The sequence below is a fragment of the Salvia miltiorrhiza genome, chromosome 1, assembly GCF_028751815.1.
Source record: "Salvia miltiorrhiza cultivar Shanhuang (shh) chromosome 1, IMPLAD_Smil_shh, whole genome shotgun sequence".
NCBI lineage: Eukaryota > Viridiplantae > Streptophyta > Magnoliopsida > Lamiales > Lamiaceae > Salvia > Salvia miltiorrhiza.
The window spans coordinates 42,797,893-42,869,981 of record NC_080387.1 but is presented as its reverse complement, the minus strand read 5'-3'; the positions used below and the strand labels follow the sequence as shown (position 1 = coordinate 42,869,981).

The window sequence follows — 72,089 nt, the reverse complement described above, 5'->3', positions numbered from 1 at the left end:
GACAATTCTCAGATGTTCCTCATGGTCTTTCTCGTTCTTCGAGTAGATCAGGATGTCATCTATGAATACCAAGACAAATTTGTCTAAATACGGATGGAACACTCGATTCATGAGGTCCATGAATACAGCTGGCGCATTGGTTAGCCCGAATGGCACAACTACAAATTCGTAGTGGCCATACCTAGTTCGAAATGCTGTCTTAGGTACATCTTCTGGTCGAATCTTCAGCTGGTGATAACCAGACCGCAAATCAATCTTCGAGAACACGCTTGCTCCCTTGAGCTGGTCGAAGAGGTCATCTATCCTTGGTAAAGGATATTTGTTCTTCAGTGTCACTTTGTTCAGTTCCCTATAGTCTATGCACATTCTCAATGTGCCATCCTTTTTCTTCACAAAAAGTACGGGTGCACCCCAAGGTGATACACTTGGCCTAATGAATCCAAGTTCCAAAAGTTCTTGCAGTTGTATCTTGAGTTCTTCCAACTCTTTAGGAGCCATCCGGTATGGTGCCTTCGAAATGGGAGCTGCCCCGGGCTCCAAATCAATGGTAAACTCAATTGGTCTGTCCGGTTGTGGCCCTGGCAGAATCTCTGGAAATACATCTGAAAAGTCCCGTACAATTGCTACATCTTCTATGCTCCTTTCAGTTCCCATTTCTTCGTGCAAGTATACGAGATAAGCTGGGTATCCCTTATTCATCATTTTTGTTGCTTGTAGGGCGGAGATGATCATCTTTCTTCTTCCCATACTAATTCCGTGGAAATGTGACGGCTCCCTTCCTGGGGATCGGAATGATATCCGTCTTTCGTTACAAAGGATGGTGGCATAGTTCTCGGCTAGCCAGTCCATTCCTAGGATTATGTCCACATCTCTCATCGGTATAACATACGAGCTGTTCACTACAATCTTGAGTGACCCTATGTTCAGTTCTAGGTTCAAGCACACATGGTCTACTGTCGTCATCCCTCCTATAGGTGATGATATACTCAACTCCTGATCAGCTCTTTCCATTTTAAGTTTTAAGGTGTCGACACATGTACTTGAAATGAAAGTATGCGATGCGCCCGTATCAAATAGAAGTACAACAGGAGTATTGAGTAGCATGCCCATACCTGCCAGGTTTCCCTGGTTGTTCTCGGGCTGTTTCTGCCTCATAGCATAGGCTCTAGCATGACGAGGTTTTTCATGTTGTTTCTGTTGTCGCTGCTGTTGTTGGCGGACCTGTTGCTGATACAGTTGTTGAGGTTGTGGTTGGTACTGTAGCTGTTGGTGCTGCTGTGGCTGCTGATACTGTGGTTGCTGCCTTGGATATGGTTGGGGCAAAGCTTGAATTGCTCGCAGAGGTGGAGCCTGGATAGGTGGGTTTGGTCTTGAACCCGTTCCATGTTGCTTATTCGGGCACCGGTTTGCATAGTGCCCCTTCTGGTTACAGATATAGCAACTATCACTGCCGGCCTTACAGATTCCCACATGATTTTTGTTACATTTGGGGCAATGTGGGGCTCTCTGTTGGTTATTTCCCATCTGTTTCGGTGCACTCTGGCCTCCATAGCCCTGTGACTGGAAGACCCGTCCCTGCCATGGCCTCTTCTCGCCTTGGTTCGGGTTACTGTTGTCCCATCTCCTTTTCCCTTTAAAATTCTGATTATGATTTTGATCCTGTGGAGGTGCTGGCGCAGGTACAATTGCAAGTCTTTCTCCAGGCATGGCTGCCTCAATGTCTAACGCTCGGCTGAGCGACTCAGTGTAAGACAATCCTCCGTGGCTTGCCAAAGCCATCCTAATCTCGTGCCTCAGTCCGGCACAAAACTTTTCAGCCATCTTCTCATCTGTGTCAACTTGTTCCGGCGCATATCTAGACATATCGCAGAACATCCTGTCGTATTGAGTTACCGACATCTTCCCTTGTTTTAGATTGTAAAATTCAGCCTCTTTTTTCTTGCGGTAGCTCTTGGGTATATACTTGTCATATATACCGGCTTTGAATTGTTCCCAAGTCAGGTTTTCTAACTGCTCTGCTGTCATTGTTTTCATCCTTGCTTCCCACCAGAAATCAGCTGACCCAGTCAACTGAAAGGACATACAAGTCAGACGTTCTTGGTCGGTGAAACGCAGGAAGTTGAAAATGCGTTCAATAGCGCGAACCCAAGTTTCAGCTTCTGCCGGGTCTCCTGTCCCGTTGAAGGTAGGTGGGTTCTGTCGCAAGAATAATTCTTCAATCCGTCGTTCTGGCTGAACAGGTGGTTGAACTATTTCTGGTTCTGGTTCTGGCCCTGTTTCTGGGTCTCTTCTTTCATTTCGGGGAATCCTGCCCCCTCCTCTTGGTCGTCCTCGTTTTGGCGGCATTCTATTAGGTCAAAACACAAGTTCTCAGCGCATTAAAGCACAATAAGGACATACTATCATTTCTATAGTTACTCCTTAACTCATCGAGTTCTGCTCCTACTAAAACTTGAGCGAACATATAAATAAAACATAGCGGAACGACTTGCCGCGAAAAACCAATAAGGTCACCATATATAACATAGGGAAAATTGCCTCAATGAGGACTTTACATCATCATAAAAGTCTAGATTCAAAGACCTATCTAAGTACCACACATGATAAACTGGCTACCTAGCGAAGCCATCACAAAAAGTACTCAGTCACGGAACGCCCCAAGGTTTCGCGTCTCCGTACTAATACTAGTCAAAATAACTAAGCCATCATAGGGGCATACAAAAGCATCGAAATGATCATCGTTTTCGAAATATACAAATAAGATCCTACTAAATGCACAAGAGATTGTTTGTATGCATTACGTGCTTGACCCTTGGGTTGATGCATACGTGTTTGACTGATTTAATCTGATGAGTATCTGTTTGTCCTTGGGTCACAAAAAAAATCTACCAACAGCTAGTAGATCGCAATGATTCAAATCAAAAATGGCAATTAGGCAAAGTGTTTCAATAATTTGCCAAATAATTGAAAATGAATAACCATAGGATAGAAATGAATTGACTGTAAGGTCGAAACGAAATGACCTAATAGTCTGAACCCGTTTGGCTTTTCAGATGAAGGTTTAAAATATATAGGTTTAAAGACCCATATATGACGACTACTGAGATTTTGGCTATGTGGACTGGCCAGGTCCGACACAACTACTTCTCAGTCATTCGGAAATACTTTTCCGAACTTGGCAACTCTTGTTCCTTGGCTGCAAAAGGTATATTTGGTCTAAAATCACCACTTTCTTCTTAATATTTTGAACATGTCCTTGAGAATATTCTAGAGCTTCTCAAACTTGGAGTCTACCTCCTAGTTTAATGCAATCCTTAAACATCTTCTATAGGCGAAATAAGGTAGGCTCGACCTTACTCAACAATGTTCCTCTATATGATCTTAAAGTAGTACTTCTAGTACTTAGTGTTTCTTCACATAGCGCTTGAAATGCAACCATATAATTTGAAGCACTCTTTCATTTTATTGCAAAAACCTTTTGAATCATCACGCATTCAATAAGGAAATAGCTTTTGCTCATCTGAGCACCTTTATAGGGTATGTGTCTCCATGTGTAATGCTAAGTCATAGAATGACCTTAGTCAATGCTCTCATTGCGGTTACCAGACTAAATGCATAATCCAAGACGTTCTAACTGAGGCGATGTCCTCGATAGGTTAAGGTATATATATTTATTTTGAGTATATCCTTAGGGTCTCATTAGAATCTTAATTCTTTTGTTTCAGCATTGATCCACTGTCGGCGCTTCTAGCTATTATTAAACTCTAAACCATCTTCGAGAACTTCTCTCGTCTTACACACTTGCGTAAACTTTTATGATCAATCATAATGGTTGGTAACTACTAGTACCCATATCACATCTCGTCTTTCTAATTCGTAGTAAGTGATCGTAATCAATAGGGATTCTCAGTCATGTCCTTATCTATTGCGATAGGTACTGTAAGTAGAATGGTTCCGAATATCTGAAACTATAAGCTGATAGCTTTAATCGTAATATTATAACATCATATACAAAGCATTTTGACCCCTCGTAAGTCTAACTCTGAAGTTCATACATGAATCATGAAGGTTATCCTCAAGCCATAGCTAGTGATAATCGAGGCTAGAAGCGAGTCTCAGCTTATTAGGAATTAGTTAACTGATTACATCAGTCGCACTCATCACTTATAATCAATATTGTACTTAAACTATCATCGAAGGCAATAGTCGGTTAGGTGTTCTGTCTCGCGTGAACAATCTGAATGAAGAACTATGCCTGCTTCAGTGATTCGTGCGTGGCACTCTGCTTGCACTGCTTTCATTGGATTCTCTTCCTCTTTCTTAGCTCTTCACCATGGCTATAGTGAAATATAACTGAGTTTCTAGCTCCTATTGTTCTTCTCGTAACAGTGATCATGCATTCTTAACGCATCTAAGTTCATTGAGATATCTAATCAATCAATAAAGCATAAAACTTGAATGTAAGCATCAGTACATTCATATAGAACGTGAACTTCTCAATGTTTTAAAACCATTACCACCTTCTTTCTTGCTGAGCATGACGATGTGATGAAGTGATGAGCTTTGGTTGACTGACTCATATATACTAGTGATCATACTAGAAAAATGGGCTAACTCTAGGGTTCAGAGCAAATGAACTGCTCTGATACCACTTTGTCACGACCGGCCCTAATTAAGGATAATTAAGCCGGGGAAATCGTGACTAATGGAGGGAGATTAGAAGCGGGGTAGAAAGGGGATAATCAAACAAGGAAGGATCGCATTTCATCATTTAACAAAAGGGATATTTATAATATAACAGAAGTTTAGTCGTATAGACTCAAATAACTAGTAAGTTCAGATATCTCTGACTTAGCCAAATAAACATAAAACTTCTGAGTACGCAGCGGAATATGATTCTGATTACATGTATGAAGACATGTAACCCTAGAGTTCATTAATACATAATAAGATAAAAGAGTCCCGCTCGTCACTTCATCACCATCGGTAGCTGCTCAACCTGCACATTTAGAAATATATGCAGGGCTTGAGTACAAAAGTACTCAGTGGGCACGTATGCCTAAGTATAAAATACATGCTTCAAAACTGTAAATTGTCATGCCATAGTAAACAGTACAGCAAGGGAGTTTTTCGCTAAAAGGCCCAAGCTTACTAAATTCATTTGTGATTCTTAAAGTTCGACTGCAGTCTAAGTTCTCTTGTAATCTATCATATCTGGAACTGTGTGCCGGAGAGGTGGCCACCTCTCACGGTCACTTGATCGGCCAACCCGCTAGATGACTCACGGTCACTGGTGTACACTAGCCCTGGTAGGATAGCTATCAACTGCTCAAGACCCGAATTCGATTACATGATAAAAGTAACATCAGATAGATATCATACTGAAATTGAAACATTTTATGGCAAGACAATATTTGAAATAACTTCAATTAATTTAGTCATGAAATAACTTGCTTGAACGTAACATTTAAACTCATTTGATATATATGAAAGTAATGCCCACCTGATAGCAAAGCTTTGCTACAGATTAATGACTCCTTGACGAGCTCTTATTCTTGCGCTCGACCTTTAATCCGAGAAAATAACGTAAGACTTTAAATCGAGGGAAAATTCTCAATTAAATGAGAATGCGAAATTTAACTATGCATGAATCTCGTATGCATGAACTATTATTCTGAGATAATAATCAGGGAATTTCTATTGTTAATCCAGATTATCGGATTTAAACAAAAGCTAAGTCTCGTCTCATGAAGCCGGATAATTAACAAAAATTAATCCGTTCTCTTCGGGGTGTTCTAATCCGTCAATTAAATAAACCCCGCTCCTCGTAGTCAATAGAAAATAAATAAATACTTCAGCTTATTCGATTTATAACCTCATCATTAATCGGGCTTAATAAATGGAAGAAAGTATTGTTGCAAGTTTAAATAATTAAAAGGCTCAACATAAGGCAGCCTAATAATTAATTAAGTAGAAGTGAACTTGAATAATTAACATGAGAGGCCCAATTGAAATAATTCATCGGCTCAAGTAATTAAATAAATCTTGGCCCAATAAATAAATAATTTGATTAGCTGGGCTCAATTAAATAAATCAAACGAGGCCCAACGAAGATAATATAACAGTCCAATTAAAATAAAATAGATGGGCTTCAATTTAAATAAATTCGTCCCAATGAAATAATATAACAAAAGCCCATATGAGTAAAAAAAAAAATAAGGCCCAACTGAAATGATACAGCAGCCCAAATATGTGAATAATCAAAGGCCCATATAAATAATTTCAGAGGCCCAATCAGTAATTAAAATCGGCCCTTATAATTAAAATCAGAGACCCAATTCATAATTAAAATCGGCCCATATAATTAAAATCAGAGGCCCAATTCATAATTAAAATTGGCCCAATCTTACAATTAAAAGAGAAAGGCCCAATTACAATAAATACAACAAGGCCCATAAATAAACAAATAATGAAGCCCAAAGAAAATAAAATAAAGGCCCAAATTTTCGGCCCAACTCAATTAAATGAGAGCCCATCCTCACACACACTCTCGGTTCTCTCTTTTACCTCAAAAATCAATTCTCGCCTTTCTCTCTCTGATCTCTCTCAAGGGGCTGCTCGCTCCCTTTCTCAAAATCGGCGCTCGATCGGCCCTCCCTCTCCGGCCACTCAGCTGCCGCCTGCTCCGGTCGGCGTCGACTACCGACGCGTCGAACCCCGGCGACGTCCTCCTTCTTCTTCCTTCCCCACGCTGAATTCAAACGAGCCCTAACTCTGGAAATCATCGTCGCGGTCGCGCCTCCGTCTGGAATCCGGCGTGCGGTCGTCGCGTGGGAGCGGCGCCGTCCAACTTCCGTCCTCATATTCTTCACCAACGTCACGTGGGAGCGGCTGCTGCTGCTGCTGCGCACGATCCTCTGCTCGGCCATGGTTCCGGTCGGCCTCAGCGATTCCCCAGCTCCGACGTCGTCGTTACTCGGATGCAGGCGAGACGACTAGAGGTCGCCGCCTTCTCCCTCCGTTCCGGCAGTTGGGGCTCGGCAGTTGCCTTGGGCAGTCGGCCCTTCCCTCCCTTAAAGCTAAGTCTAATCTCTCTCTCCAATTCAAACGCTTATCTAGTTTCTGAGGGTGTGAGTTCTTGTGATTGCTACTCTGGGGTGCAGTGGAAGTGAAACATATAATTCCTTCTGTTGTAAAGTAACTCTCTATTGTGCAACATATCTTGGCTATTTCGTATAGATGAACTGTGATTATGCTAAGCATGGATGTGAACTGAATTGATTATTCAAGATAGTAGAATACCTTGAATGTTTTCGAGCTGATGGGTGGCTGTTGGAGTTGAATAGATTGTGAGATAACTGAAATGAATTGATCCTCCTGTTAATGCAGGTGAACTTTGATGAAAAGAGAGGAAATTATTGAAGCCAAGCTTTACCTTTGAAATTTTGGCAGCAGGGCAATGAATGTAGTTTTCTCCTGGGTGGTTTCCCTTGTGAAGATTGGGAGTGAAAATGGTATGCGTGGCTGAAAATGTTGGTGGTGCACTTGAATATAGTGGGGAAAAATAAGTAGTGGTGAAAGTGGTGGGGAAAAAAAATAATGATAGTGGTGTATAGAAGTTGGGGAACAAAATTTAATGGAAAGAAAAAGAGACGAAAAAGAAAGGGAAAAAAAATGTAGAGGAGAATTATTGATGTATTTTCTCTGACTCGGTGATTCTGTAACTGTAAAGTGAATCGCGTGCTCATATTTGCTTGTACTGTTTATTTAAATAAATCTCGATTTCGACATGTGATATCTCGCTAAAATCGATAAGTTATAAAATGAATCTAAATTAAATCCATAGATTTAATTCGTTCGTTGTTCTGATATCTAAATTAAATCCGCAGATTTAATTAACTTCTTGAGTCGGAAATAATTCCCGACCTGAGTAAAATAAAATCAAATTCCATCTCGCTTAAAAAAAATAAATAAATAACGTGACTTTGCTAAGTCAGTTATAACTCTGAAATAATATCATTGACTGCTTTAACAATATAAATTCAGGATCATAAGCTGAATTCATATCAGAATAATAACCGTTTTCATTCACTGATGAACAAAAATAAACACTCATTACTGGATTTAAAATATATAAAAGAGCGGGTCACTACATACTACCCCTCTTAACAAAAATTTCGTCCCGAAATTTGCATATTTCTTCTAAAACAGTTCGGGGTATTTCTCCTTCATTTTGTCTTCAAGCTCCCACGTGGCTTCCTCTTGTCCGTGGTGTCTCCATAAGACTTTCACTGATGTGATTGCCTTATTCCTGAGTTGTTGTACTTTTCGATCTAGAATGGCCTCTGGTCTCTCTTCATAACTCAAGTCTGGGCAAAGGATCATCTCTTCTTGGTGGATTATGTGCTTTGAATTGAAAACGTATTTTCTGAGTTGTGATACGTGGAAAACATTGTGAACGTTTCCAAAGCTTGGCGGTAACGCCAACCTATAGGCTACTGGGCCTATTCTCTCCAAAATCTCATAAGGTCCTACGAATCGGGGCCTAAGTTTTCCCTTGACACCAAACCTAGTTATCCCCTTGGTAGGAGATACCTTTAGGAAGACCTTGTCTCCTATTTCAAACTGTAATTCGGTTCGGCGTGCATCAACGTAAGATTTCTGTCTATCTTGCGCCTCCTTTATTCGCCCTCTGATTTGGCGGACTATCTCAACCATCTCATTGACCATGTCTGGTCCTAAAACTTTCCTCTCACCCACTTCATCCCAATAAAGCGGTGATCTACATTTTCTTCCATATAATGCCTCATATGGTGCCATATCGATAGTCGCCTGGTAACTGTTATTATAGGCAAATTCAATCAACGGCAGCACTGCTTCCCAACTTCCACCCCTGTCTAACACCACTGTTCTCAACATATCTTCGAGGGTCTGAATTGTCCTTTCAGACTGCCCATCTGTCTGCGGGTGGAAGGCGGTGCTGAAATTTAACCTCGTGCCTAACTCTTTCTGTAAGCTTGTCCAAAATCTAGATGTGAATTTTGAGTCTCGGTCTGAAGTGATTGACACGGGTACACCGTGTAAGCGTACAATCTCTCGAACATACAACTTAGCTAACTTGTCTGACCCATGTGTGATCGGTATTGGTATAAAATGAGCACATTTTGTAAGTCGATCCACTATTACCCAAATGGCAGTGTTTCCTTTCTTTGTTTTGGGCAAACTGGTCACAAAATCCATTGCTATGTGCTCCCACTTCCATTCTGGGATTTCCAACGGTTGTAGTTTTCCATATGGCCTTTGGTGTAAGGCCTTCACCTGTTGGCATGCCAGGCATTTCTCCACAAATGATGCTATGTCTCTCTTCATGCCTTCCCACCAAAAGTGTTTCTTTAGGTCCTGATACATCTTAGTACTCCCTGGGTGGGCAGTATAAGGGGTATCGTGAGCCTCACTCATGATTTGATCCTTAAGCTCATCATCATGGGGAATGCATATTCTTCCCTCAAAGAGGATAGCATTATCTGCTGCTTCTTGATAATTCTTGACTCCTCCTTTCCTTACTGCTTTCCGTAGTTTCTCCATTTTCTCGTCTTTTCTTTGTGCTTCTACAATCATCTTTCTCAAGCTAGGTATTGTTGCAACAACGCTTGCTATCGTCCCTGGTGGTTTAACCAATTCTATGCTCATTTTTCCAAACTCTTTGATGAGCTCATTCTTTTGGGTGACGAGACATCCCAACCTAGATTGAGTTTTTACGGCTCAATGCATCAGCTACTACATTGGCCTTACCCGGGTGGTAGTTAATACCGCAATCATAATCCTTCACTAGTTCGAGCCATCTTCTTTGTCTCATATTAAGGTCCTTTTGCTCGAAAAAGTATTTCAGGCTTTTGTGGTCTGTGAATATCTCACATCTAACTCCATATAGGTGGTGTCTCCAAATCTTTAGCGCATGCACCACTGCAGCTAACTCCAGATCATGAGTCGGGTAATTCATTTCATGTGGCCTAAGCTGTCGTGACGCATATGCTATCACTCTTCCTTCTTGCATCAGCACACAACCAAGTCCATTTTTGGACGCGTCTGTGTAGATCATGTATTCCTTATCAGCTGTTGGGACGGCTAACACTGGTGCCGTAGTTAACTTCTCCTTAAGTTCTTGGAAGCTCTTCTCGCACTCCTCTGTCCAAGAAAATTTTATTCCCTTCCTGAGTAGTTGCGTCATTGGCCTTGCAATTTTGGAAAATCCTTCCATAAACCTCCTATAGTAACCTGCCAATCCTAAAAAACTTCTTATCTCATTAGGATTAGTAGGCGATTCCCATTCGCGCACTGCTTGCACTTTTTCAGGGTCCACTTTAATCCCTTCTGATGACACAATGTGTCCTAAAAATGTGACTTCGCTGAGCCAAAACTCGCACTTGCTGAATTTGGCGTAAAGGCGCTCCGTCCTCAACGTTTCTAGGACAATTCTCAGATGTTCCTCATGGTCTTTCTCGTTCTTCGAGTAGATCAGGATGTCATCTATGAATACCAAGACAAATTTGTCTAAATACGGATGGAACACTCGATTCATGAGGTCCATGAATACAGCTGGCGCATTGGTTAGCCCGAATGGCACAACTACAAATTCGTAGTGGCCATACCTAGTTCGAAATGCTGTCTTAGGTACATCTTCTGGTCGAATCTTCAGCTGGTGATAACCAGACCGCAAATCAATCTTCGAGAACACGCTTGCTCCCTTGAGCTGGTCGAAGAGGTCATCTATCCTTGGTAAAGGATATTTGTTCTTCAGTGTCACTTTGTTCAGTTCCCTATAGTCTATGCACATTCTCAATGTGCCATCCTTTTTCTTCACAAAAAGTACGGGTGCACCCCAAGGTGATACACTTGGCCTAATGAATCCAAGTTCCAAAAGTTCTTGCAGTTGTATCTTGAGTTCTTCCAACTCTTTAGGAGCCATCCGGTATGGTGCCTTCGAAATGGGAGCTGCCCCGGGCTCCAAATCAATGGTAAACTCAATTGGTCTGTCCGGTTGTGGCCCTGGCAGAATCTCTGGAAATACATCTGAAAAGTCCCGTACAATTGCTACATCTTCTATGCTCCTTTCAGTTCCCATTTCTTCGTGCAAGTATACGAGATAAGCTGGGTATCCCTTATTCATTATTTTTGTTGCTTGTAGGGCGGAGATGATCATCTTTCTTCTTCCCATACTAATTCCGTGGAAATGTGACGGCTCCCTTCCTGGGGATCGGAATGATATCCGTCTTTCGTTACAAAGGATGGTGGCATAGTTCTCGGCTAGCCAGTCCATTCCTAGGATTATGTCCACATCTCTCATCGGTATAACATACGAGCTGTTCACTACAATCTTGAGTGACCCTATGTTCAGTTCTAGGTTCAAGCACACATGGTCTACTGTCGTCATCCCTCCTATAGGTGATGATATACTCAACTCCTGATCAGCTCTTTCCATTTTAAGTTTTAAGGTGTCGACACATGTACTTGAAATGAAAGTATGCGATGCGCCCGTATCAAATAGAAGTACAACAGGAGTATTGAGTAGCATGCCCATACCTGCCAGGTTTCCCTGGTTGTTCTCGGGCTGTTTCTGCCTCATAGCATAGGCTCTAGCATGACGAGGTTTTTCATGTTGTTTCTGTTGTCGCTGCTGTTGTTGGCGGACCTGTTGCTGATACAGTTGTTGAGGTTGTGGTTGGTACTGTAGCTGTTGGTGCTGCTGTGGCTGCTGATACTGTGGTTGCTGCCTTGGATATGGTTGGGGCAAAGCTTGAATTGCTCGCAGAGGTGGAGCCTGGATAGGTGGGTTTGGTCTTGAACCCGTTCCATGTTGCTTATTCGGGCACCGGTTTGCATAGTGCTCCTTCTGGTTACAGATATAGCAACTATCACTGCCGGCCTTACAGATTCCCACATGATTTTTGTTACATTTGGGGCAATGTGGGGCTCTCTGTTGGTTATTTCCCATCTGTTTCGGTGCACTCTGGCCTCCATAGCCCTGTGACTGGAAGACCCGTCCCTGCCATGGCCTCTTCTCGCCTTGGTTCGGGTTACTGCTGTCCCATCTCCTTTTCCCTTTAAAATTCTGATTATGATTTTGATCCTGTGGAGGTGCTGGCGCAGGTACAATTGCAAGTCTTTCTCCAGGCATGGCTGCCTCAATGTCTAACGCTCGGCTGAGCGACTCAGTGTAAGACAATCCTCCGTGGCTTGCCAAAGCCATCCTAATCTCGTGCCTCAGTCCGGCACAAAACTTTTCAGCCATCTTCTCATCTGTGTCAACTTGTTCCGGCGCATATCTAGACATATCGCAGAACATCCTGTCGTATTGAGTTACCGACATCTTCCCTTGTTTTAGATTGTAAAATTCAGCCTCTTTTTTCTTGCGGTAGCTCTTGGGTATATACTTGTCATATATACCGGCTTTGAATTGTTCCCAAGTCAGGTTTTCTAACTGCTCTGCTGTCATTGTTTTCATCCTTGCTTCCCACTAGAAATCAGCTGACCCAGTCAACTGAAAGGACATACAAGTCAGACGTTCTTGGTCGGTGAAACGCAGGAAGTTGAAAATGCGTTCAATAGCGCGAACCCAAGTTTCAGCTTCTGCCGGGTCTCCTGTCCCGTTGAAGGTAGGTGGGTTCTGTTGCAAGAATAATTCTTCAATCCGTCGTTCTGGCTGAACAGGTGGTTGAACTATTTCTGGTTCTGGTTCTGGCCCTGTTTCTGGGTCTCTTCTTTCATTTCGGGGAATCCTGCCCCCTCCTCTTGGTCGTCCTCGTTTTGGCGGCATTCTATTAGGTCAAAACACAAGTTCTCAGCGCATTAAAGCACAATAAGGACATACTATCATTTCTATAGTTACTCCTTAACTCATCGAGTTCTGCTCCTACTAAAACTTGAGCGAACATATAAATAAAACATAGCGGAACGACTTGCCGCGAAAAACCAATAAGGTCACCATATATAACATAGGGAAAATTGCCTCAATGAGGACTTTACATCATCATAAAAGTCTAGATTCAAAGACCTATCTAAGTACCACACATGATAAACTGGCTACCTAGCGAAGCCATCACAAAAAGTACTCAGTCACGGAACGCCCCAAGGTTTCGCGTCTCCGTACTAATACTAGTCAAAATAACTAAGCCATCATAGGGGCATACAAAAGCATCGAAATGATCATCGTTTTCGAAATATACAAATAAGATCCTACTAAATGCACAAGAGATTGTTTGTATGCATTACGTGCTTGACCCTTGGGTTGATGCATACGTGTTTGACTGATTTAATCTGATGAGTATCTGTTTGTCCTTGGGTCACAAAAAAAATCTACCAACAGCTAGTAGATCGCAATGATTCAAATCAAAAATGGCAATTAGGCAAAGTGTTTCAATAATTTGCCAAATAATTGAAAATGAATAACCATAGGATAGAAATGAATTGACTGTAAGGTCGAAACGAAATGACCTAATAGTCTGAACCCGTTTGGCTTTTCAGATGAAGGTTTAAAATATATAGGTTTAAAGACCCATATATGACGACTACTGAGATTTTGGCTATGTGGACTGGCCAGGTCCGACACAACTACTTCTCAGTCATTCGGAAATACTTTTCCGAACTTGGCAACTCTTGTTCCTTGGCTGCAAAAGGTATATTTGGTCTAAAATCACCACTTTCTTCTTAATATTTTGAACATGTCCTTGAGAATATTCTAGAGCTTCTCAAACTTGGAGTCTACCTCCTAGTTTAATGCAATCCTTAAACATCTTCTATAGGCGAAATAAGGTAGGCTCGACCTTACTCAACAATGTTCCTCTATATGATCTTAAAGTAGTACTTCTAGTACTTAGTGTTTCTTCACATAGCGCTTGAAATGCAACCATATAATTTGAAGCACTCTTTCATTTTATTGCAAAAACCTTTTGAATCATCACGCATTCAATAAGGAAATAGCTTTTGCTCATCTGAGCACCTTTATAGGGTATGTGTCTCCATGTGTAATGCTAAGTCATAGAATGACCTTAGTCAATGCTCTCATTGCGGTTACCAGACTAAATGCATAATCCAAGACGTTCTAACTGAGGCGATGTCCTCGATAGGTTAAGGTATATATATTTATTTTGAGTATATCCTTAGGGTCTCATTAGAATCTTAATTCTTTTGTTTCAGCATTGATCCACTGTCGGCGCTTCTAGCTATTATTAAACTCTAAACCATCTTCGAGAACTTCTCTCGTCTTACACACTTGCGTAAACTTTTATGATCAATCATAATGGTTGGTAACTACTAGTACCCATATCACATCTCGTCTTTCTAATTCGTAGTAAGTGATCGTAATCAATAGGGATTCTCAGTCATGTCCTTATCTATTGCGATAGGTACTGTAAGTAGAATGGTTCCGAATATCTGAAACTATAAGCTGATAGCTTTAATCGTAATATTATAACATCATATACAAAGCATTTTGACCCCTCGTAAGTCTAACTCTGAAGTTCATACATGAATCATGAAGGTTATCCTCAAGCCATAGCTAGTGATAATCGAGGCTAGAAGCGAGTCTCAGCTTATTAGGAATTAGTTAACTGATTACATCAGTCGCACTCATCACTTATAATCAATATTGTACTTAAACTATCATCGAAGGCAATAGTCGGTTAGGTGTTCTGTCTCGCGTGAACAATCTGAATGAAGAACTATGCCTGCTTCAGTGATTCGTGCGTGGCACTCTGCTTGCACTGCTTTCATTGGATTCTCTTCCTCTTTCTTAGCTCTTCACCATGGCTATAGTGAAATATAACTGAGTTTCTAGCTCCTATTGTTCTTCTCGTAACAGTGATCATGCATTCTTAACGCATCTAAGTTCATTGAGATATCTAATCAATCAATAAAGCATAAAACTTGAATGTAAGCATCAGTACATTCATATAGAACGTGAACTTCTCAATGTTTTAAAACCATTACCACCTTCTTTCTTGCTGAGCATGACGATGTGATGAAGTGATGAGCTTTGGTTGACTGACTCATATATACTAGTGATCATACTAGAAAAATGGGCTAACTCTAGGGTTCAGAGCAAATGAACTGCTCTGATACCACTTTGTCACGACCGGCCCTAATTAAGGATAATTAAGCCGGGGAAATCGTGACTAATGGAGGGAGATTAGAAGCGGGGATAGTAGGGTAGAAAGGGGATAATCAAACAAGGAAGGATCGCATTTCATCATTTAACAAAAGGGATATTTATAATATAACAGAAGTTTAGTCGTATAGACTCAAATAACTAGTAAGTTCAGATATCTCTGACTTAGCCAAATAAACATAAAACTTCTGAGTACGCAGCGGAATATGATTCTGATTACATGTATGAAGACATGTAACCCTAGAGTTCATTAATACATAATAAGATAAAAGAGTCCCGCTCGTCACTTCATCACCATCGGTAGCTGCTCAACCTGCACATTTAGAAATATATGCAGGGCTTGAGTACAAAAGTACTCAGTGGGCACGTATGCCTAAGTATAAAATACATGCTTCAAAACTGTAAATTGTCATGCCATAGTAAACAGTACAGCAAGGGAGTTTTTCGCTAAAAGGCCCAAGCTTACTAAATTCATTTGTGATTCTTAAAGTTCGACTGCATTCTAAGTTCTCTTGTAATCTATCATATCTGGAACTGTGTGCCGGAGAGGTGGCCACCTCTCACGGTCACTTGACCGGCCAACCCGCTAGATGACTCACGGTCACTGGTGTACACTAGCCCTGGCAGGATAGCTATCAACTGCTCAAGACCCGAATTCGATTACATGATAAAAGTAACATCAGATAGATATCATACTGAAATTGAAACATTTTATGGCAAGACAATATTTGAAATAACTTCAATTAATTTAGTCATGAAATAACTTGCTTGAACGTAACATTTAAACTCATTTGATATATATGAAAGTAATGCCCACCTGATAGCAAAGCTTTGCTACAGATTAATGACTCCTTGACGAGCTCTTATTCTTGCGCTCGACCTTTAATCCGAGAAAATAACGTAAGACTTTAAATCGAGGGAAAATTCTCAATTAAATGAGAATGCGAAATTTAACTATGCATGAATCTCGTATGCATGAACTATTATTCTGAGATAATAATCAGGGAATTTCTATTGTTAATCCAGATTATCGAATTTAAACAAAAGCTAAGTCTCGTCTCATGAAGCCGGATAATTAACAAAAATTAATCCGTTCTCTTCGGGGTGTTCTAATCCGTCAATTAAATAAACCCCGCTCCTCGTAGTCAATAGAAAATAAATAAATACTTCAGCTTATTCGATTTATAACCTCATCATTAATCGGGCTTAATAAATGGAAGAAAGTATTGTTGCAAGTTTAAATAATTAAAAGGCTCAACATAAGGCAGCCTAATAATTAATTAAGTAGAAGTGAACTTGAATAATTAACATGAGAGGCCCAATTGAAATAATTCATCGGCTCAAGTAATTAAATAAATCTTGGCCCAATAAATAAATAATTTGATTAGCTGGGCTCAATTAAATAAATCAAACGAGGCCCAACGAAGATAATATAACAGTCCAATTAAAATAAAATAGATGGGCTTCAATTTAAATAAATTCGTCCCAATGAAATAATATAACAAAAGCCCATATGAGTAAAAAAAAAAAATAAGGCCCAACTGAAATGATACAGCAGCCCAAATATGTGAATAATCAAAGGCCCATATAAATAATTTCAGAGGCCCAATCAGTAATTAAAATCGGCCCTTATAATTAAAATCAGAGACCCAATTCATAATTAAAATCGGCCCATATAATTAAAATCAGAGGCCCAATTCATAATTAAAATTGGCCCAATCTTACAATTAAAAGAGAAAGGCCCAATTACAATAAATACAACAAGGCCCATAAATAAACAAATAATGAAGCCCAAAGAAAATAAAATAAAGGCCCAAATTTTCGGCCCAACTCAATTAAATGAGAGCCCATCCTCACACACACTCTCGGTTCTCTCTTTTACCTCAAAAATCAATTCTCGCCTTTCTCTCTCTGATCTCTCTCAAGGGGCCGCTCGCTCCCTTTCTCAAAATCGGCGCTCGATCGGCCCTCCCTCTCCGGCCACTCAGCTGCCGCCTGCTCCGGTCGGCGTCGACTACCGACGCGTCGAACCCCGACGACGTCCTCCTTCTTCTTCCTTCCCCACGCTGAATTCAAACGAGCCCTAACTCTGGAAATCATCGTCGCGGTCGCGCCTCCGTCTGGAATCCGGCGTGCGGTCGTCGCGTGGGAGCGGCGCCGTCCAACTTCCGTCCTCATATTCTTCACCAACGTCACGTGGGAGCGGCTGCTGCTGCTGCGCACGATCCTCTGCTCGGCCATGGTTCCGGTCGGCCTCAGCGATTCCCCAGCTCCGACGTCGTCGTTACTCGGATGCAGGCGAGACGACTAGAGGTCGCCGCCTTCTCCCTCCGTTCCGGCAGTTGGGGCTCGGCAGTTGCCTTGGGCAGTCGGCCCTTCCCTCCCTTAAAGCTAAGTCTAATCTCTCTCTCCAATTCAAACGCTTATCTAGTTTCTGAGGGTGTGAGTTCTTGTGATTGCTACTCTGGGGTGCAGTGGAAGTGAAACATATAATTCCTTCTGTTGTAAAGTAACTCTCTATTGTGCAACATATCTTGGCTATTTCGTATAGATGAACTGTGATTATGCTAAGCATGGATGTGAACTGAATTGATTATTCAAGATAGTAGAATACCTTGAATGTTTTCGAGCTGATGGGTGGCTGTTGGAGTTGAATAGATTGTGAGATAACTGAAATGAATTGATCCTCCTGTTAATGCAGGTGAACTTTGATGAAAAGAGAGGAAATTATTGAAGCCAAGCTTTACCTTTGAAATTTTGGCAGCAGGGCAATGAATGTAGTTTTCTCCTGGGTGGTTTCCCTTGTGAAGATTGGGAGTGAAAATGGTATGCGTGGCTGAAAATGTTGGTGGTGCACTTGAATATAGTGGGGAAAAATAAGTAGTGGTGAAAGTGGTGGGGAAAAAAAATAATGATAGTGGTGTATAGAAGTTGGGGAACAAAATTTAATGGAAAGAAAAAGAGACGAAAAAGAAAGGAAAAAAAAATGTAGAGGAGAATTATTGATGTATTTTCTCTGACTCGGTGATTCTGTAACTGTAAAGTGAATCGCGTGCTCATATTTGCTTGTACTGTTTATTTAAATAAATCTCGATTTCGACATGTGATATCTCGCTAAAATCGATAAGTTATAAAATGAATCTAAATTAAATCCATAGATTTAATTCGTTCGTTGTTCTGATATCTAAATTAAATCCGCAGATTTAATTAACTTCTTGAGTCGGAAATAATTCCCGACCTGAGTAAAATAAAATCAAATTCCATCTCGCTTAAAAAAAAAAAAAAAATAACGTGACTTTGCTAAGTCAGTTATAACTCTGAAATAATATCATTGACTGCTTTAACAATATAAATTCAGGATCATAAGCTGAATTCATATCAGAATAATAACCGTTTTCATTCACTGATGAACAAAAATAAACACTCATTACTGGATTTAAAATATATAAAAGAGCGGGTCACTACATAACTTTTCTTGTAAAAGTTTTCATTAAATTAGACCATGGTCAAATAAAAAAGTTGGTCTCCAAGACTCCAACACGTCGATCTATGTGAAAATATCCGAATAAAATATATGACCATAAACTATGTTCAATTTTCAATTGGACATCAATTTGAAAGTTGGCCCTAAATTAATTTAGCCACCTTTAGTTCTACTAACAAAATTGACTCATCTCCCAAATATTATGCAATTGGTCATCTTAGAATGTCTCTCAAAAACATTCACTATTCATTTTTAAATATCATTTCACTCACAACAAAGTGAGACTCATTTTCACTCACAATATTCATTTAATATTTCTTAAAATTTGTGTCACCAAAAATACGGCATATTTTTTGATGACATATTTAAAATTCGTCATCATGATCCTCTTTGTTATTTGCATGTAATATGAGTTAATCATATTCCTTGCAATTTTAATCATAGAGTAACCACTACTACTCTCAATTCAAGTTGGTTTTTGTAATTATCATGTTCTCTCTGTCACTCATCAAACCTGCAATTTTCACCAAAATTTTAGTATTCTTTCATGCTTCGTCAATAGAATCATTTGGATAATCAATATTCTCATTTCCTTGAAAACAAGACCCATTTTTTCTTGGAAGATCAATTGGCGAGGTAAAAAGCTACATTCCTCAATTTCACTCATCTATTTTCCTCAAGCTTTCCTCTCATTGTTTCTTACTTAACGCTCGTTTAATAAACGTTAACAATCGTTTGTAAGAGAGCTAACCAAATTCAGCCGGTTTCAAAAAGTTCTAGGATCCAATTTGGACCAATTTTTAAATCGATGTCCACTCCAAATTTGAGATGTTATTCAACGTCTTATTTGGATATTTTCCCCACAATATTTATATTAAGTGCGCGTTTACTTTCAAAGATTAGGCTTATATATAATAGTAAGATTAATCTCTTATTTACTTTGATAGATTGAAATTTTGAAATATTCCAATACCCTTGATTATTTCGGTCATTTAAGCTAATTTTCCGTGATATGGGATTGGATAAATCATAGCATTGATGATAAAAATACTCAATCATGCAAAGTAAACACCCTCTTGTTTTCTCTTTGATTGATAAATTTATCATGAGAAAATGAGCTATAACAAAAAATTCTCTCTTTAAATGTCTCATTTCTTTTCCATTATTTTCTACAAAAAGTGGATTTCATCAATTTTTTGTTTATTTCCACTTCAAAAAGGAATAATATTATCCCTAAATAATATTCTCCCCCCATTATTAGTGTGATAATATTTATTCCTACTTGAAGTGCAAAGGAACGATGGAATTCTCTTTATAATAAATGAGGGAAAGAAAAAATAAAATTTTAAAAATAACTTTTTATTAACCCCTTTTTTTAATAATAAATTTATCAATCAAAATAACACACCCTAAATATATATTTTTTTCGATGCCTCAATCTTCCAATTTAATAGTGTGCACTCTTATCTATAGAATCATCTCTAGTTTCTATCAAAAAAAAAAATCTATAGAAGAAACAGTAGGTCTGCAAATATATATAATCAACACAATATGGATTAATGTAAGCTTATATATAGCTACTTAATAAAAGTATTTTTACACGTCTTATAATAAAAAATACTTCCCGTCTCATTTTATTTGGTCTATTTCTTTTATGTCGATTATTTAGAAATGTAAGATTATTAATGTAAAGATGTGTAAATCTTTAATATGGTATAAAATGAATATTTAAAAGAAAAACATGCTAGGTTAAATAGGACATCCCGAAACAAAATATAAATAAAATCAAATGTGATGCCAGTATGTTGATGTTTTAATCTGATTTAGCCCATATTGATGTCCTCCATTTTCTGGTTTTAGAACAGATTGCAAGCGTAATCATTACAATGGTCTTTATGATTTCACAGATATCTCATGAGAAAAAACACGAAACATATCCCTGAGCGCATCACATTTTATAGATCATGAGATGAGGACCTAACCAGGCAAAGAAACAAAACACGTAATAGTTCTGGACAAGATGTGCAACACTTATAAGCATAGAAACGCACGCACCTACAAATTACTCTAGATTCTCAGACACACACACACGCGCGGAGGTACGTGGCGTTGTATCATTCCAAACCTAGATCACAAAGTGATCCTTTGGCACGAAGAAGGTTTTCCAGCCTATATACCATTTCATACACACTGGTGACTTCCAGATCGACGCACACACTTTCATGAAACAGTCACAACTTTCAAATCGACGCGCGTATTTCAAAATCATACAAAAACACACATGTAACACGACCACAATGACGAGAATACAAAATTTTAAAGTAAAACGAAGCTGAAACATAACGTTGGCACTTTTCCACCCCACAACTGGTTCGACTCTCCAGTTGTAACATAAATTGTTTAATTTGTGTCCATTTCGGTCGATGTTTTATGCCTTCCGATTCAGAATACCCCCTCGAAGATAGAGAACTCCGGAGGGTATTCCAGAAAAGCGAATCGCTTGACATTTCCTCACGTCTTAGACTTAAATTCCCACAGAGGGCGCCAGTTGATGAGTATAGGATTAAACTAAATATTTCAAAGGTGAGAGATTTCTTTTGGTTCACCTGGTTTTTCATGAACATACGAGAAAAAGCCGTAAAGTGTTTTGTGTGGTGAATATCATGTGTATATTATTATGAGGATGAACTATTTATAGTTGTTACAAGAGGGGTATTACAGTAATTTTACACTAATACACGCGCTCCACGCATTAACCATCTAAGCCTAAGCGGATATATCCTAAAAAGGTGTCAGATTCTTTGTCAGAGTATTTTATTTAATATCGCTCTGGAGCCGCTTCTCTGGCTTGGTCTGGAGCTGCTTTTCTAGTAGCCACTTCTTTGGCTTGGTCTGGAGCTGCTTCTCTGGTAGCCGCTTCTCTGGTAGCCGCTTCTCTGGTAAGTGCTTCTCTAGTGAGAATCTCTAGAATTTTCTTTTTCGCCATTCTTAGGGCAGAACTGTCCCTGAGCCAGTCTTGATTTGGCTTGGTCTTCTCTGGAAATTGTCTGAGGATGAGTATTCTCTTGTATTATCCGTCTCTTCTAATATCCTGGCTTGTCTGAGTAGACTACGTGTCACGATCTTGGATGGATACATATTTCGCTCCTCATCACTTTGTTTTCATGGACTTTATAAGTCTATAGATTATTATAATAGTAAAAAAATATCTAAAAAAATATATGATACAATAAATAACTACAAATTAAGATAAACAAATCTAACACAATGCGATATATTTTTTTTCTGATCCTCTTACTATTTTTCTTTTCTTATCAGCTGCAAAGTACTGACTCAAGCTTACATAAAGTTTTTGCATAAATTGATAGCTTCCGGTTACAATTGACAATTTATTAATTCTTGAATTCAAGAAGGCGCGCAAAAAATGATACAGCTTTAACTAGCATGTCTCTAAATTTCTAATCACTTGCTAATGGAGCAAAGCTTTCCATATATCGTAAAATTTGGACTAAGATACACTAATAGCCTGTTTGACTTTTGTGTTGAGGGCATATTGTGTGCTTAACAGCCTATTACATTATGTTTGATAATTAAGTAAGATCCAGTTATAAGCCCGCAGTTGACGTCTCAGCCCGGCCTTGTTCACTATTATAATGCGGAAATGGGTGCAGGGGTGACCCCTAGTTCCAATTGCGAACTGCTACAATGAAAATAATTAAATTTTCTTTCTCTCCATTGTGCCCCGCATCAGATCGAAAAAAATTAAATTCTCTTGTATTACTTCATATTAATAGATGTCGACAAACTTGGCTTGCTGAAATCCTCGAGTTCTTGAAGCAATCACCCAGTAGTTTGTGTCTGTGAGTATCTCTTTCTGTAATTTTGATTTGAGATAGAAAACGAAATTCACTCAGGCCCCTTCGTTTTGTAGCTTCAATGAGCGAATTGAACCGGCGACGTGCATCTAGGGTTTGCATTATCCATCGATTGGTGTATCCACTATCTTCGTAGGTATATCCACAGTGCCGACGATTTCGAGTGAGTTCAATTTGCCCTTTTATATTTCAATTGGATCTATAGCAAATTATATGTTTTCACGGCAAAATGAATGCGAAAGGTTTTGAATTCAAGCAATATGTGTTGGGCTAACTTGTTTCGAAGTGGTTTCTCATGAAAGATATGAAATTGAGTCCCGAACAAACCACGACCATTCGAATTTGTTCTGATTTTTATGCTTCTGTATGTTCAACTGCAATGTTTAAAAAAATTGGGTGCTTGCTTGCTTCCACAGAGTTATCATTCATGGAAAGTAGGAATGCATACGTGATTTTGGCTATTGAAGAGATTTTACAAGCTCAGCTGTTGCAGCTTGTTATCATCGTCGATTTTATAGAACGGACCAGAAATAGAAAATGAATGCGGAGTGTCCTGGTTGAGCCATATGGGATGCTTCACCGGATCCCTGATCAGGTGAAGCATCTAGATAGGATGATATGATTCAATGATACCAACTGTATTGCAAACCTTAGAATGGATCGAAATACCTTTAGTAGGTTATGTGTGTTGTTGAGACAGCTAGGTGGTCTTAGTAGTGGTCGTTATGTTAGTGTCAAGGAGCAGGTGGCTATGTTCTTATCCATGTTGGCACATTATAAGAAAAACAGGATCGTCGGGTTTGATTTTTGGCGTTCCGGGCAAACAATTTCTCATTACATTCATGTGGTTCTAAAAGCTGTATTGAGGTTGCACATCATTCTGTTAGTGAAACCAATGGCTGTGGCCGAGGACTCGACTGATCCACGTTGGAAGTGGTTCAAGGTAATTACATATATTCTTCCTTTTCACATCATTTAACTAAATGATTCCAAAAAAAATGAATTTTGCTAAGCTATATAAAGAATGGGCAGAAACTTGAAGGTTGTGTGATTGACTAATCCTATTTATATTTGTTTGCTCGTGTGTTCTTTTATTTTTTTAGGGTTGCTTAGGTGCCTTAGATGGTACATACATTGATGTGATGGTTCCTAACTGTGATAAGCCGAGGTATCGAACGCGGAAGGGGCATATATCGACTAATACTCTAGCGGCATGTGACCATAATATGAAATTCGTTTACGTTCTTCCTGGATGGGAGGGGTCAGCAGCGGATGCTAGGATCTTACGTGATGCCCTTAATCGAGTAAACGGCTTTAAAGTCCCTAAGGGTAACACCTTCATTTTATTTGCATTTTTTCCTTGTGCGTTATAGATTATTAATAGGAATATATAGGTTGTTTTGTAACTAGGTTCCTTGTTTATACATAAGGTTCTTACTACCTTTGTCATAATGGATACGCGAACGCCGAGGGCTTCCTCGCACCATACAAGGGCGTCCGATATCACTTGAAGGAGTGGGGGCCAAACGCTGCTCGTCCCCAAAATGCCGAAGAATTATTTAACTTGCGCCACATGAGGTCACGAAACGCAATAGAGAGAGCGTTTGGGATAATGAAAATGAGGTGGGGTATACTTCGGAGCACGAAATTCTACCCCGTCAAGGTGCAAAATCGATTAATTATGGCATGTTTTCTTATTAATAATTTCATTCATGGCGAGATGGTTGTGGATCCGATAGAGCAAGCATATGATGACCTGCCACATGACACCCAATATGTTGAGCCCGATCACGGTGAATTTGTAGATGCTGTGGAGCCGTCACGGGCTTGGACTGCCCATAGGGATGCCATGGCAAACTCAATGTGGCAGCAGTATATACTTCAAAACTGATAGGTGCTAAAAATACGCACCGACTTGCTGAATTTTTAACTTACACGCGCTGTGAAATTGATTGAATTGTGATTTATATATTTTGTTTTGTTTTTAGTATTCTTTTGCATATGAGAATGTGTGCTACCAGTTGTGGTTTATTTGGTTATATTTATGATTTTTGATAAAGTGTTGGATAAGATTCCCTTCTTATAATGAAATTTGCAGAAGCACTTCTCCCAATTCTGTCAATTTTCACTAAGCATTCTCTTTTTTTTTTTTTTTGGTCTTTTCCATGTTGTGGCAGTAGATCAATGGAGGGGCGTCGCTTTGGCTGGAACAATGTTATATTTTGCAGTTGTGGCAATGGACCTATGATTTTGAAGCGTGCAAGTAAGCAAGCGCGAAATGTTGGACGATTTTACTATAAATGCCCCATCAACAAGGACCACTATGGGTCGTTCATGTGGTGGGATGAAGTCCATCAAGGAGTTCAAGCTACGCCTTTTTGGTGGTGTTTTGTAAAAATTGTTGCTGGGGATAAACATGTATTTGCCCCCGTTTTTTTTATTTTAATTTTGTGTGCTTGCTCGCTGCCTCAGAAGACAACTTTACTGCAAATAACTAAACTATTTCTGCTGCAACTATGGAACTATAGCTTGTATTCAGACACAACCAAAGTGATGTTACGTTTATTAATACGTGTTGTGGTTGATTTTCTCTACTTATTGCTCTCAGTTTGTTCACAATGTTGCCTCCATTAATGCTCTATGTGGTGAATTGATATTAGGTGAATGTATATGTTATATATTATTATGTGTATCACCATCTAAATTTTCAAATATATTTTATAATACTATACTTATATCACCACAACTATGGGTGTGATTTTATATAAAAATAATATGCTCATAAAAGATGCTAAAACACTCAACAATTAAATGAGCTGATACTTTCCAGTTATCAACAATTAAATGAGTTGATCAGGTGGTGATTACCGCCATTTTTTTTTCTTTTAGATGTTAATTTGATTGAAAGCTCGAAATGATACTTATCTACCAAAATAAATTTTCACAGCTTGAGAATTTTGCTACCTACCGAAATTAATACCACCACCTGCCTGCTATATATATATATATATATATATATATATATATATATATATATATATATATATATAGGGTGTGGTTCTAGAGAGAACTACATTATTTGTGAGAACGGGAGAACCATCAAATCTAATGCATCCACTGTAAAAATTAATGCATTCGCTGTTAAAATTAATGCACTAAAAAAATAAAAAATAAATGCTCCCTGCAGGATTCGAACCCAGGATCTGCATTCATCCAACAAGATGATGCATCCACCGTAGATCTTGATGATCGAATGGCTGAAAATGGTTCTCCGGTCTTTTTTTATTTATGGTTCTTTCTTGAACCTCTCCCTATATATATATATATATATATATATATATATATATATATATATATATATATTTGCTCTTTCACAACCATTTCCAATCACACCTGAGAAGTTCAAATCAGAAGAGAGTTAGCATGAGATTTTCAGGCATTCTGGAGCAAGGTTGGTACTTCTACGATGACAACTGGAAGAATGAAATGGACACTATGCTCCTACAGCAAGTGCTCATGGTGGAGAGAGAATCTAGAGCAAAAGGTATTTCACATAATAGTGTTTTTTCGGTGATGCAATATTCAAGAGATAACCATTTTTTTCCCGTTTTTGTGCAGCTGGGACAGGAGTTAAATCGCCTCATGCATTGCTTATAGCAGCTGCTGAAATCAACAAGAAGTTCAAAAGTAAACTCAAACTTGGTGATATTGAGGAACGGCTCGAGGTCCTTCGTGGGCGTTTCAACTTGTACAACCACGTCATTTCCATGCCGCAAACCTACTGGGACCGTGAAGGCAATAGGATCGTCGCTACCGATGATGTTTGGGCACGCATCTTTGCGGTAATTTTAAGTAAAATATTTTGTCGTTCCTTTCGCTCTTCGATCCACGCCATCTCACTTACCAACATCCGTGTAGGGGAACGTCTTAACTCGGGCATACTATCGCGAAGGTGAGCCGGAATACTATCGAATGTGCCCCGCATTTGGCATGGACAACCTTAAGCTTAAGCCGTCACGCGAAATCATCGACATCCCAAGTGATTCAAGCATGCTCGATCTGAACAGCCCCGCTTCCTGTGAAGAGGTGACGTCCCCTGTTTTGATTCCTCCATCATAGGTTGTGCGAAAGCTCTTTCAGGAAGACACATATCCACAAGGCCGGCGCTTCCTCGACGCAAGTAGTTCGCCATGAACCGATGACTTCTTTTGACGGTCGACGCTTCGACCTTATGATGCATATATATGTTGATGTTTATGTTTAGCAAGTAATCAAAGGTTGCCTCTTTATGAACCTAAGAAGCCCACAACTTCGTTTTTTCTTTTTTTTTGTGAATGAAAGTAAGGTTGTCACTTGGGGTTTTATCAACAAAAAGTTTCATGCTTTTCCGTTTTTGACGAACCATGGCTCAAGAAAAAAGAATGCATAAATAATATTCAAAAGTATAATTAATCTAATTGATCCAGTAGTAAGCTAAAAGTATATTGGCATAGCAAATATCATCACCATATATATGCATCTAGCATCGCTTAAGTTACTATAGTTCTATGACACTTGACTATATATCAACAAAATAGTTATAAGCCCTTAACATAAGGCATAATCAAAACAGTGCATAGCCAACAAAATGCTTGATCACGAACTTATTTGCTTCTTCCTTGCAATAGGCGCATAGCATACGCAAGTCGCGCCTCCGCCGGCAGACCAAGAAATAGCTCCAATTGCTCCACCTTGTACACGAGAAGTTCACCAACATCGAATATTTCCTCAATAGATAGTCCCGGAATTTGGCGAACTAGCTCGAACACCTCTTTACGCATTTTGCTCAAGTCAAATTCGAACCCAATGCGACTTGCAAAGTACTTAAGCCTGTCATTGGTATCACGACTAATTTGCTCGAGCCAATAACTAGTGCTTCCCACCTCATCGCTCGCCTTCCGTTTATTACCGTGGCTTTTATCGCTTCCCAGCTCATCGCTCGCCTTCCGCTTATTACCGTGACTTTCTACAGCAGCACCTTCTCCCTTTTGCTCCTGGGAAACGCTATCCCCGATGCCTTCTTCTTCAACAATGTCATCCAAGTTTACATGGTACTCACCATCGTCGATAGCATGATCCACGGTATCACGACGATGCATATCATTGACAGCATCCATCAAGTCTTCAGCGTGCTCTCTCGTGGCTCTGTCCTTGCCAAAAACCTCCTTCCAAGCAATGGCCAAGACTTGAAACGCATACCCCGTGCATTCGGATCGCGCTACATGAAACAATCAAAAAACATTTGTAACTGCACAAAGATTAACAATGCACCAACTGTAAAATTAAATATGTTACATTCATTATGTGCTCCAACTGCTCGTTCGTGCAATCAATCATATGATCGCCATTCACATTGAAGCCCACACCGGTGTCGGCAAGTATCATGGACAAGCTGTTGTAGTTCTTCTTCCAAGCACAAATTTTTGAGTTGATATGAGGTACACCTTTCAAATCAGTTCCGGGGAAGGCCTTCTTCATTGCACTCTCCAGTTTATTAAGATAGCCTGCTCGAAATCCATTATCGGATTTCCACCCCTGCACAACTAATTCTCTCAGTGAAGCCAGCAGTGTTGATTCTTCTTTCATAATCCAACTTCGGCGTGATTTGTCAGTCTTCCCCTGCTTACAGTGACTCATCTTGTTGCTTTCTACGTTACACACGTTCATATACACGAACACCAGACCCAGCTTAGCGTTAGCATGATCGCATTTCATGTGACAACATAATCGATTTCATCAAAAAATAAGATATATAAGAAAATCACAAAACTTTAGATAGCATTTTATAATCCATTGCAAAATCAGTAAACATATATACGTGCGAATAAAGTACCAAATAAATTCAGAAAATCGTCCATAAATCAACAAGATGAAACTGATAGAAAATCAAAATATCGCCAAACCCTATCTACAATTGAATCGGTGAAGAAGGTGAGAGTACCTTGTTGTGTAGAACTCATGACCTCTGCCCTTCTACTCACGAATTCGCTTTAATTTTCCGATAAGAAACTCATAGCTGCGAAGTTTAGACGATTCAATGGCTACTTACAAATGAGAGATTCCATTATATTTCAATGAGAAATAAGAAATTGGAGGGAATTGGTGGTGTATTGAGGCGGGAAGCTCACACCGCATGTAATTTCTTTTTTTTAATAGGGATAAAAATGGTATTTCATTTTTTAACCCATCATCTAACCTTTTGAATCAAACAATTAAATACTCGTTCCACAAGTTTAAGTAAACACACCAAACACAAAATCTAGATACACACGACCCAATAAAGCTTAAATTTAAGTTGGGCCTTTCAATGCTGCCAAAACATGACCAAGTTTTCAAACAGCCCCTAAGAATATGAATGTTGCAAACCTACTCAAAAATCTACAGATTATTGATATCACATGCTTAACTCTATCTAAAAACTAATGGTAAAACCCCACTGTGAAAGCAAAGAAAGTAACAACTCATTAATCAGATGCAACAGTTTATACAACTTTGCAGAGTAACATCAACATCTATACAAACCATATTCCAAAGAATGATTTTTAATTTAAAATTCTGCATATTCTTTCAACTTCCTTTCCAAGCAAACCATATTCTTCTTCTTCTTAGAGATACAAAGAGACTTGCCCCCCCCCCCCTCCCTTTTTTTTGAATTTCAATACAAAAATTTGAAATTGAAATTAAAAACCTTGGATTTTGAAGGTAATTCCCAGTAAACTTCATTTTATTATTTTGGGACTTGTGCCTGAATTGTTTGTGGTCGTGAACTCGTGATGCCTGAGGGAAATATGTTGATTTGTATTCATTCATTTTTCTTCTTTGTCCATTTCTCCATTTTTGTATTTCATTGCAATTTCTTTTGGATGATTCGTATTGTGTTTTGTCATTCCAGATATTGGCGGTCTTTTGGGCTGTCACTGCTCGACCGATCGAATAGAAAGAGAGATGCAGATGGCAGTGGAGAGAGTTATCGATCGAACAGAGAGAGTGGCAGACGGTAGTGGAGAGAGGCAAAATATAGGCCTAGAGCCCCCCAAAATTTTGAAATGAAAATTAGAAACGAGAGCTCCACAAACCCTGGCCGCGAGAAACCCACCTTGCTGCTGCTATAGTGCTGAACCCACCTTGCGCCATCACCACTTGCCGCCCGCGCCACCACCGTCGGGGGTCGCACCACATCCCATTCCATTTCAAAGACCGAGAGGTAGTTTGCTGAAATTGGCATATGCGAAATTGTGGTATGCAAATTTGCATATAAATTGAAATTGTGGCTTCTAAATTGTGGGTATTAGTTGAATTGTGATTTGTGAGAGTGACAGTGGAGTCAAATTTTTTTATTTGAAACCATAGTGTCTTACAATTTGTGGGAGTGGACAGTGGAGTCAGGAGTGGACGGTGGAATGAATTTGATTTGTGATTATGAGAATGTCTTGCGATTTTTTTGTTTAATTAAAATTTTACGATTAGTTTATTAATGGGTATGACTGATTTATCTATTAATTTCAGCTTCGCAATCAATTTATTAATTTGAATTAATTTATTTTTATAGGTAATGGAATGTTTTTTATTCTAAAAAACGTAGAGGTGAATCTTCATGTGATTCAGTTACACCTTTTATTGGAGCAAATGTTGAAGCAAATGTAGAAGTTAAAGAGAATGTGGAAACTGAAACAAATTTTAATAAATATGTTCGTGATCCGGGCTTAAGGAAACCAATTGAGGAGTTTGATATTGCTATCCAAGATAAAGTACGTAGAGAAAATTGGTCTATGGGGCCTTGTCAAGTAGTTGGACATAGCTATCCGAAGACTGAATTTGGCAATCAATTAATGAGTTTTCAAGATGTTTGGTATCAAAAGTTTGTGTTGTTAGAGTATAGTGTTGCAAAAGATGCTTGCTTTTGCTTTTGGTGTTATCTTTTCAAGCCACATGATAAAGTGAGTCGGTATAGAGCATATGCATTTACTAAAACAGGATTTAGCAATTGGAAGAAGGCTTTGATTAAATTCATAGAGCATTCTGGAAATGCATTTAGTTGTCACAACAATGCTAGAATACAAGTTGAAGCATTTAAAGATCAAAGACATAGTGTGTCAAATATGTTTAGATCAAATGCTCGTGAGTTGGATGTTGCTTACCGCGCTCGTTTGACGGCTTCATTGGATGTGAGTCGTTTTCTATTAAAGCAAGGATTGTCTTTTCGTGGAAACGATGAGCCAACTAGTTCTTCAAATCGAGGTACTTTTCTTGAGTTGCTTTGTTGGTATAGTAATGATGTTGTTTCCAAAGTTTTGGGTTCAAATGCTTCTAGTAATAGTCAAATGACTTCCCATGTTGGTTGATGAGTGTTTACCTTGTTGGTTGATGAGGCTCGGGACGTAGCATTGAAAGAGCAAATTGGGATAGTTTTAAGGTATGTGAATGATAAAGGATATTGTAATTGAAATATTTATTGGCATCGTGCATGTTATTGACACATGTTCACATTCTCTTAAAGATGCTCTTAGTGCTTTATTTGTGAAACATGGTTTATCACTATCAAAATTGAGGGGCCAAGGATATGATGGAGCTTCAAACATGAGAGGTGAGTTCAATGGGTTGAAGGCCTTAATATTGGAAGAAAATCCTTATGCTATGTACATTCATTGTTTTTCACATCAACTTTAGTTAATTGTTGTTGTTGTTGTTGTTGTTGCTGTTGCTGTTGCTAAGAGTATCATGGCTGTGAAGGATTTTTTAAGCTATGTTTCCATGATAGTGAATACAACTGGAGCATCTTGTAAAAGAAAAGATCAACTTAGAATGTTAGAACATGAGAGATTAGTCAAAGAACTCAATGATGAAGTAAGGATAAGTGAAAAAGGCCAAAATCATGATACTAGTTTGGCAAGACCTGGAGATACTCGATGGGGCTCACATTATTTGACTTTGCTTCGTTTATGTGCTATGTTGCCTTCAGTTGAGAAAGTGTTGGAGAATATACGTGATGATACCACTAGCTCTGAGGTTAGAAATACTGCAAGAGGTTTGCTTGGAAAGATGAATAATTATGAGTTTGTGTGCGTGATGCATTTGATGAAATATTTGTTAGGAATCACAAATGAGTTGTCATATGCCTTACAAAAAATGGATCAAAATATTGTGCAAGCCATGACTCTGATTGATGCAGTGAAATCTCAACTACATGACTTCAGAAACACTGGGTGGGAAATAAAATGTGATGAAGTAAATAGATTTTGTGAGATGAATGCTATTTCTTTGATTGATATGGAAGACACAATAACACGACCTGATTATAAAAGGTAGAGCATCACCAATGATCATTATTACCGTGTCGAGATTTTTACTGAGGTATTTCTTTTAATTTCAAATATTTAATTTATTTTTATTTTTCATGTCTTAACAATGAGTTGTTATTTATTCTTGCAATGTTAGGTTTTAATCAAACAAGAGATGAATAATCATTTTTCTAAAATTAGCACCGATCTACTTTAGTGCATGGCATGTCTTGATCCGAGAGATTCTTTCTCTCAATTCGACATTAATCAACTCATGTGTTTTACTACTTGGTATCCTGAAGACTTCTTGGCAGGTGATTATTTATATTTTTTACAATGATTTTGTAGTATCTTTATTAATGTGAAATATTTAACAGGTGATTGTCTATGTCTTCCACAACAACTCCGTAATTTCATAGCATTTGTGCGGCATCATCATCGCTTTTCTACGATAATTGATTTGGGAAGTTTTGCTCAAGAAACGGTTAAAAGTGGCAATCATTTAATTTTTCAATTGGTTTATCGTATGATTGAGTTGACATTGGTCTTACCCGTAGCCACTGCTTCTGTTGAGAGAGCATTTTCTGCAATGAAGCTTGTCAAAAGTGATTTGCGAACGTATGCAAGACGAGTAGATATATGAATGACAGTTTGATCGTGTACATTGAAAATGATATTTTCTCAACAATTGCTAACGAGAAGATATTGCAACGTTTTCAATCAATGAGTACACGTCACAATCAATTGTCATCACTTTCTCAAACAGAAACAACTAGTTCACCAAGTATTTATTCTTAGGTTATTTGTAATGTATTGAAATTTTTTAGCTATGTTATTTCTAATGTATTAGAACTATATTATCTATGAATTTTTTTTTATTATTATTATAAAAATGTCTAAAATGTCCTCAAAATTTTTTTTTGAAAGGCTACCGCCCCCGAACCCCCGTAGAAGTTCAACCCCCCCCCCCCAAAATAAAATTCCTAGCTTCGCCCCTGTTTATATTGGGGCATTAAGAATTCTATAAAGACAATGACATAATAGAATCTTAAAATTTTCAATATTACCAGATTTTGATGTGATGCAGACCAAGGTTCGTTGGTGCAGGATCCGATACATGTTCCCGTTGGTCCGGTTACAAGAGCTAGAGCCAAGAAGTTCAAGGAGAGCTTAATGATCTTGGTTGAAGAAATCTGGAAACAAGAGTTGAGGAAGTCAATCGGAGATTATGGAGTTGGCGAAGTGAGCCCAGGCATAATTAATCTTATTACGTGCGGATCTGACAATCCCGCACCAGAACAGAGCCAAGCTCGCCAGAGCTAAATTCGTTGTGCCAGAGTAGGTCTTCAGAGCAGAGCAGAGTGCCAGAATAGAATATACTTTCAGAGCTGAAGTCCAGACGCCAGAGTATATCTTCAGAGCAGAACAGATTGCCAGAGCAGAGCATACTTTCAGAGCTGAAGTCCAGAGCAGAGTAGGCTATGTTTCCAGAGCTGGCGTTCTCCAGAGCAGAGTAGGCTATGTTTCTAGAGCTGGCGTTCTCGCCAGAGTTGTCAAAAACTTGCCGAACAAGTTTTCTTTTCGTTTCCTTGTTTTTTAAAGTTGTTTCCTTAATTAGATTAGGTTTAGTTTTGCCTATATATAAGGCTGCTGCATGAGAACGAAAAACAAGAACCTTTGATTTATAAAATTTGTGAGTTTTATTCTCTCTTGAGAGCTTCAAATTCTTCTTGATTTTGCCAAGACGAATTCAACTTATCGACGTAACGGCGAGTTCAACCAACCCTCGTCGGGTGTCATTCAGCGTCACCGAGTTGCTGCATCAATTTCACGTTGGGGTTTAGGGATTCGTCGCCTAGATCATTCCGTGGGTTAGATTCATATATTTTGGGATTTCATTCATCTATCGTTCGTTTATCAAGTCTTCCGTTAGCGTGTTCGTTTGAACGGTCTGACAAGGATCGTATCATGATGGATATTTAAAAATCATAATTGAATACCAACATATTTCTAAGCACTTCTTAAAATCTAAATTGAATATCTATAGACTTTTGAAATACAAAAAAATAAATAAATTATGTATTGAATACAACCCCCTTAATAAATTAGATTTGTAAGGTGCTTGCGCAATGTTAGTCTATTTCCTATTCGAAATTTATACTTATTATTTCATTACTCTATTTTTCTACACCAATGCGTAACGGGAAATGCATGTTTTGACGTCAAAATTTAAAAGTCGTTATTATTTAAGAATAACGTGTGGTCAACCTTTATCTCTTACAAAATGACTTATTTAATCCGATTTATTATGATCTAATCAAACAAATCATCGTATATATGAATTTTTTTTTTTATAGCTTTGTCGAAGAAATTCTAAACACATCTTGAAAAAGAGGACCAGCCCTGTTTAGGTATATATGTACTTCTAAATCAATGTTCGTATATTGGTATAATGATAGAGTAATTAATATTTAAGGTTAATCAAAGGTGGTAGGTTTGAGTACCGTCAAACAATCTTGTACAAATTTAACAACAACAAAATATGTCCTAAATCTAGAAACCTCCTAATATATGTAAATATGTAATCACAATTAGAAATAAGCAAGCATTGAAATTTAATTAAGAATGACTATTATATATAATAGAAACAATGGCTTTACGTACATAGCGTTTATCATGTATTTTTACATATACATGGATCGCTATATATTATTACTATATATAGGAAAATGTTATATATTCATGTTTAGGCTGCAGTGCCAGATTTTGCACTTACATAGAAATTTCGAGACCCTAAGTCCATCAGCTTCACCTCTGGCTTCAAACCTTCACCATGATATGATGCCATATTAAAATTTGTTTGTGCAAACTATATACAGAATGATACAATATATCATGTTCAATTTTTCTATATACAGTAAAATAAATTAAATACTAAACATGATTAAAAAGTAATCGTTAAATTGAGTCAAATTGACCACATGTGTATTGTGTAACCCCAAGTATGATGAGAGAATTTGGCTTAATTAAATAACACAGACCTAAAATACATTTATAGGATGTTAATCAAATTTATAAAATTAAAAACACCACACAAAAAATGTTGGGGGTGCTTGAGCCCCCAAGCTCCGCCCCTACAAACATAGAATATTAACATATTTTGGCTTGAAAGAAATATTTGTTTTAATTAAAAACAAATATTTCGAATTCATAGTTTAGCTAAGTATATGGTAGTGGCATTATATTTTAAAATGACAAAATTGAGAACTCACTTTCGAGGCTAAACTGAGAATAGTGCAACTCGTAGCGGCCGGGATCAGTGCACCGCAGCTCCGGCCGCCGCCTCTCCTCCGCGTAGACGCCTATCGCCGCCTTCACCAGCTCCGTGGCGGTGTTCTCTGGCGACATCATCACCTGCACCGGCCACAGACTGTTTTGCAGGCTCACATTAAACAACACTTTTGTCAACTGCCGCCGCTTCACGTCTGCCGCTCCGCCGCTGCCATTCTTCCGCTGCGGAGGTGCGCCTCTCTCCAAACCGTAATTCTGCCGTTGGGGTGGAGATAAAGAGCCCATACTAATTTGCAGCAAAGATTTTAAAATTTTACCAAAAACTTTAAAACACGAAATGAAATGTCGCTTTTTTGGTATCATGAATTCACAAGATATATGTATATATAGCATAGATTATGTTGATATACATATACGTACGCAATTTCCAGGATACGATATATATTTTCTGATATATATTTTCTGTTTTATGTTTCATATTTGCGTTAGAAGCACGTACAAATTAAATATATATATCAAATAAATATTTGATTGTGACTTCGAAATGGTGACAAAATCAAATTGAAATATTAATATTATAAAATAATATAAAAACCATCACATGTATAAATTAAACATATATTTAGAAATAAAAGAAATAGAAATAAGTATATAGCTTGCAGATTATTGGTGGTTATTTCTTTTATTGGGAGATAATGCATGCCAAAAAGAAATCATTGCATGGTGATGGGATAGGGAAAGTTCTGCGAAATTGATCGAGTTTTGTCTTTGTCGAATACAGAATACGACATCACATGAATTCTCTTATAATCATACTTGTCAAAAATGATACGTAAAATAGTTAAAAAGGTCCTCGATTCTGTAAAAAGGAATCTTATATAGTTCATAATAATTCCAACAAATAATAATTCAAAATAATACATGTAATGTTCTACTGTTTGATGGTAGCTAGTAAATAGGAATCGAGAAATTGTTTCAGTTAGAGGAAAGCTCTAACTGAAGACAGCTTTAGGCTCAGGGGAGTTAGTATGTGTACTCTTTTTCCTACCCACTTTTATGGTTTGATTGATAATTATGTTAAAAATTGGCACGTTTCACTACATCAATGTCAATTATGGAGTATAATTTATGTTATTGTTTAATATAGAATTAATTGCTAATTAAATTCCAATCTTTAGACACCGTGGCATATTGTTTTTAAAATGTTTTAATCTTTCGATCTGTACTAAATTTACTCCTTGTTAACTCAACTCCTTGAATTTTCTGCATATGTCTGAGTTTGGAGTTAAAATTTGGATATTCATTGACATAGAATACAAAATTAACTGTGGGCTTTTGAAGCAAGTCTGTTAGACTATCATAATGTGTTATAAATTTCATTATTAAACATTTAATGATTAAGTACTTTTTTTATAAATTAATAATTATTTTAAAAAAAATTAAAGATCGTGTCATCCTGGATTCAAATCCAAAACCTTTGGCATCAAGTATTAACCATTCTACCATTAGACCAACTAACGCACACTTCAATGATTGAGTATTGATTATTGTTGGTCCCGAGCGAGTGTGCATTGGTGTATGGGAAGGGAGACTACATTAATTACAACTTTTTCGTTTCTTGATCGAAATTGTGTCTAAGGAACACGGGCAACTAATAATAAATCAGCTAAAGTTGAATCTAATCAGCTAAGAGTTAGTCTGATCAAACTTCAAATAACCTTGTTCACACTAAGTTACCAGTTAACAATCATATTGACAACTGATAACACTCATGTTACTATGGTTTTTAATGTTCATATGATGTCAATTTTATAGGAGTTCGTAAGCTCAAACGGATCGCAAATCGGAGTTCGAATGAGGGAGATATGACCGAAACAAGAAAGTCGCACGCAACAGTCAAAACAAAACGGCAAGCGCCTATTTTAGCCTTGGATGATGAAGAATTTCGGCGATCCGAATGACGATTGACGTTCTGGTCGCCGAACACGCTGTTTTGTCTTCGTTTTTGCGGGTTTTTGGGCTTTTATCATTATTTTCGAGGTTGGTACTGTATTTATCCCATGTGCCTATAGGTCTTTTTCTTGACCTATTAAACACTTCTCTTCACCTCTTTTATCTCCTTTTTTATATTTTTCAGTTTTACATTTAGAATTTTATTGCTTTTATAGACTAGATTTATTTTCTGCAAGATTCAAGATTTCAGCTGTTATTTCAGAATTTCTTCCTAGTTTTATATAATTCAATTTTTATTATTGCTTTCTTATTTATTATGCTTTGGATTTCTTTTGTGATGTCTGGCTAGTTTCTCTATCGGAACCTAGGGTTTGTACATAGTTGATTGAATATGTGTGTTTAATTTATTGATATCAGTTTGCCCTCCAGCTTGTGATTTATGAATCTTGGTGATTGATTTCTTATGAATTACCTGATCAATAATTTGCATGTCTAGTTGTTCAGTTTGAGTCTTGAATGTAATAATTGTTCAGTCAATTCAAGAATGTATGATATAGTTTTGCCTTGAGACTTGAATGTGATAGGTGGGCTATTGGAAGCTATTGGGAGTAATTTATTCTCTTGAGACTTGAATGGTATGGGGGAATTTATTAGTCTGCTTTCATAGTTGTTCTCTAGAAAAGATTATAAATAGTACAGTGATCTTTCATCAGGGCTGAATTAAAATTGTTAGTTGAATCAATAGGTTGAATACATGTGTTTGATTAACAATAGTACATCCTAGGGTTAGAGACTTTTATTATTTGAGTTATTCTCCTGTTTTATTTGCTTTGTTTTGATTTTAGTTTTCATTCATTCATCTTAGTTAGAGCTTTATTAGGATTACTTAGAGCATTATCGCTTAACAGTCTATGTGGATATGATATGTGTTTACTATCTACACTACAATTACACTGTGTTAGTTGCAGTATTTTTGTTGCTAAGAAAATAGTGATCAACAACAGTTCAACAAATCAGTTGGACTAGTAACTAAAGTGCATGCGAAATGTAGTGGTTTGTATAACTCGCTTTATAAATATCTCTTTTTCTATCTTATGCTTAAAACAAACCTCTAAAGAATACTCACTAAGTTTGATGAAGATCATGCAATTGAAATGTATGCTTAATTACAACAAATATAAGATTGTGATGTGTAAAGGTAAAGCACACAAAGGTTTAACGTGGTTCGGAGACAACTGCTCTTATGTCCACAATCCTGTCGAACAGGGAATCCACTTCACTTTAGGATTCTTTGTTTTATGATTGCAAGTCAATTGATTAGCTAGTTAGATTAAGCTGATCCACGAGTTTCGCGGTCATGATCGTAATTGACAATTTATGCGGATTGCCTTTGTATGCTATTTTTCGATAGCACCCATTTCTCTGCCAACTTTCAAACTACTCACATGTAGCTTACTTATTGGACTTCTCCTAACTTCGACACCTATTTTTACTATGGGTGGAAGGTATAGAGAGCGTCTCCAACTAAGTGAAAATATTGTCACAATAAAGAACATTTGGGTATACTTCAGTATATTCGGATCTAGGCTAAAGATGTTTACAATGAAGAATTGCCTAGTCTAGGAACTATATAGATTCACAAGTATAAGCTTGTAGCCTTGGAACATTACATGGAATAAGTTCCTATTCAACGATTGTTGTTGTCTAAGAATGAACCTAATGGTAAAAATAGGGCCGTAACTTTCAGGAATTTCAAAAAAAGGACTATATGTTATGAAATTTGAAAATGAGGACTACAATTTTTTTTCTTAACATTTACACTTTTGTTTCGGGCCCAAAATCAATTATTTAGGCTTTTGGTGTTACCTAGAGCCCGTTTCTGATGTGGCCGTGCCATGTCGACTTTTTGGCAATTGTTTTTTTCCCTTCTTTTTTGTATAATCATTTTTTAAACACAATTCAGCTTAAAAGAGAAAAAAAAAATGTAGCAATATTTCTGATCCCCAATTTTCACTTGATATCCTCACTTTATGTCAATTGTCATGAAGCATCTAGGTGGCATGGCCACATCAGCAACGGGCTCTAGGTGGCACCAAAAGCTCGAATAATTAATTTTGGGCCCGAAACAAGAGTGTATATGTTAAAGAAAAAAGTTATAGTCCTCATTTTCAAATTTTGTAACATATAGTCTTTTTTCTGAAAATCCTAAAAGTTACGGTCCTATTTTAACCATTAGGTCTCTAAGAATGGTCTTAAGGAATTAAGTGCACAACAATATCGGAATGCCCACACGGCACACGTATTATGATCTTCCACTGTATTTATAGACGAGACTGAATAGAGCCGTTGGAGAGAGCCTTCTTTAATTTTGATACATTGTGTGTTGAAATCTTCTCATTGGATTGCATCTGAAATGTTTTTGTCGAGTAGTACAACTTTGTATGGCGAACTCTACAACTTTGGATTTCCTTTTGCAGTTTGTCAGGTACGGATGATCTGTAGTGGGAACAATGCAGTAGACTTGAAGTCAGTTGCAATGCCCGATCAGTTCCTTCTTATTTCTTAGTTGAATCTGCACATCCGCTAAGTCTCATGATTCTACTGAGTCTTCGTCGTCAGCTAGTTCCTCTGGATCTTCACTTCAGCTAGAACTCCGTCTTCAGCTAGAACTCCATCTTCAGCAGAATCTACTTTATTAGTTGGTATGATCTCTTCACTTGGACTTCTATCAACCTTGAATTCTTCATAGAATTTCTTTGAGTCTTTTCTTATCGACTTAGATTTCAGCATACTGCACTCTAGCTGGGAACTTCCTGATCCATCAACTAGTTTGGTTATGTTGTGACAGATTAGGATTAAAGAGCACAATCAAACAGACAACGTAAAGGAGACACAGATTTATGTGGTTCACCAATTTGGCTACACCCACGGGTAGAGAGGAGAACATATTTTATTATGCGGCTTGGGTTACAAATTACAGATCTCAAGTATATATAGTACTGAAACATAACACCCAAATTGGGCTAAAAGCCCAAAACTGCATACCGTACATTTTGACTGAAGCGGAAATTCAAGACATATCAATAGGTTATCATGGGAGTTTTGTTATCATTCGATTTTGACATCTTCGAAATTGAGATTTTTTTCCAACAATTACAATTTTGGAAGTTCGATAAAAAAAATTAACAAGATAATAAATCTATATTCTATATATATATATAGGAATTGGTTCAATTGAGATTTATATATATTTTGAGATTTTGAGATAAATGAACATATAAGTACATTTTGATGAACTTGTCAATTAATTTTTTATGAACGCGCGTTGGTCTGGGGTTCAATCCCTACAAGTGGCGTGTTTTTTAAATAAATTAAATAGATTCATATGTTCATCAGTTATATTGGTTATGTTCAAAGAATTTATTGATATGTTCATTTATCTCAAAATCTCAAAAAATTTAAAATCTCAATATAAGCTAACCCTATATATATATATATATATATATATATATATATATATATATATATATATATTCTCTCTTCTATCACCATCTTTTTACTATTTTTCTCTCTTCTCCTACCATTTTTTATTTTATTTTAAAATTTTCTAGATATCGTTTAATTTAATTCATGAAAAAAATAATCAAATATGCATCTGAAATTTAAGTTCGTGGCAAGATCTTTAATATGGTAAAAAAAAATCATCAAAAATAATTTTAATACGAATAATTTAAATTTTTAAATTTTAAAATATTTTATTTTTCCTCTTCATTAAAATTTTACAACTATTTATTTATGTTTGTGTATGAAAATAAATATTTATTTATTATGATGCATAATACTCCATAATAATAATGTAATGCTTATTATCATCATCAAATAATTTAAAATTATCTAATAATTATAATTTTATTACACTTTATATAAAGTTGAAAATTTATGCTTTTAGATTCAAAATTTTATTGAGTAATTGACGTGGATCATATTTTGTATTTATATATATTTTGATTCTAATTAATATTTATATTTATTTATTTAAATATGTCATTTAATTTTGATGTTCCTCGTGCATCGCACGAATGAGCGTCCTAATTAGTCCAAAAAGTGGGTTTTACATCAAATTATATTAAGGAATAAACTCCATATAAAAATATACTCCCTCCGTCCCTAAAATAACTTCTTCTTTTTCCATTTTGGGACGTCCCCTAAATAACTTCCTCTTTCTTTTTTTCCATTTTTGGAAACCTACCCCACCACTAATAATACTTTATTTATTCTTACTTTTCACTTTTCACCACTCCCAATACTAATTATAACACTTTTCACAACTTCCAATAATAATTATATCACTTTTTCTCCACTATCAATACACTTTACAACTTTTTATTAAAACCCGTGCCGTCCCCAAAGAGGAAGCCATTTCAGGGACGGAGGGAGTATATATTATTTTAATATACATATTTATATATCTAAAAAGTGTAGAGATTTTTTTTTATATATAAAAGTGTACATAATATTAAACTAGCATATATAGTACGCATACTATTACTAACAATAACTATTTTTAAAGGCGCCGAGTAGTTGGTACATGACCAACACATGTGTTTTACGTACTACTGTCAAAGTCCATGTACTTATTTTAGTCAAATTTATAATAATAGGTACATGACTTTGTTAAATGGAGTTATAGTTAGATTGAATTTCCTTTTCTAAGAATAAAATATTTTTTTTAATGAAACAACCTCTTTAGTACTCTATTTGTCCCACTTATAATGGCACGATTTTTTTAAGCACGAAAATTAAAAGAAAATGTATTAAAAGTGAAAATGGATATAAACCACTTCTTTAATATGGAGTATAAAATAGATAGAGACATATTTTATTTTTAAAAAGTATCATTATAGGGGCACCCATTTTGGTGGGTAGTTTGGAGGTAGTTTGAACATTGAGCAGTTTCTAGATGAAAATAACATATACACAATGCAGCCTTCCCCATTTCCCAATGTTTGCCCCAACATCCAAAGACGATGATTGGCATCAAATGATATATACAAACTATATACTACCAAGAGCAACAACATAATATATACCATATGTATGAAAATTTGTTATAAATAAATAAATCAAGAAATGCAGCCAAATATTTTGCATAACTTTTGTGTTGCTCGAATGAGGTTGTTGATGAATTTTGGAAGGAAAGAAATCTGTGCTGCTTCATCCTCATGATTGTTGATACTCTGCTTGCGAAGATAGAAACTTCTACTACCAATATCACCGATCAAATCTGACTTCTTCAATCCTATTTTGTAAATACAGAAGTAAATAGTAATATTATTAATCTACTCATGCAACACAGTGCAGATTTTCATTGATTGAAAAATAGTTGAAATTAAATATAAGGGGTGTTGTTTTGTGCCCTCTTCATTTGTAGCTGAATAATTGTGTGAGTGAGGTCATTTTAACTGTAACGTTAACGACACTCAACGTATATATTCCTTTTATTAATGTAGCAATTTGTCTGCTCTTTTTGTTGCCACAATTTTAATTAAGCATTAATCGCCATTACATCAAGAACTAATCCATGCAATCCAAAAGATTTGAAGTCTTGAAGGTTATTATTACTCTGCAAAAAACTAAGTTGAGGCGTATACACCCAATCAAGCCAAAGGTATCACATACTCCAATAATTTTGGGATAAAATGAAGGTCTATTATCAACTTATGCCTTGAACTTGACGCATTTTGCAACAATATCCTCAACTTCGAAATAAGCAGAAGAAGAAAAAAATGCTGACCTTTCAACATTTTTATCACTCGATCAAAATTTAGGCGTCAGGAATCTGACTTTGCACTCTTAATTTTTAACTTGGATAAATACACATGAAACTCAACTGATATTTCATGCCCCAATTTTGATCCAATGACAGTTTTGATAAAAATGTTGGAAGGTCTTTTTTTTTTTGGCAAAACGCAGGAAATAAAGTTGAGGATATAAATAATAATAGAGTTAATATATTAAAATATTCATTTTGTTATTATAAAGTTAAAAAATAACCATAGAAAAAAGTTATTTTTATGAATAGTAGGCACAACAGGGTCGTTAATTCACGACTAAGAAGCTTTTTCTATAAATTGTAAGTAAAATTCGGTTAGTTCACGACTAGAAGCTTTGTGATTGTATATTAATTCAAGACTAAGGAGTTTAATAATTGTGAATTATTTGATAATAGAAGTGAAATTGCAAGAGTTTCTATTTTAATCCTTTTTATCTTAATAAATACTTCTTCTTCTTTTTCATAACAATATATTATTAATTCACGAAATAATAAAGATCCCAAAGTTGAAAGAGAACTTACTGTGAAGACTGAAAAAGGAGTGGTGTAGCTCACAATTTGCAGCTGCGGCTTCATGAAGAGGCGGCGTTCTTCCCTCTTGGTTGTATTTCTTGATCACCAGCTTGATCGTCTCCGCCACGTCCGCTCCTAACTTAACCATCGTTCTAACTGCTCCTGGGCTTCCCTCCACTGTCACATTTACCACTACCTTTGCATCTCTATTGTATTTGTATACCTAAAATCACACAATTCCTTTTTCAACCTCATCTGCGATTTATGTTGTTGTATCGCAGTATAGCAGAACAGGCCACAATTTTGGATAATTAATGATGTATTGATATATCAATTCGATGAGTGATGATCAGTAACAGAGTATTGAGACCTTGAATTCTAATTAGTTAATCTGATCGCGAGTAATTCGATTGATAGTTAATTACGTTCACATCGAAAATGGATTACCTGTAGGGATCCTGAAGGGGGCAAAAATATGTCCGTACATGTATGCGGCCGATAAAGCATTTCTTCCTCCGCCTCCTCATCCACGATCACCGCCACCTCTCTGCCGGCCGAGTTGGGCAGAAATGGCTCCGACTTGTATCTCTTCAGAAAATTGGCGTATTCCGATGGACTCGGAGACAGACTTCTTCCCGCCTCCGGATTGATTCTACGCCGAGCCTCCGCCGGCGATCGTCTGGCGGTTCTCCGGTTGGCCGGAAACTTCCTTCTTCGGAAATCTCTGTGGTCATCAGCCATGGAGAGAGAGAGGGGGTTGGAGTTGGAGAGTGAGAGAATCGTAGTTAGTGTATAAGAAAAGGAAGCGAGGGAAGGAGGAGTGGAGAGGTGGGAGGTTTATTCTGTTTCCTTCGTTGATGCATCTTTACTACTCCATTTACATACAAACATACATATTATTCTTTTCCTTTGTTCTCTTATTACGTGAAGGGGCGTTTGACTAAATTCATTTTAAAAATCTTATACTAACATATTTTAAGAGTTTATATAATATTATAAGAGTGTGTTTGTTTTTGATCCTCTAAATAGAGGGATAACAAAAATTTATGCCTTTAAATGTTTCCTTTCTTATCCCATATTTTACACAAAAGAGAAGTTCACCATTTTTTATTCTTTATTTTCACTTCAAGGAGGGATAATATTATCCCTCCATTTATGTGATAATATTATCCCTCCTTGAAGTGAAAATAAGGAAGAAAAAATGATGAAATTCTCTTTTGTGTAAAATGTGGGATAAGAAATGAGACATTTAAATGCATAAATTTTTGTTATCCCTCATTTTCCCATCCATCAAAGTGAACGCATCCTAAGTTTTTAAGAGATTAGGTTGTTAAAAGTATTTAAATAATTTTGCTTAGAGAATTTTGAGCTGAGAATTTTTGTTAGAGATAGAAAATTAAATATACATAAACTTAGAAGGGTATATGATAGTAGAAATAACAAATCATAGTTGAATAATGTGTGTAAAATTATTAGTATTACTTATAAGCTTATGAAAAAATAAAATTCGGCTATAGTAACTTACGTTTTAGGAGCTTATTTTTACAGTTTATAAATTATTTAGAAGCTTATTTTATCACATATTTTAAATGGGATTAAACAATTTATAAATTCTTTTAAAGAGCTTATAAGCTCAACCCAACATCATCATTTGTAATTCACGAAATCCTATTTTATAAAATACTCCCTCAATTTTTTTTATAAGATGTTTTACATTATTATTTTTTTATTTTTTCTAGGCAATTTCTCTTTTATCTGATTATAAAGAGATAGTATATAAGAAACGAGAATACTTTTTCAATAAGGACAATTAATGTTCAATGACTAAAAGAATCATTATCTAAATAGCAATTGATTTTTTTTTAATTGTTAATACAAATAATCAAAACATCTTATAAGAAAAAGCGAAGAGAGTATATTTTACATAGATCTCTGAATTTAAACGACAAAGAGAAGACACTACAGACTTTTGTTAATGGTCAATGAGGCGTAGTTCAAGTGATAAAATTGATGCGCCCAAAGACTCTATTTTGCGAGAGATTTTGGATTAAATCCCGTGTATGTGCATATATTTTTTCATTTTTGTGTGGATAATGATCCCGTTTACGTGTAAATAATTTTTCCACATTTATATGGTATAGAGATCTTGCTTGCGTGTGAATTACTTATTTGATTACTTATATAATAAATACTTCTCGTCATTTAAAAAAAAGAGACTCTAACGAAGAGTAGGGACAGGTCTACAATAACATATATATACTGTGCGTGAAATCTTAAAGTTTGGCTGTTTATATAATTTTTATTATTAGGAGCCCCACATTGATGAGTTCATAATTTTGAATATTTGGCTTTTAAATATAAGCTAAGTGTGGGTTCGATCCACTAATAAGTCTAGCCACAAGGCCCACAACAATCAAATCCTTTTTTTATGTATAACTTATCCAATAATCAAACGACCAAATTAATAAATAATAAACCATATAATTCATTATAAAATAAAACTATAATCTACAAGAATCTAAAATGTCGTTGTTACGCAAAATTGGGGTGTCCGAGTCAGTGGCGGAGTCAGAAATTTAGTTGAGGGGGGAATTAAATTTGTACGGAGGTGCCCCCGTTTTTTTTTTTAGCATTTCGTATATTTTAAGCATTTTTTTTTTTTAATTAAAAGACAAGCATAATATTAATAATAACGAACAACATTTTCATAAATTATATAATTTCAATACACTATAATTTTTTTTGGGTCATTCCGTATATTTTATGTATTTTTTATTAAAAGAAAAGCTTTAAAATATTTTATAAGTTATTTAAAGGTATGTAGACTTCTTCAAATGTTTGGTAAAATTAGCTCTCAAACAACTTATAAGCTCTAAAAATAAGTTTCAAAAAATAAATTCATCTACCTCAACTTATTTTTTTCATTATCTTATATGTAACAATTAATTTATAAATATTATTTAATTATAGTTTATTATTTTAATCATATACCCTCTCAAGTTCATCTCTTTTCGATTTTCTCTCTTTAATAAATATTTTCTCCTTCTAATTAAAAATTCTCTCTCCAACTTAGTTATAAGCTCAATTATTCAAATATTTTAATAATTTATAAGCTCTTAAGGAACTATATTTATAAACTCTTGAAATATTTTATTTATTTTTATAAATAAAATAAAAAGTTTTTTAGAAAAAAAAAATGAGAGAGAGACCTACAATTTAAAAGGGTTTATTAATTGTAAATCTACACATTATTAGTAAGTTTTGGTTTTTTCTTCAATTCTATAATATTGTGGTGTAAATATAATACCTTTATTTCATTTGGAGATCTTCCCAAATTTCAATTTGAAACAACGCATGGTCATTTTGAAGAAGGAAACACAAATTTTGGTAATTTTTTACGTTTTAGAACTGTTTTGCCCTTAATTAGGACGGATCAAACTCGGGTGCGCGCGGGTTAGGTACACATGGCACTATTAGTATCAAAAGTACCAACAGAAAAAAAAAATCAAGTAAATTGGTACACTTGGCACTATTAGTGCCAATAATGCCATGCACGAATGGTATTACTGTATTAGTGATCATATTAGTGCCAATAGTATTATATACTTGTGTTGATACACTTTCTTGTCTTATATAGATGAGTGCAGTTATATGACCATTTTGAATACTTCCCCATAAAATCTAGATTATACATTTACGGTTTAGATTCTTCATTTAAAGCCATTTAGGGTATAGATTCTTCATTTAGAGTGTTTCACGAATAGTACTTATGGTCATATTAGTGTCATATACTCTCTCTTATGCAATGTTGCACGAATGATACTTATGGTCATATTAGTGTCATTAATGCGTAACCCGCGCGCAAACCACCCGATTATACTCCCTCCATCTCATTAGGCTTATTAATCAAAATAATGTCATGCTTAATAGTATTTTTTAAAACGAATCCAAAATCTTTTTGTTTTTTTTTTCTTCTCAAAATCACCATTCTCTCAGTGTATCTCCTGCTCAAGACCTTCTCTCTAATATCCCCATCTCTCAAGTCTCATCTCATGCCAAGATTGCAGTTGATACCAAATGAGCCCACCGTCTGCTTCAACACAACAAAACAGCTTACTTTTTTGTCTTCGTGAAGAGATGGCCAATTCAGTTGTTTGTCTTCAGAATTCAATATTTCTTAATTATATCTATATGGACCAATTGTCGACTCAGCCCAAACATCTAAAAACATTTCGGTCCATATCATCTTTACTTGGAGGCCCAATTCCCTGTAATTATAAAAGCCCACACCGCTTTTTGCCTTCTTTATGCTTTTCTTCAAACAGAAATATACAAAACAAAAACAAACAGAAAAGCATGCAATTAAGGGGCTCCTTAAGTAATGGGCAGATGCAAAAAAATCATTGATGGGAGCTATATTTTTTAAATTTTCAGTTCAACATTTTGAGAAAGTAAACTTTTTATAATTTAGTTTGGTGATACAGACATACAATATATGGAGTTCGCACAACGATTTGCACATAATTTTATGATTTTATAATTAATTAAAAATAAATTTATATGCGAGTTTCGACATTATGAAAGTCCAAAACGAATAGTAGGGAAGAGTTTATATTAATACATTCATATTCCCAAAAGAGAATATAGAGAGAGACATTCATGATAAGTTAAAACTCAAGGTATGATTATATGTTTGGATTAAAATTAAGATCCTTACGTACTTATAAATTAGAATTGACATTTAAAATTTGGTGCTATCTGTCCAATTTAGGTGTCCCGTTACGAATAATGGGAAATATTAGGAATGATAGTATATTTAGTAGGTGTGGGTCTCCTATATTGAAAATCATGATTGGTTCGTATCATTCATTTACATTATGGGATCTGATTTTTTGACCTTTTTTTTTTTTTTTTTTTTATCGGACAAAGTAATATTAGAAGTTAACAGTTAGTACCCAAACACTCCAAGAAATCACCAAGCCCACCTTATCTCTCCAATCACCAAATTCGCTCCCAATGGGGATCGAACCCGAGTCTCATCACTTAAGTGATGATTTTTTGACCTCTCTCACACTCATTTGAGTTGATGTGCTTCAACAACCTCACTTCGAATTCCTTTCATTTTTTTGGTGGTATTGAAATTGTTTTGGTGATGATTATTGGAATTTGTAAAACGAGATTCTATGTTTTAAATTTGTATTTCATCGTCTAGTACAACCATGACACCATGTGTGTATTTTAATATTTTTTTTTTTTTTTTGAGGAAGTGTGTATTTTAATATTTAGTAAGTAACTTTTTATGTTCAATTTTGGTAGATGGTTTTGGAATTTTTGTGGCAAAAGTTCGATGGTTGGAATAGGAAATGGAAGATCATTCCAAAACAGAAGATCAGATCTTATCTGATTTGTTTGTTGATGTTTTTCAAGTAATTCACTCACAATAAATAGGCCACAAATATACTTCAAAAAAAAAAAATAGTCCACAAATCACATTAAATATGCCTAATATTTTTTTTTTCTGAGATTAAATATGCCCAATTCTGTTTGGCTACCATGCTTAGTTACATGCCTTTGTATAGGGGAAGGGGGAAAAAAAAAAGCTAGACCAAAAAACAAAAAATACAATGGAATGAGTTTATGGAGAATGACATCATATATAGTTCTTCGTTCTTGAAAACTTTTACATCAAACAAAAAAAAAATCTCAAAACTTTCTACCAATTCTTGCAACTGTTGCTCCCAATACGATATGATGTGCGCTTTTAATCTGATGTGCAATAAATTTTTACAACATTAGTTGGGGTAATTTGTTGAGAACCATTATCATGCATAAGTAAACAATAAAAATAGCTTCTTTTTTTTTTCAATGATGAGAGAAATCTGTAGCAGCTATCGAGACGTCCACTGGTAAATTTTGCTTATAATTACACAGAAGTGAAAAATCACACCTAACATATATATCATGTATTCATGTATGACATAATTCGACCATAAATATATTAGAATAATTAGAGCACCCACAGTGGGTGACTCGATAGGTGCCACTCGAGTCACCTACTGCAGCCGGCAGTGACTCGAGGTTGCCCCGATTTATCGGGTGTGGCCAATATCGGGGAGGCGCGTGTATTTAAAAAAAAATTAAAATTTGAAAGTTAACGGCTATTTAGCCGATTTGTTTGGTTCCAACGGCATTCTAGCCATTTTTCACCTTTTTCTCTCTCTCTCTCTCTTTTTTTAATTTTCCTTTCTATAAATACCTCATTTTTTCATTCACACACACAACAATCTCAATCCTTCAATCTCTCTCTATTTCTCCTTCAATCTTCCTCTTTTTTACTTCAAAAAATAAAGGAAATAATTCAATGATACTTCGTCGTCTTCGTTTGACGGGGTAGCGCAGACGATCATCGATGAGATCCATGAGTAGAAACAATTGCTTGCTCAAATGTACTTCCAACCGGCGCCGAAACGTGTTGTTCCTCACCGACAATACGTCTACTGTGATCGTGAGGCTGCACATTTACGTCTTATGCAAGACTATTTGGTGGACGTCGTATCCACCAAATAATTCCTACAATACTATCAAGAATTAAGTGAGTATAATGATAAGCAGGGTCGAACCACAGAGAGCAGGTAAAATCATCCAATTCCCTAAGGACCTAATTTGGTGTAGCCACCACGCCTTAAATTGAGAGAAAATATTAATTAACCTAAGAAAGCAAATTAAATCAATTAAAATAACTATAGAAAATAATCAATAAAAGGTAACTCGGCTCGAATAAATCCACACTAATTCAATTCTCTGATCATCGACGCAAAGATTAATTAATCCCTATCCACCAACCAGTTATAGGATACCGTGATACGCACTGACATACCCCAATTCCTACTTACTATGTCGATAAACAGCTGGAGACGCCAGACCTGCTTATTTCCTTTATTAAAATATAACCTAGCTGAATACGCCAAGACCTAGATTTAATATTCTAATAGCATTACGAGGAAGGAACCCAATTTAGACCAATTATCCTAGATACGCTAGTAATAATTAATCCACCAATTTATTTCTACTACGAACACAGTAACTTTATCACTAATCAGCCATATTCCAACAATTACGGATTGAAGGTACTAATTGACTGTAATCCAATTAAACCTAAGTTGGCCAGACTTAAATAAAAGGGAAAATTGCACCTAAATACACAAACTTTGCCAAAAATCCATATTTGACGTGAAGTTAGGATTTTACATTTTAATACACCAACTTTCGTTGTTGTCCAAATTTGACACGACTTAATTCTTAAAAATTCAAAAAACAACCCCTTTTTGTAAATAATTATACAAAGACCCACTTATGTTATAATTTGGGACATTTAAACCAAAACAAGATATTTCTTTATGATGTTTTCTTTTAAACCATTTTAGGCGCGGATCAAAGATTAAAAGAAAACATCATAAGGAAATATCTTGTTTTGGTTTAAATGTCCCAAATAATAACATAATTAAGTGGGTCTTTGTATAATTATTTACAAAAAAGGGGTTATTTTTTGAATTTTTTAAAATTAAGTCGTGTCAAATTTGAACAACAACGAAAGTTGGTGTATTAAAATGTAAAATCCTAACTCGCGTCAAATATGGATTTTTGGCAAAGTTTGTGTATTTTCACGCAATTATCCCTAAATAAAATCAGAATTATCTTTAAACCCTAGGAATAAATCGGAATCAATAGGAATCGATTTTATGCTCAATTAGGTCTCACAAATTAATAAATTTGTGTTTCATTATTATCACCGAATTAAAGAATTAGCAACTCATAATTAAAACTAAAACAATCAAATAGATAAAAGCAAACATAAAATCAAAGAAATAAATTGAAATTGAAAACGAAACAATCACCACAATTGGAACCCAAAAATAACGTCTGCCAAGGTTTCAATTTCAAAGGAGTGCGTCTGCTCAAAAGTAATCTCTAAAATAAAAGTCAAAAATCTAGTATAAAAGCTAAGCAAAAAGTGTAGTGTCTTTAAAACTAACAAATCCACTTGATCTAGTACCTAGCCGCCTAATTCCTACTGCTTGCGTAAAACTAATTCCCCCAAAATCAAAGTCCAAACAACTATATATCTCGTGTAACCTAAAAACTCTATTCTCATTAAACTTTAACCTAACTAATCTAATGGGCCAATAATAATAAAAACATTAAATCATAGCCCAATAATTAGCTAATCACTTGTTGCATCTTTTGGGCTCGCCAATAATTCTGATTCTTCATCTTCTTAAATCTTCCAATTAATCCACTAAAATAGCTTCTTTTCCACTTCATTCTTCTCCATTCCATTAACATCAAACTCCTTCAATTCCTGCACCAAAAATCACCTACTTGTGTATATTAAATTCCATTAAAGCACAAAATAATCCAAGAATATGAACAACTAAAATACACACATCACTATTTCAACGACAATCCGACGTACATGCCTACATTTTTTCGACGTCGTTTTCGGATGCAGAAAGAGTTGTTCCTGCGCATCGTCAAGGCTGTTCAAGGTGAAGATACTTACTTCTAGATGAACCATGATACACGAGGTCGGGACTCTTTCACACCTTTGCAGAAATGCACGACGGCTATCCGTCAATTAGCCACCGGCGTCAGTGCGGATACTTTCAACGAGTATCTCAAGGTCGCCGACACGACGGGGCGTCTATGCCTCAAGAGATTCTCCAAGGCTGTCATCCGGGCTTACGGAGCCCATTATCTTCATCGGAGGACGTCCAACACCTTCTTTAGATGCACGAGGCGCGACACGAATTTCTCGGGATGCTCGGGAGTTTTGATTGTATGCATTGGGGGTGGAAGAATTTCCCAAAGGCGTGGCACGGTGCATATACACGCGGTGATCAAGGGGAGCCCACCTTGATCTTGGAGGCCGTTGCATCCCACGATTTGTGGATTTGACATGCCTTTCGAACAACGACATCAACGTGTTGAACCAGTCGCCTCTGTCTCCGACGTGCTGGATGGATCGGCGGCGCCGGTGATCTTTGAGGTCAACCGGCGCTACTACCAGATGAGCTACTATTTGTGCGACGACATATATCTAGAATGGCGTTGCTTCATCAAGAGTCCGCCGATAGCAACCAATCCAAAGGAGGCGAGGTTCAAGAAGATGCAAGAATCGGCAGGGAAGGATATCGAATGTGCCTTTGGAGTGTTTCAAGCTCGATGGGGAATCATTCGAAGTCCGGCGCGGGGTTGGTACGTCGAGCATCTCAAGGACATCATGATGTGTTGCATCATTCTCCACAACATGATTGTGGAGAACGAAGATGAAAGAGCTGCCCATTTGAGAGATGACGACGCAGGACACGAGGCGTCTAGCAGTGACTGGACGGAGAGTGCTCGAGCAACCCCGTTTTGCTTCGAGGAATACGCGCAAAGATATGCAATTCTCCGAGATAGACAGATACATGCTTAGCTCCAACATGATTTGATCGAGCACGTTTGGGCACGTTTCGGACCTTTAGGGCCGGAATAGTTGTTTTATAATATGTTTTTAAATTTTTAAGATTTATGTAATTTTTTATGTAATTTTTAGGATTCTCAAATTAATGCAATTGAAATTTGAAGTAAATTGTATTATTTAAATTTATGTAATTAAATTTAACTAAAAAATACAAAAAATCAAAACTAAAAAAATCAAGTCAGCTATCAAGTCACCTCACTGTGGCCTCCTTAACCCAATGTGATCCCACTTCTATCAGGTCAACTATCAGGTCACCCCCACTGTGGATGCACTTAATCAGAACTTGAAACATTTCCGTTTATTCATTATTACATGAAGAAAAATCTAATAAAACCACAAATCTAATATCGATAATGAAACTAGTCTACACACACTTCTCCATCATATGTCATTTGGTTAACAAATATACTTTACAAATACCCAATTAAGTTTCGAGGTATAATCAAACATATATATATAAGTCAATATAAAGTGAATCAAAAGCCACTTTAATTTTCTTCACAAATACTACAATCAAGAAAGTTTAAAGTTGGACAAAAATAAAAAAGTGACGGACTATAAGTCTACATTTCGAATGATTATTTTCAAACTTTTTCACATACAATGTCCGCTATACATTGATACAAATCTAACTTTTTACTAGTTAGAGATCTTCAAACATATCCTTTTTGAAGTCTTATTGAAGATAACGAATCAGTGTTTTAGTTCTTTATTACATTATGGTTAAACGCCTGTTATTTGAACCAAAACACAGCAATGTATTACTTAAAAAAAAAACTTGAGAATAGAGTAAACTCATCGGTATTTGAATCTGATTTACTGTGTGGTTTTGTTACATTTTAATGGTTTTATTCTTCTTGCTCCACAATTATGCAAGGCATTATGGCAATTTATGGGGATATACCAACGCATTAACCTATATATGATCCTAGTATAATTAGTGCATATAATTGACTCATTTTTTCTTTTCTTCTTTAAGTGGAGAGCCGCACCCGCTTTTTTTTTTTTTGGAATACATTATATAAATAAATAAATAAATTTAAAAATTGTACAAGGGAGGACTCGAATCTAAGACCTCAAGGCTTGGACATTAACTACCTACCTTTTAGTACGCAGTTGGTGAAATTATGTTCCACTTAAATTTATAGAGGCATTGGTAACCTAAAGCCTAATTTATCACTAAATCATCCTCAAAAGAATTAACGGACTCTTTATTTTGTATTCTATGTCTTTTCTACCTATTATAGTATTATAAATAAATTAGGTGGTTGCAGTGATTGAGACCCTATCTATTATATAATAGGATTAAGCCTTAACCTATGTGGCATATCTAAAATCTCACCATTTCAAAATTTACCATATATAATCTTCATCATTTATTAATTAATTAACTATTACATTCTATATAAAGATTCATTAATCATAATAAATACAATTAATAATATATATATATATATATATATATTAACATTACATATAATCTAAATTAATAAATTTTATTATTTATTTTTTCTAGATAAAAATTAGATTTACATGTCTGATAAGAAAAAAATTATAATCTATATACGATAAATTATTTTAATTGAATGTTAGTGATTAGATGTATATTTGTTATTAATTTTATATTACTCAATAGCGTACATATTATATGTATATGTTGCAATATATTATATTGTATGCATATATATATATATATATATATATAATATTTATATTCTTAATTTTCAATAAAACTAATTTTAAATTAAGTTTGAATTGAGACATGCACGTATATGTAAATTATAAACGGGTCCGGTCATTGATTTACATGTTTGCATAATAAGGCACAAATTCTATAAACTGATTACTTTGAAACAAAATCTTATTTTATGTCTATCAAAATAATTAAAATTTTATTTTTATTTTTTATGAAATAAATCCATACATTTTATTTATATAGGGAAGAAAAATATATTTTTCATTTCTGCAAACTTTATTTGTTTCTGTTCGTCCATTACTACAATAATAATAATAATAATAATAATAATAATAATAATAATAATAATAATAATAATAATAATAATAATAATATCTATTCTATAATACGATTAGGCCTTAGCCTACGTGGCAGGCCTCAAATTATTTCTTTTCAATCTCAATCTCCAACGTGGCATTTGACAATCCAATCTATATATTCTCATTCTCACTTTTAAAACAAAAGTCACACCTCCCTCTTCCTCACCCCATCGCCGCCGTCCCTGAATCTGGTCGGCGTCGTCTCCCCCTTCACTGTCTCTCTCTTCTCTCAATCCTTTTCTCTCTCTAAAGTCGATTGCACACTCAAATCAAGCCCTAATTCCCCCCTTAAACTGCCCGCCTCTCTCTCCCTCTAAATTCAGGCGTCGCCGCCGTCCTAAGGGCGGCGTTGCTCCGCCTCATCTCTGACTCCCTCTTCCATTCCTTAATTAGTTCGATTTTGTTTCCACTTCTTAAACCCATGAGAATTCTCCATTTGAAGCAATTAATACAAGAGCCCTAAGATTTCTTTTTCCTATAACCCGTTGTCGTTGCTTCTTCTAGACTCCGACGAAATAGTCGCCGCTGAGCTTGCGGTTCATCCGCCGTCGAGTCACCGCTGAGCCCTAGAGTTCGTCCACCGTGCCGTCGACCCCCACCCCACCGACGACTTCTCTGTTTTCATACCTCCATTTCCTGATTAGCCGTGATTCTTCCTACACACCTATGGTAAGTATTAAATTAGTTTCCTAATTTAATAACGCGTTTCACTATTTTAAATATAGAATGATTATTATTTTAGAAAGAACAAATTTTGGAAAGAATTTTGGCATCTGCTATCAAGCGTGTTGTGATTGTTGCATGGAACCAATATGATTTATTAACTCTGATGAGGGGTGAAATATGCAAGGTCCTAAGATCAGGACACGTGGCTTTGCTTGGAATACCAAAGATGAGCAGCAGGGAGCAAAGAAGCTGTGAGAAATAGGCAGAGGAAAAAGTCCAAAGCAGAGTTGGCAGAGCAAAGCTTCCAGAACAGAGCTGCCAGAACAGAGTTTGTCAGAGCAGAGCATTTGGGGGCAACGACCTGACAAGTTATAATCTAATAATAGCCTTAATTAGTTTAATGGCGAGCATACAGAATAGATGACCAAACGAATTTACTACTTTACCCCGACTGTAATGCCTATAAATACCTACGATGATGAAATAAAGCACACGCTCTCTCTTTTACTACTTTAAGAACTCTTCTCTTTCCTTTCTCTCTAGAGTTTGAACTAATAAAATTACATACATAAATAAAATATCTAAATTGTTAGAGTTATGTTTGTTAGATAGTTGACAATTGGAGTCATGGTTGAATATAATTTCATATTTGATGATGCTCTCTCAAACTCTAGATGAGATGATGCTCAAAACTCAAGACGAGATGATGTTCTTTCAAGTTTTAGACGAGATGATTCTCTTTCAAGTTTCAGACAAGATGATGCTCAGAAGTTAGAGGTGATCTGTCAAATCTGCGACGAGATGATGCCCACAACTTGGTTGGTCTTAAAACTCCAAATGATACGATGTTCGATAAATCAGTTATGGTCTTTTAAATATGAGGCGAGATTATTTTCATAATTAGTTATGCTTTTAGAAGTTCGGAATTATATGATACTCTTAATTCAATTATGATTTTTCAAACTCCATATAAAATTATGGTTAAAAGGCAAAATAAAAAAACATTGAACAAAATTAATAAATCTTGTAACAACAAAGTCCCTCAAAAAAAAAAATCTTGTAACAACAAATGCAACAAATCAATCCTCCATCATACCTATGTCAAATTTATATGTATTTCTACTCTTTTTTTTTCTTACGCGTCAACTTTCTATAAAATTTCATATGAAAACTAATGGGTATTTTTATGATCTCAACAAAATTAATAATTTAATTACTAAAAGTTGTTGAGATTAATATAATTTAAATGTATTACTAATTTAATTTAATTTAATTAATTATATAAATAATTTACATAAAAAATTATTTTATATAATTATCATAAGAATAACATAAAATATATAAATTACAAGAAAATATGTACCCGTCGAATTTCGACGGGTAATACACTAGTTCACCTAATCCAATAAATGCTTCAAATGCCTGATCAATACTTATACAATACGATGCATCATAATACATTGTGAATTGGTTAAATTAAGGAAAACATTTTCCAACTTTATCTCTATCTACAGTTCTGCAGGTAGTTCTAAAATAATCAAATACTCCTATATCTCTATCAATAACTCAATAATTGAATACGTTGAAGAGAAAATGGCAGGGTGAAAAAAAATGCAATGCGTTAACTTTGAATTTAGGGTTAATTGCTTATAAAATATATAAACTATACCAAAATTTGGGTTTTAATTAAATCCATTTTTTGGATCAAAATAAATTTTCAATTTTTTGAAATTTGACCTCACTCAAAAAGTTTGTTGGCCAATAACTTAATTGTCTGAATTAATTTCGATATACAATCTGAAGGTACCGTTGGAAAGCTCTTGATACTATCTTTATAATAATATATACTTATATTGTTGGATTTTGATCATCGAAAATGGTTGGAAAAAAAAGGAAAAATATAAAATTTATCAACTTTCATGCTAATTTTTTATCACTTATGACGACCAAAACTCAACAATATAAACATTATTAGAAAAATAACGTCAAACGCTTTCAAACGGTACATTCGGATTGTCCACCGGAATTCAGACAATCAAGTTAATTATTGGCTAACAAACATTTGGAGTCAGATCAAATTTCAAAAAAAATAAAAATTATGTGTTTTTTTAATCAATAAATAGATTTGATTAAAAGTTAAATTTAGGTATAATTCGTGTATTTATACAATAACTTTTAAATTTATAAGGGTTAGTTATTTTTTGGGGAATTGAATCATATTTGGTGCAAATTAAAATTTTGGACAACAATAATTGTGGGGAAATGCGCTCTGCTGGATAGTATATACTCCCTCCTATTTTTTATATAAGTCGTCCTAAGCATAAACACACATATTAAGAAGATTTTTTTTTTCCGATTTAACCTTAATAATTGATAGTTTAATTACCTTGGAAATCAATATACATTGAACCGGTGAATCAATAACTTAAAACATAAGGTCATTCATGGATAAAAAATAGAAAACGACATATAAATTGAACAAAATGAAAGTGCCTCAAACGACTTACATAAAAAATAGGAGGGAGTATATATATTTATATGGGTCGATCAAAATAATACTGTTTTTTAAAAAAATTATATTAAAGAAAAAAATAATTACTACATACTAATTCTTTATTTTAGATGATTCGAATCTTTGACCTATTGTTCAAAAGAAAAGGTGAAAGTCATACTCCCTCCGTCCACGAAAAAGTGCCCCATTTGGGTGCCGGCACTGATACTAAGAAAGTTGAAAATGTTGTTTTGAGTGGGGTAAAAATTACAATAGGGGTAGTTCTAATGACATTGATTAGTTTGTTAATATTTTCTTGTCTTTTAGTTGTTGAGAGTTTAAACAATCATACTCTTTATTGAGTTCGATTTTAATGTTAAAGACTATTATTTAATTTTTATGCCTATTTTAATTGTTATGTTTTTTTTAACATATTCATTCTTGTTTTTTTTTATGCCTATTTTAATGTTAAAGACTATTTAATTTTTATTTTATTGTACAATTGTAGAGAAATCAATTGATTAGTTGGTACTAATATATAAAAATAAAATTAAATTTACTTTAATTTGTCAAAATATAAATATAAAAATTATTATCCACACATATATTATGTGTGGTTTAAAAAAATTAATAGAGGGTGCACACCAAATATAAAAATAAACTTCATTAAATAAAATAAAACTTAAAAAAGAATTACCGCCATATAATAAATGTTACAAATAAATTTTCTGCTACACATTTTAAATGTCAATAATAATTGAAAGTTTCAAATTGTTTCACCTACACATTTTTCAAAATATGTGTGGATAATTATGTGTGGGTAAAACATCAATTAAGATTTCCATAAATAAGCCAAAATATAAATGTAGCTAAAAATATTTTCCCACGTTTCTTACATGTCAAGAATAAATAATGATAAAAATTCATTACCCACACATAGATAATTTTGAATTATGTGTTGTTAATAATTTTTATTAGTTTGCCATGTTGGCGCAACAAATTTAAAAATAAATTTTATTATCCATAAATAAAACTTAAAAATAACCGTAAAATAATAAATATCACGAAAATATTTTTGCCACACATTTTAAAAGTCAATAACTAATGAATTTTTTTTGTGTGAATTACCTACACATTTTGAAACTATGTGGGCTAAACTACCACACATTATTATGTGTGGGTAATTATGTGTGGGTAAAAACTCAATTTCTTGTAGTGCGGAATTCACACGTGAAGTCGAGTTAATTTTCAAAACATATTTATTATTCCATTGAGCTAATCAACAAACACACATAGCACAAAAGCCATTAAATCGGGCTGTAGATACAACTTGGAGGGTTTGTATGTATTTCTTACACTTGTTTGAGTTTAGAGAAAAAGTAATTTAATTTTGGGGGAAATGAGATTGATTAGGCGTGGGGGAGTTGGTTTCGTAGTTTTAATTAACGAGTTAATTGTGTGGGTTAATTGCATAGATTAAATAAAAGTGTGGATTTATTAGTGAGTTAATTGTGAGGGTTAATTGCATAGATTAAATAAAAGTGTGGATTTATTAATGACATAAGTTGTAAATAAATTGAAAAGTAAAGGGTATGAATGTACAAAAAGGTAAACAGGACACTTTTTCGTGGACAAAAAAAAAGGGTAAGTAGGGCACTTTTTCGTGGACATAGGGAGTACTAGTTAATTTTTTTTTTTTTAAAGAATTGGACAATTAATCTATATATACCTATCATTTGAAAAGGGAATAAAATCATGCTTGACAGTATCACAGTATGAAAGCTACATTGGGAAATTGATATACTCCCTCCGTCCACCAATCAACTACCCATTTGCCTCTAAAATTTTGTCCACCAATTAACTACCTACTCTGCTTTTTGGACACATATACCCCTCCCTTACTTTTTAAATTACTACACTTTACCAATTGGACCCACCACACTCTACCATTACTTGTCTACTTAATCTAATTTTGATGTTAATTAAATGGAGTAAGATATTTTAAATTTCAGGTTTAATTATTTTCCAATTTATTTATTTTCGAAATTTTCAGTATATATATATATATTTTTTTAATTTTCAGTTTATTTATTTTCTATTTATTTTAATTCCATTTTATTTATTTATTTATTTATTTATTTATTTCCAGTTTATTTATTTTTTGAATTTTCAGTTTATTTATTTATTTTCGAATTTTCAGTTTATTTATTTTTCAATTTTCAGTTTATTTATTTATTTATTTTCTGAAAATTTTAATTCCAGTTTATTTATTCATTTATCTATTTCCAGTGTATTTATTTATTTTCTGAATTTTCAGTTTATTTATTTATTTTCAAATTTTTAGTTTATTTATTTATTTAATTCCATTTTATTTATTTTCTGAATTTTCAGTTTATTTATTTATTTATTTTCGAATTTTCAGTTTATTTATTTATTTAATTTCAGTTTATTTATTTTCTAAAAAAAAAATTCCAGATTTTAATTTATTTATTTATTTTTGAATTTTCAGTTTATTTATTTATTTAATTCCAGTTTATTTATTTTCTGAATTTTCTGTTTATTTATTTATTTGTTTTCGAATTTTCAGTTTATTTATTTATTTATTTCCAGTTTATTTATTTTTTGAATTTTCAGTTTATTTATTTATTTATTTTCGAACTTTAAATTTATTTATTTTCTAAAAAAATTATTTTCCAGTTTTTAATTTATTTATTTATTTATTTTCGAATTTTCAGTTTATTTATTTATTTATTTCCAGTTTATTTATTTTCTGAATTTTCAATTTATTTAATTAAAGAGTAAAAAAAGAAAGAAATAAATAGCTTATGAAAAAAAGAACACTTTAATAAGTCAAGGCATAATGTATGTTAAATAGCTAATGAAAGATTAGTAAAAGTAATAAAAATATATTAAGACTACCCTTTTAGTCTTTTACACCACTTTTACACCACCTTTTTCAGCTTTCTTAGTTTCCGTGCCGACCATCAAATGGGTAGTTGATTGGTGGACGGAGGGAGTATCATCTTTGCCTTTTTCTATCCTCCTGAAGATGATGATATGCCATCATGATACCAGTTTTCAACTATCCTTTTTTTTTGCCCTTTTTGCACCTCTCTCACCTTGGTGCAAAAGAAAAGGGAAAAAGAACTTGTATAAATCTTAGCATAAATACATAATATTATTCTAAACTTTTCTTTTGGGGGCCGGGGATGGTGACCGCAAGCATATATATACAAATTTCTTCAAGATATATATATATAAGAAGCCCTCCTTTCAACAAATAATTGGAAAGATGTAAAAGAGCAAAATGGAGCAAAATAAAGCAAATCCAACTTAGTTTGTCCTAGTCTCTTTATTCCTAGTAACTAAAAGAGACAAGAGTAAAAGATATCGAAGAAAAAGAATACAAACTACACATAGAAGAGCACTCCCTAGTTTTTACATGGAGGAAGAGGGAACTAACTCTTTGCTTGAATCTTTTGTCGTCGAGAAAAAGTTCAAGAGAAAGAAAATATGGAGAGAGACAGACAGAAATGGAGTGGTGACAAATTTGAAATGTAGAGTATGGAAATATTCCTCAAGTATATGTCAGAACTCATGAGAGTTGTTTCTTAGCTGTTAAGATTGGCGTACAATTATTTGGACCTTAATTTAAAAACATTAACTATATCCTGAAAAATAGTGTGATGTAATTTGAATCTTGTGACATGATATATATCCCTAGTATATTATTGCTTTTCGTGATCTTGACATGCGAACCTCCAATCAAATTCTAGAGAACATATATCCGAGAGTAGGGGATCTAGAATTTTTGGTCCGGAGACTAAATTTATTGAAGTATGGCGTCTTAAAGTATTTGTAGGAGGTTCGAGGGTAGGTGCCAAGAGTCAAATGTTTTTTAATATTCCGTACGATTCATTTTTATGTTCAAATAGAATTTTAATTGATTTAAGATTAGAACGTAATCACTTACTGTAATAAATAGTCGTTCGTATTTCATTAATTTCATAGTACATTGAAAGTAGAGTACCATTTTGAGATAGGCATTTTGAACAGTAAAACACAATATTCGACCACTCATTTAAAAAACATAAATTTTGGTCATTTTTTATGTTTTAAGACTGTTTTACCCTTAATTATGGCGGATCAGATTCGAATTTGCGCCCAGGTTAGTAGCACTAATATGGCCATAAGTATCATTAGTGTAGCACTACATAAGAGATAATATATATGGTACAAATGGCACTAATATGACCATAAGTATCATTCCTGCAACACCTTAAATGGGGTATCTAAACCCTAAATGGATAATCTAAATCCTACGGAAAAATGTTCAAAATGGCTATATAACTGCACTCATCCATATAAGACAAGATAGTGTATCAGCACAAGTATATAACAATATTGACACTAATATGGTCACTAGTAACATTCGTGCATGATACTATTGGCACTACAATTACAATCTACAATTAAAAAGGTCTCACATGGTAATTTGATTTGAAATTTACCCAATTGCAATCTACAATTATTTGGATTCAAATCCGTTTTTAGAGACACAATTATAATTTTATTAAGTTTTTATTATATTATAATTATAATTCGAATATTAATCTGTCTAATAATTTTGATCCATAATCAGACCTCCTACAAAACTCATCATTTTTTCCACTCATTTATTTCACTCGTTTATTTGTGGAGAATGAGGGAACACTCTAGTTAAACCTACTTAAGTTGTAATAACAATATTACTGGAATTCCAAAAATAAAAAGAGAGATTAATTGCACATAGATTACTTAATTTTCAAATAATTCTAATTTTGCATACCAATTTTAAATTTTTTATTAAAATTATTCATTTTATTTTGATTTTGCTATCTCACCTATTTTCTGGCCAAACTTAATGCTAAAGTGGCCATCTGAAATCCTATGTGTTCAAGTATGTCGATTACTAAAATGACATCGGTTTGCAGAAATAGCAAAATGGACAAGATAACATCAGATGATCAATTCAGCACTAAGTTTGAACGAAAAATAAACGAAACAGAGAAATAAGAAAAAAATTAATAATTGAGTAACTTTAATACAAATTTAAAAATTAATGTACAAAATAATAATGATTTGAAGTGTTAGTTGTGTGAAATGTCCACAAAGATAGTGGAAATTAATAATTGGCTATTAACTTTGAGGTAAAGAGACGAAAATACCCTTATTTTTACTTATACCAAATTTACATGACTTATCTCTATCTCTCGATCGATTATTTTCTCCGGCGATGGTGCGAGTGTTTTTATCCGGCAACAGCAACGTGGTTTTCTATGTTATCTGACGGCGACGACATGGTTTCCTCTATTACCTTGTCAGGATATACTTTGTTGGTCATCTTCTCCATCAAATACTAGTTAAAAACACTTATTTTTTGTGTTTCTCCATTAAAATACTTATTTTTCAAATCTATTTGTGATATTCAATTCAATTGTATTTTTAATATAAATATATGGTACACCTTATACGAGCGAGAACTATTTGTACTGGTCCTGGCATGCCATTGAATGCAGCGCTTGGCACGAATGGCAAGAAAGAACTAATTCGTACTATTTGTGCCAAGTATCGGCAGGACAGATCTTGAAACGAAAGATTCTTTCGACGCGATAGATGTTGGAAATAATGATACGAATAGTTCTTTCGTTTTATCTGTGCCACGTGTTGCACGCTAGTACTTGACATGTGTTGGGAACCTTGTGGAATATCCTAACCCTTGTTTTGATGATACCAAAATTCATAGGACTTATATGTAATAGACTAGAATCGTTTTGAACTCAAGTGTTAGAGTTCGTTTCTAGTTTAGTTGCGGTATCGAAGACTGAAGACTGAAGAACGAAGACTGAAGACTGCAGATACCAACTGAAGTATCAGTTGAAGACTGATTATTTAATGCGCGCAATGGACTGATACTAAAGTCAAGTATCAGTTGAACATTCCTCCTAGGACTGATCTTCCAACGTTCAGAGGAATCCACGTACGCACAAGTACAGCCGCATTAAATACAGAGATCTCAATATCTTATCTCTGCAGAGGTCATTCCTATCTGGTGGTTACTTTTCAGAGATGTCACATCTCCTGTCCATCAAAGAGAGCCGTTTCCACACAGACAAGGAACCTCGAAGATTGAAGCCTCAGCCCAAATTCGAATTGCTCTCCAACGGAAGAAATCTTGAGGACGATTTACGCCAACGGATCTATTCAAGAGTTCTCCTACAAATAGCGCTCGAGGATCACTTCAATCTTCACCGATTCAACAACATAAGCTAAAGCTCTGCCGAAATAGCTACTCAGCCTAAAGCTTAACCGCCCAAAGCTTGAATCGAAGAAGAGAATTCCAAAGCCAAAATCAGTCACTGCTGATTACATACATTCTCTTAGACCCTAGGCATATATCTGTTTACCCAGAAGCCAAAGGTCAAACTTACTTCAAAGAACTTGTTCTTTGTAAGTATAGTTGGCACTCGTTTAAACCTCTCCCCCATAAGAGTGTTTGAGTGATTCGGAGTTCAGGAAGGTACTCTGAACTCTGAGTGAAAAGTCTGAGCACGAGGTGTGCTTAGCAGGGAAATTCTACGCGAGGCGTGTGGGTGCTGAAGAGGGGTTATCTTCAGTTTACGGTTGTGTGCACCAGGCAAGCACACGGGTACGATTTGCAGTGCACCAGGCAAGCACTTGCGGAGTGGATTGTTGGTCTGATCAACCAGCCGTGGATGTAGGAAAGGGTTTTTCCGAACTACGTAAAAGTCTCTGTGTTATTTACAGCTTTCAGTTTTACATTCATACTTGTGCTATTTCAATTGATAAAACTGAACACTGACTAACAGCAAAGAGAAACCTTAATCCAACAACTTGCTCCACCGAGGCTATTGCGAAACTAAGTTTAATTTCCGCTGCGTATGATATCAATCTGACTGAACTATCCTCTGATAGTAAGGAAGAGCGATATCATCTCTATCTTTGCAAACACGACTGAAGCCCTTATTTGAATCAGTTAAGTTCCAGTAACTTAACTAATAACTCATTACTGAAGAGCTTTCAGTATCAGTCGTCAACCCTGTTGGTCAAAACTGATTTCAGTAAAAATAGGAGTCTTTGTTTGCGTGTAAAGTTTCGTTTTTATCTCTGATTGAGATCACTCTGATTGAGGTCAGTAGATAATCATAAAAATAGCCTATAGGTGTATTCCTCCCCCCATACACCTATTCGAGACCCCACGGACCTAATAATTGGTATCAGAGCAGGTTGTTCGCAAGAACTATCTGTATCTGACTAGTTTCTAATTGAACTAGATCCTTTGTCTTAAAGGTCTCGAAAAAGTTTTACTCTTTCTTTTTGTGCTTGCTAATTGCTCTATCTGCTGTTATCCGTTCTCTCTTTTTTGATGGAGACTAACCACAACAGATTATCTTCTCTACCTATGTTTAGTATTGAAAAATACGACATATGGAAGTTTCAGCTTGAAAGCTTCCTCACCGCCCAACATTGCCGAATGTGGGAAGTCATCACCAACGGACCGATCACCATCACCGAAACTATCAAAAGGGTTCCTGCTGATCTCCGACAGGATCCTTACGATGAGGTCCAGCCCAATTCAAAGGCAGACTTCACCACAGAAGAAAGGAAGCAAGATGAGCTAGACAACCTCGCCAAAAGCATCATCTCCGGCACCGTTCCCGACAAGCATGTCATGAAGATCATCAAGTGCGGAACAGCAAAGGAGATGTGGGACATTCTGGAAACAATGTGCGTAGGTTCTGAGGAAATCAAGGAGAATAAGCTATCCATAGCTTGCCAGAAGTTCGACTCCTTCCTCATGCTCAAGAATGAATCTGTCGAGGAAATGGAATAAAGATTCAATCTCATCTTGAATGAAGTTCAATCCATTTCCAAAGACAAATACACTCAACGGGAAATCAACCTGAAGATTCTTCGAGCACTGCCACGTGGAGAATGGCAGATCTACTCAGTCGCTCATCAATATAAGCCAGGATTCAGTCAGCTCCCGACAAACAAGCTTTTCTCTTATCTCATGGAAAATGAGTTCGACCTTCTGAGAAATCTTGGTAACAAGAAGGTTGGAGGATCAGACGAAGATGGTCCATCAACCTCAAGAGGAGTTGCACTGAAGGCCTCAACCAGAGAAGGCAAGAAGCAAATCAAGGAGCCAACGGAACTCAACCCAGAGGACTTCTTCAGTCAATATGCTTTGTTGACTGAAAGATTCAACAAGATGGAGTCCAAGTTCCGGAAGTACAGAAGGTTCCACAAGCAGCACTACAAAGGAAAAGAAAGAGAAGGGAACTCCAGACATTCCACAGATCGAAGCGGAGAAAGGAAGTCAGCCGCTTACGACATCAAAGACTTGGAATGCTTTGGATGTAGAAAGAAAGGGCACTTTCGACATAAATGCCCTGATCTGACTCCAGCTGAGCGCAGAGAACTGAAAGCTAAGAAAGATCGTAGCTTTTCGAAGAAGAAAGCGATGGTTGCTGACGATGCTAATTCTTCCAAAGACACTTCAGAATCATCCGACTTCGACAGTTCCAGCTCAGATGATGAGAGCCGAGCCCTGATGGCCAATGAATCAGAAAGCGTGGCTGACAACAGCTACGACAATGGAATGAATGGCCTAGAGGTAAACTCTCACTCAAAAACTCCTTATACTGATAACTTTCTGATGCTTTCAGGAGACCACTCAGAATCTGGAGATAGCTCATCCGATGAAACTGACGAGTTTGATCAGCTCTTGACTGATCACTGTCAGCTGAGGAAAATGTTCGAAGATCTCCTCAAGCAGAATCAGAAAATGGACAAGGAGATCCATGATGAACGAGCTAAGAATCAGACAATCATCTACTTTTCGGATGAAACGTGTCTTGATCAGCTAATCATGGAGAACAGTCGACTGGAAGAAGAGCTCAGAATCTCCAACTCAGAATGTGAAAGAGCATCTCATGAAATCAAGAGGCTCAATCACAAACTGGAGGAAACAGTCAAGAACTGCATGATGCAGTCTCCCATGATGAGCAACTTTCCATCGAAAGGCCTGGTCAACAGCATCGGAGGAAAGGTTGCAGCTGCCAAAGGAAAGGATATCATGATCATCTTAAAGGACGATCCTTCTGAAATCACAACCTCAGAAGAATCAAGAGATCATGATATGGATAAAGTTCGCAAAAGCAGACTGATGGCTAGATCAAATGTTCCACCTCCGCTAAGCTACAGACGAGCTAAGGAGGCCCCCAACCAGATCATTCTATTGAAAAGACTGGAAAGCAGATTTCAGTCAAAGATCCGGGAAGGAACATCAGGAGTCAAGAAGAATCTTCCTCACCAATCCAGGGGGAAGAAAAGCCACATCAGTCAGAAACTGACACCCCCAGTTCAGTTTCAGAAGGAACAACGTCCATGGAGACCAAGCAATGCTGAGTCCAGACGAACCAAGAGCCATCCTCGACAACAAACTACTGGACATCAGCCAAGTCTCCAAAAGTCTGCAAAGACTCAAGTATCTCAGGGAAGATACTTAGCCGAGCAAAGAAGACCTCAACCACTCATCAGACAGAACTGCTACAAGAGTGAGGACTTCAAAAGGATTTCTCAACAGAAGAATGCTCATGTGCCACCTAAAGCGCCAACGACATCAATCAGACATTCAACAAAGCACAAGAGATCAGCCAGACCAATTCTGAAGCAGATATGGGTTCCAAAGGGAACTCGAGCTAACATCGAAGGATCCAAAGCTTGATTGGATGCCTGAAGCAACTCTTCCTTGCAGGTCAATGTCAAGAAACATAAAAAGAAGGAAGAGGCCAAAGCTTCAATCAGAACGTGGTATCTGGACAGTGGCTGTTCGAAGCACATGACGGGCTACAAAGAATATCTATCTCAGTATGTTGAGAAAGCTGGATCCAAAGTTGCATTCGGAGACAACTCAATTGGAGAAACAAAAGGCTACGGTGTGCTCAACATGGGTAACGCCAGTATCAGTAATGTTAGCTTTGTTTCTGGTCTTAAACATAATCTGTTGTCTGTGAGTCAATTTTGTGATAGTGGTTTCACAGTGAAGATCAAGAAGGATGAATTCACTGTTAGAAACAATCAAAAGAAGGTGGTTCTGAAAGGATTCAGACAAGGGAGTCTCTACGTCGTTTCTTGGGAAGACAGCCCACCAGAAACGTGCCTCATCAGCAAGAGCAGCTCGGAGCTCAATTGGCTATGGCACAAGAGACTCAACCATCTCAACTTCAAGACGATCAACAAACTTGCTAAGCATCAATTGGTAGAAGGTCTTCCTTCTATTGTGTTCCAGAAGAAGCAAGAATGTGAAGCATGCCTTAGAGGAAAGCAGACGCGGACGTCATTCAAGTCAAAGTCAGGACACTCCTCTGGAAGGACTCTGCATCTACTTCACATGGATCTGTTTGGCCCGATCAGTCCAAGAAGCTACAACGGTAGGAAGTACACCTTAGTAGTTGTGGATGATTATTCACGATATACTTGGGTTATATTTCTCTTCAAGAAGAAAGAGACACTGGAGGAACTGCCAAAGCTGCTGAGAAGATTGAGCGTTGAAAAGAAAGTCAACATCATCAGCATCAGATCAGATCGTGGGACTGAGTTCCTCAATACTGTCATTCTTAAGTATTGTGATGAACAAAGAATCAGTCATCAAACTTCTGCAGCAAGAACTCCACAGCAGAACGGAGTTGCAGAAAGAAGAAACCGGTCTCTAAAGGAAGCAGCAAGGACGATGCTAGCCGAGTCAAAACTCCCCTTGAAGTTTTGGGCCGAAGCAGTCAACAACGCATGCTACATGCAGAATCGCTCCTTCCTCACTCAGAGACATGGAAGAACTCCATACGAGTTATGGAAGAACAGAAAGCCATCGATTGCCTACTTACATGCTTTCGGTTCTAAGTGTTTCATACACAACAATGATAAGAAGAGGTTAAACACTTTCGATAGCAAGGCTGATCCAGGAGTCTTCCTTGGATACTCTGGAACAGAACGTTCAAGCAAAGCCTATCGAGTGTTCAATACTCAAACTCTTTGTGTTGAAGAAACACCTCATGTGATCTTTGATGAGTCTACAGATGGTTTCAGGGAACAAGATGCTGAAAAGTATGTTCAGATCGCTGAAGGTTCCAAAGCTGAAATCCACAACATCGAGCCCTCTACTGTCTTGGTGTGGGGACCTGGCAAAGATGAAGATACTGAAATGCTTCAGTATCAGAAGATCAACCAAAGGTCTGAAGTTCAGACTGGAGCCAATGCAGATGGCATCAGTCAAGGGGGAACTCCAGTTGCTGAAGTTCGAGTTGAGCACGCAGAAGCCACCCCAGCTCAACTCTCCCCTGCTCCAGAAGGTGCCCAACACCTCAGAACCATTCTGACCGAAGAAGCCCCACCATCTCCTGAAGAGATCAAGAAGTATCGAAGATGGTTTGAACTCCACTCAAAGGAAAACATCATTGGAGAACCATCAGATGGCGTCAAGACTCGGAGATCAATGTGCAACCTCGTCTTCGACATCAACCAGAACTGCATCAATGAAGATAAGAATTTTAGCTGTTTCTTATCAACTACAGAGCCCAAGAATATTGAAGAAGCTCTGAAGTCTACTCAGTGGGTCATCGCAATGCTAGAAGAACTCAATGAATTCAACCGGAATTCAGTTTGGGAGCTTGTGGATCGACCAGACGATGCAAAGGTGATTGGCTTGAAATGGATTTTCAAGAACAAGGAAGACGAAGAAGGAAACGTTGTGAGAAACAAAGCAAGGCTAGTGGCTAAAGGATACAGTCAAGAAGAAGGAATCGACTACGACGAGACGTTCGCCCCAGTTGCCAGATTGGAAGCAGTCAGACTCTTCTTAGCCTTCGCAGCTCACAAAGGTTTCAAGGTACACCAAATGGATGTCAAGTGCGCATTTCTCAATGGAGTGCTCACCGATGAAGTCTATGTAGAACAGCCTCCAGGGTTTGAGGTTGCTGGACCAGAAAAGGTGTACAAGCTGAAGAAAGCGCTCTATGGGTTGAAGCAAGCACCAAGAGCGTGGTATGATACTCTCTCAGAGTATCTGGTTGAACAAGGCTTCAAAAAGGGATCTGTGGACAGAACTTTGTTCACTCTTGATTTATGCCTAATTGTTCTAATTTTAGGGGTTTGTATGTGCTTATTTTAAGTTAAATCTTCTGGAAATTGGTGCGTTTTATGGTGTATTTTATGCTTTGCAGAAGATTTAGGTTTTCAAGATGAAGAGTGCAAATTGTGGAGAGTTTGGGCTAAGAATAGTGTTTTTGTGCATACTCTGGCATGTCAGAGAAGCGAAGCCCCGCTTGCCAGAGCAGCGAAATGGGAAGCCAGAGAAATGCCCCACAGTCAGAGAAGTCGCTAGTCAGAGGAATCACCAGTCAGAAAAGTCACTAGCAAGAGAAATCGCCGTTCCTCTGGTGATAGCAGAGAATTCACCGTTCCTCTGGCGAATGCCAGAGCGGAAGCCATTCCGCTGGCGAGAGTCCCGAATTCGGCCGAAGTTGGAGTGTTCCCAGAGCGCGCGTCACAGCTGGAAAGTTGCCTTATCATGCACGATTCTATTGCCTTTCGAGTTCTACTTTGCATGGCAACTTTCATGGTGATCCATAGGGAATTGAAGTCTATAAATAGGGCCATACTTTTCATTGTAAAATATCCAATCCAATCCAATCCAATCCAATCCAATCAATCCCTTGCCCTAGTTTTAGACGCCATCTTGGAGATCTGTTGGCATCCGAAGCTTAGGAATTTACTTGCTTTCATAGTTTTTTTCATAGTTTCGAGTTTTTATTGCTTTAAGTTAGATTTCAATTCAGTTTTTAGTTGAGTTTCTTGGATTGTGATTGCGTGACACAATTGCACATTCAAGACGTTTACGGAATTTCGTAATTCAATTCAATTTATTTCTGTTTAATCATGTTTACGTTTTTCATTCATGTTTATGCTTTCTTTTTAATTATGCAATTTAAATTATGCACTTTAGTTTATGCCTAGATTAGAAGTTTTTACTTTTACAAGTATTTACTTTCATAAGTAGGTTTAATTTAAGTTCTTTAAAGTCTTGTCTAGGGTTTAATAGTTCAATTCGCCTAGTTTAATTTTACAATTCGGTTTTTAATTAAGTTTTTAATTCCAAAGTTTTAGTTTAATAATCAATCTCTTTACTGCTTTCTTTACTGTTTTCCTGCGATACAATTAGAAGCCCTTTAAGACTTTCCTTGAGAGATGACACTGGGTCAGCTTACCATCACTAGAATGTCCTTGTTCTATTGCAAGTCAAACTAGAGGTGTTCTAGGTTGAGTCAAATTTTGGCGCTGCTGCCGGGGAAAGTTTTAGGCGTTTTAGTTGTGTCGTTTTTACTTGCTTTATTTATTTTTTGTTTTTACGTTTCTTCCACTCGGTGCGTTTAATCCGTTTGTTCAGTGTTGTGCATGCAGGGACGCCGTAGTCTTAAAGGCAAATTGGTGTCTCCTTTGCATAGTACGAGCGAAGGGATTTTCAGGAAGAATAGTTGCAAGAGAGTGTTCGGTGACGACGGAGCAGACGGTTCTAACTCCAGTTCGGACGAAGACGCACGTGACAGAACTGACGATTTCTACTCTGGGTCTGAATCTGACTCTGAAGTTCCAGAGCACACCATAGAGACAAAGGAGGAAGAGGCCAGCTCTGTCGATTTCCGTACTAAGCATAACGCGACTAAGAAGGACACCAGCTCTACCGATACAGAGCAGACCGCAGCCACGGCAGAACACACTAAGGAGGAAGAGGCCAGCTCTGCCACTTTTTGCATTAAACAGAATTTAAACGAGGAAAAGAAGGAGATGGCCCAGCACATGGAATA

At 36.2% G+C, this 72,089-nt stretch overlaps 3 protein-coding genes and 1 long non-coding RNA gene across 4 annotated transcripts; 2 read left to right on the top strand and 2 right to left on the bottom strand.

The window, feature by feature from the left end:
- Nucleotides 1–22,343: 22,343 nt before the first annotated feature.
- Nucleotides 22,344–25,072, top strand: LOC131025879 (uncharacterized). The gene is made up of 5 exons (XR_009102192.1): nt 22,344–22,507; nt 22,579–22,685; nt 22,939–23,851; nt 23,953–24,416; nt 24,703–25,072. It is a non-coding gene; the product is annotated as an uncharacterized LOC131025879 (long non-coding RNA).
- A 9,375-nt stretch (nt 25,073–34,447) lies between these two features.
- Nucleotides 34,448–35,618, bottom strand: LOC131025872 (uncharacterized protein At4g22758-like). The gene is made up of 2 exons (XM_057955658.1): nt 35,112–35,618; nt 34,448–34,665 (listed from the first exon to the last, which is right to left on the bottom strand). Exons 1-2 carry the CDS (start codon nt 35,521–35,523, stop codon nt 34,586–34,588), a joined length of 492 nt encoding a protein of 163 aa, XP_057811641.1. The 5' UTR covers nt 35,524–35,618; the 3' UTR covers nt 34,448–34,585.
- Nucleotides 35,619–42,057: 6,439 nt separating this feature from the next.
- On the bottom strand, nt 42,058–44,353 carry LOC131025867 (uncharacterized protein At4g22758). Its single transcript, XM_057955654.1, has 3 exons — nt 43,877–44,353; nt 43,439–43,652; nt 42,058–42,382 (listed from the first exon to the last, which is right to left on the bottom strand). Exons 1-3 carry the CDS (start codon nt 44,168–44,170, stop codon nt 42,207–42,209), a joined length of 684 nt encoding a protein of 227 aa, XP_057811637.1. The 5' UTR covers nt 44,171–44,353; the 3' UTR covers nt 42,058–42,206.
- Nucleotides 44,354–52,385: 8,032 nt separating this feature from the next.
- Nucleotides 52,386–52,904, top strand: LOC131008318 (uncharacterized). Its single transcript, XM_057935205.1, has one exon. The coding sequence runs from the start codon at nt 52,386–52,388 to the stop codon at nt 52,902–52,904; it is 519 nt and encodes a 172-aa protein (XP_057791188.1).
- Nucleotides 52,905–72,089: the final 19,185 nt, after the last annotated feature.

Bases quoted from the DNA above. Each gene is read 5' to 3' on its own strand.
- LOC131025872 (XM_057955658.1), bottom strand. From the start codon at position 35,523: ATGCTATATATACATATATCTTGTGAATTCATGATACCAAAAAAGCGA. The intron at 34,666-35,111 runs GTGAGTTCTCAA...ATCATGGTGAAG, and splicing joins TTCTCAGTTTAGCCTCGAAA to GTTTGAAGCCAGAGGTGAAG.
- LOC131025867 (XM_057955654.1), bottom strand. From the start codon at position 44,170: ATGGCTGATGACCACAGAGATTTCCGAAGAAGGAAGTTTCCGGCCAAC. The intron at 43,653-43,876 runs GTAATCCATTTT...GTGTGATTTTAG, and splicing joins CCCCTTCAGGATCCCTACAG to GTATACAAATACAATAGAGA. The intron at 42,383-43,438 runs GTAAGTTCTCTT...TTTACAAAATAG, and splicing joins CTCCTTTTTCAGTCTTCACA to GATTGAAGAAGTCAGATTTG.
- LOC131008318 (XM_057935205.1), top strand. From the start codon at position 52,386: ATGCCTTTCGAACAACGACATCAACGTGTTGAACCAGTCGCCTCTGTC.